Source organism: Nelumbo lutea, chromosome 6 (genome assembly GCF_056320005.1).
Source record: "Nelumbo lutea isolate HS-2025 chromosome 6, American lotus-T2T, whole genome shotgun sequence".
In the NCBI taxonomy this organism is placed as follows: domain Eukaryota; kingdom Viridiplantae; phylum Streptophyta; class Magnoliopsida; order Proteales; family Nelumbonaceae; genus Nelumbo; species Nelumbo lutea.
In genome coordinates this window covers 31,833,948-31,906,036 of record NC_142689.1, presented here as the reverse complement: position 1 = coordinate 31,906,036, position 72,089 = coordinate 31,833,948, and the positions used below count along the sequence as shown (strand labels likewise).

Here is a 72,089-nt window from a genome sequence, read left to right as displayed (position 1 = left end):
ATATTTAAAAATATTATATAAATGGAAAAATTTAAACTAATTGGTAAAAATTAAAATCTATTTTATATCGATTTAAATTAATTAATAAATTTGTTAAGTATTAATTAATATATTTAAATTTGTTAAGTTTAGAATGCCATTTATAATTAGTTAATAAACTTTTCATTTCAAAATAAAACTATGTTTAATAAAATTAAAATTGAAAATCAAATTTAACTATAATTTAATATCCACTTAAAGTATGTTTAAAAAATGATTACATAATATGTAAGATTAATTAATAAAAAACTTTTGTTGTTGTTTTTGGTTGCAAGTGAATCTCCCGCTCCATACCCCCGGCGCTAAAACTTTTATTTTATAACAATCAAAATCTGCCGCCTCCTTGACCCTTCACTTTCCCTCTCGATATGCAAGGAAAAGTATAATGTTTGGTTTGAATATGCAACAAACATAAAACCCTTTTCTCCTGCTTCACATATACCCTTTACTATTTCCCGCCCTCTCTGTATCTCCATCTCTCTCTCTCGACCTTCTCACCACCGAACGACACTCAACCAATGACGCTAGCATCATCAGGTGAAACTCTCTCTCACTCTCAGATTGCCCCTCACTGTTTTGGTTGTCTTTGCTCTCCACCAGACGACACAAACCAATCACATCGACCTCAAGGCATGGGTTAATATTCCAGTTACTCCAATTGCCTCTCATCCATACATACTAAGGTAAAAATCTCTCCCTATTTTGTATGTCGTGGGTGGTTGATTCTTGCAATTTTGAAGGAAAAAATGGTGGATTGAATGTACAAAACACGTCAAAATCTATATCCTTCCTAGTTAAGAATTAAATCTATGCTTCCTGTGCAAGGTTTTGGCGTTGTTTTTCTCATCCTTCAATCTTCTTCACTTCTTCAGATATACCTTATCACTCATTCCATACTGTTAAGTTAAAATCTCCATATCGAAACCAAAGCTTCTCGAGGTACCTCCTTTTCTTCTCTTTCACTCCAAAAAGAAAGCTAATTAAGATTCTATACGGTTTTAGTTGAAGTAAGGGTTTCGTATAGAGTGAGTTGTCTGCCCAAAATTCATTTCTTGAATTTGAAAACGGCTTTTACTCGTTTGATGTTTATTGAAATGATATTCGATTACAATAATGATGGTTTGGTGCTATTATAATAGCTTTGTGTGCTTGAATTTGTTGTTTAGTTGAGATTTTTTCGAGACTGCACTTCTATAATTATAATTTGATTTTTGAGGAAGTGTTTAATTATTTTTCATTCATGAATTCCATTGACTTTAGTTGTTTATTCTCCATTTATGCTTCACTGTGTTCTAGTATAATAATTGTGTAACATGCATACAATTTGTTGACGTTGGCTAGGAGTTCCTATTTTTTAGTTTTCTAGGAGATATTCAGATTATATCCTCCTGAATGATAGAGTTCGTTCCTAGTTTTCCAGGCTAGACCAGTTTTATTAATTTTACAATCAATTATACATAATTGTGTAACCAAAAACTGCAATACACCTATATCATAACAAAAAGGAAAGGGATTGCTATATTGGAACATATAGCAGTGACAAACCCCTAGTTGGCAATAGGGCCCCAAAACCCCCAACAGTGACAGAAATGCTTAGCATCTCAAATAAGACCTTATCATTATGTTGTTTTTCCCCAAACATGTCAAAGATAGCAGCACTGATGCACCTTTATTAAGACCATATCTATCTTCCTCTCTCAGGGGGTGGGCAGGGGGAGAAGGGATGCTTGTGTCCTATTGGGGTGTCAAGTTGGCTCCAACAAAGCAAAGAAATGCTTCAAAATTCTACTAATGAATGGGTAGGATATTAGCAAATAAAAAAGTGATTTTATATGTTAACTTACAAATGCATCTATATATGATATGGGGCCATCTAAGTCTACTTTTTCTAGTGCGTCTCATAAACAAATGAACTACCTCCCAATGGAATGCCTCATTCTGGGTGGAGTTTGGCTTGGAAAAATTGCTTTCACAAGAAATGTTGTTAATTAGATTGTCTTTATGAAATAGTATACATTTATCCTCAACTGATTTGAATTTTAGGTAGCTGATTTAAAGTTTAAATAGTACACACCAGCTGATTGATAAATCACCGTACTGTGAGTAGTGGCATTTGAGTTAGAGTTCCAATAGTCTTGAGTTTTTGGTTGGATAGTGTATTTCTTGTTTTTAAAGCTGAACCCAATAGTCTTGAATTTCTAATTTGACATGGTGCACAAGGTGAGCCTGCCTTTCCGTGGTATGAACCCACAGAATCCATTTAATGTGGATTGGTATGAATATACGGATCCATTCCATGAAAGCTTTAAAGGATGTTTGATATCTTTTGGTATTTATTCCAACTAAATAATAGTCATCTATATCAGGAACATGTCTTTTGAAAAGCATCTTTCTATTGGTTATAAAGATAAAATTATTTTCTAAATAAAACCAAAAACTGTTTCACCAATTAAATACTAGCATCTCTCTGTCTAGATCTTATCCAGACCTTCTTCAACTAATATGGTAGGATCAGGGAGAGTTGCTAATTCTGCGTTCTCTCTATCATATCATGCCGTCTTCTTTTTCTTGTATTGCTCCTATCTGTATGAAAGTATTTGTCATTAGAAATGAAATAAGAGCCCCCCCTGCTACCTTTTCTCCCTTTCTTTTGATATTGTTTCCAATTTCACATATAATATTGTTATAATATTACCTTCAATAATCTATCTTTATTATTGAAGCAAACAACCAATATTTCTTTTTGGATATTATGATGAGCTTGTAGCATATATTTGACTGAAGCGAGCAACCAAAGAAACCATTTCTTATTAAAATCATTATTGGAATGGTTTTTTTTTCCAAAAATAGTCTACTGGATGGACTATATTTTGACTACAAAGTAGCATTTAAGATTACTGACGATATAGAGCCCGATATATATGATTTGATGGTAGAGAGGTATTTCAGTGGAGGTTTTCAATGTTACTATTTGTTTATGGTTGATGCAAACATGTCTAGATTTAATAAGAAAAGCAGAGGATGGTGGGTTGGATGCTATAGAGACTTACGCTTTCTAGAATGCATGTGATCTTACAGGTTGTTTTATTTTTTCTAATAAATATGTCTTTCAAGTAAATTTTATTTCATACAATATATTCATAATTTTATATTTCTTTTTACAGTAGATTTTTCTAGCAACTTAGATGTTATCATGTTCTCAACACTGTCGAGGATGCCAAATTATATATTCTTCATATCTGTAACATCAGTCCTGTCATTGATATGGACAAAAGTTGTTAGAATCTCTACAGGTAATCTGTATCAGTCTAAGTGGGGCGTTTGAAGGAGTTTTCATATTGTCCTCAAATCAATGGAAAAGGTGTTTACCTATAGAGATGTGTCTGATATTGATTTTGGAAAGAAAAATTCAACATTCCATCTAAGAATATTTTCAAGCAACTCAATAGATTTGGCATCTCTCCTATGGTCAATTATAAGCCAATTGCATCCTATTCACCAGTGAAATGATGTGTCAGATGCTATTTTACCCACTAAAAGGGACTCAAGGAAACGCTGGTTGATCAGCACCAAACTACAAAGGTCTCTCTAATTTGAAAAATATGATCCATCACTTGGGATTTGTTTTGGATTGAATTTTGGTTTAAATCTTGATGAGGAAACCTTGTTTCTTTACAACTTTCAACCTTTGTAGCAAATAGGAATAGATAGGAAAGTTGAAATATAGTCAAGTGTCATGCCTGCTGCATGGGTGAACATATCTCTAGTGGAGCTAATACCAATGTTAGATGAAAAACAATCATATCGGAACAACTTCTGTATCCAGCATAACCCCAGCATTGGAGCTTAGAGGTTTCCTTAATGGGAAAGCAAAAGCCAATACAACTACTATTCGTTTTGAACTCTAGGTGCAGGTATTGTTTGCTTATATTTCCCTTCAACATTTAGATGATTTTTTTTTCTCTATGCCACTTGTCTCATTTATGTGAAGCAAAACTTATTGTCATGCTCTATATGTCATGTGGATGTGGATACTGGTGTGAGTGCTAAAATCTGATATGGGTTTAATATGTTGGACCCAACAAAACATTATTGACATGTTCTCTATGTACTGATGCTTTCTCCCTTTGAAGTTGGCTATCCCTATGTAAGTGGATGGGTCTATACTTATTGTTTACTCATTTATTTTAGGAAGAGACTGATAAACTTGCAATGAAAGTTGAATCCTTAAGTGTTGAGAATATAGCCTTTAGATCTGAATTGTTGATTGGCATGGAATTCAAAGAAATTGAAGCTTCGAAATGCTACCTGATGCTAATTTCTCCCTTATGATCAATTTCAGTTTGGATTCATGAGTGCATTTAAGTCTAGTACTTAGGTCATGGTTTATTAGGAAAGGTAGTGATTGAACAGATTGTTGTGGAATAGCCCATCCAACATGCATGTTTTAGGCTAAGGCCATGACTTTTTCTTTGTACCAGATAAAATGAACAAATATTATTCTACCTCAAAAGTAGCCAACATGCCACATTCCATTAGCAATTTATTTCTATGACCTTCGTGAATGTGTATTCTTTGGACCTTCCTTTGGCCATTTCTAATGGTTATCAACTCAATGAAAGCCTATGAAATTTGTATTTTAGAAAATACCAAAATGATTGAATCATCAAACCCAAAAGCCTTTTAGTGATTTATTCAGCAAAAGGGTTTAAGCTCTCTTGTTTGGGCCATTTGTTAAACTGTTATTTTTTATTCTTAACAGTTTTACTTAAGTCATTTCTTGGTTGCATTTTTAGGTGGACCTCTTTGTTTATCATTCTCAAGTAATGGATCTTGAATACATAAGAGGCTGCATCTTTTGGATCGAGACACATTGGATCAAATTTTTACTTATTGATTGTATTGTTAAGCAATTTGAAAATTGTAATATATATTGAACACAGCTTCATGTAAATTATACTTGAGATGTAATTATCTTTTAATAAAAATTTATGTGCAAATGGATAAATTAGAGGTTTTATTAATTTAAATAAATGACCATTGCGATAAACAAAATTCAATATAAAAAATACATATAACAGTGTTCACCTTGCTCTATAAAAGTGGCATAGTGACGGATTGGAGGTGTTTACTATAAGCATACATTAAGTGACGTTTTGATAATTTGTAGTGATGGTCCTAAATCGTCAATATAGGAAGAATTTTGGATTTAGTAATGGTTTAAAAATGTTATTAAAACTTTTATCAAAAGTTTTTGATATGATAATAGTGACAAAAGTGATTGTTACTATATTATCTAATAGTGACAGATATTAAAAATTGTCATTATACACTTATCTATAGTGATGGGCATATTCGTTACTATATCATATTTTAGCAATGGTTATAAAATGTGTCACTAAAACATACATTAATAGTGACGAATATATTTGTCACTATTTAAATTTTAGTGACGGACAAAATATTTGTCACTAAAATAGAATATGATGGTGACTAATTAAACCGTCACTATAGGTTACATATTAATGACGGATTTTTAAATTTGTCACCATAAATTATAGTGACACTGCCTATAGTGACGGATATAATTCTATTGACTGTTCGTCACTATAAACGTTTCAATGATGGATATTGAATCTATAGTGACAAATTTTGTTTGTCACTAAAAGCCAATTTTTTTGTAGTGTGTTCAGATTTTTCATGTATACATGTGTACACAAACAAACACATACATACATATATTGGTCTAAACCATAAAAACTGAATTTGTGATTTGGTTTGGTCTATACTTAAAAATGGTTTCATTTGGTTTGACATTTTTCTAAGGCTATGTTTGATTGCAGTGCAAATTGAATTAAGCCCAATAAAATCATAGAATGGCCCAAAGTTTCAAAACTGTATTAGAAGCTGCACTAACTCATATAAAACAATTTAGTATGGTTGGTTTGAGATCTCCAAACCACTCTATTGTTAAGGTGGATTATTTTTAACCCCAAACTTCAAGTGGTTTTACTAATAACCAAGTAAAAATTAGGAGTACATGGGGAAGACATAGCTTACCCTTGCCCCACCCATACACAGCACTCACCTAGCCACTCAACCCAACCCAAATACAATTCTGCACTTGCAACCAAGGAATGCCTAGTTTATCCTCTCTCATGCACCTATAGACCTGGGTAGAGAGTCATTGAGCCAAACAATTTAATGCCTCTCTATGGAACAACCTTAGTTCATCAAGGCGTTAGCAGCTTGATTCCCTTCTCTATAAGCATGGCTATAATGGCCAACCACCTTTATAATCAGGCCATTAATTTCCCCCCACATACCATAAACATGAAGGAATAGCATTTTCACCCTTCACCATTTCACAAAGGACTCCAAGTCCAACTACACCCAAACTTCTCTGAGCCACAGTATGAATTCTCACAACCAAGACATCTAAAGCCCAAGCATCGTTTTCAAAACTGGACTGGACCGGACGGTCAGACTAGAAAAACCAGGAATCGGTCTGTTTTCCCCCAAAACTGGATTTTCCTTAAAAACCATTGATTTTAGTCAACAAACTGCTGAACCGGGCGATTAACCGTTTAAATATTTTTGACCACTTTTTATTTATTTATTGTTAGAATGGGCCGAGTATTTAGTTCGAACATCAGACCATTCAACCCGGTAACCGGACCACTGACTGATTTGGTTTTAAAAACCATGAGCCCAAGCAAAGAACACCCAGACCTTTGAGGCGACAGTGCCTAGAATAAAAAGGTGATTTATTGTCTCTGATCCGCCTTAAGCACAACAGTTACACTTAAATAATTTTTACAAACCTTTGAGACTGTTGGATGAAATTTAAGAGGGAGAGCCTTACTCCACACCAACCTTGCCCAAGAAATTAACAACATCGCTAATATTTCTAGCAGGTTGTCGAGTGGACTTCAATGTGAAAGTGTCATCATTGTTTGGATTTCAAACTTGAGTCTCACCACTCACCGATCTAATTGGAGACAGTCTTAGTTAAGATGCATGCCTCCCATCTCCTAATCTTGGATAATCTAAAGATTTAGAGAACCTCGACATCACCCTAAAGTACTTGGCTTTCCAACTAGATCCACAAGGCATCACCCATCTCCAAAAAGCAACTTAAGGTTGAAAGCTTTACACACATCTTCAAGGGATCGAATACCAATCCCCTTCCTCCATCAACTGACATTTCTCATCTCATCCCATTCAGTGCCTTCTTAGCCACTCTGTGTCACCCTAAAAGAAATTGACAAGAACAAAGTTTATCCTTCGAACCACTAGCTCCATTGGTGACATGGCTACTAGAACGACATAAAAATTCATCAACCAAACATATGTTTTACTAAAACCATCCTTCCACCAACATAGAGAAATTTCCCTTTTCATCCCTCCTCCCTTCTTTGTAACATAGTTAAGATCTCTTCAAATAGTGAGCTTTTGCTTCTCCTCAAAAATAAAAGCAACACCCATGCAAGTACTTAACGGGGATCATTTTCAACTAGCTTCTGTTCTAGTGGATAATGCACCTAAAGATCCTACTCACAGTCAAGCCAACCAAGAACGCTTCTTTTTGTTGACAAGTTGACCCGAGTGTGGCTATCCGATCCGGAGGGGGATGGAATGGAATATGGAGTTGAAGTCACCACCTTTTTTCTTTTAATTGGGAATTTAGAAAAATTTGAGATTTTTCAAGAAAAACATTTTGTTTTCTTGGTGACTCATTGTCCAATGGGATGGTGATTCTTTGAGTTCAGGGACCAAGGTATGGTGTGGGAAGGTGTTAGGCACCCCACACACGCCCGGCTAAATTGTCCTCTACTTCACCAACATTCTAAGGAAAATTTAATAGCTTTGGGAATTAAAAATAATTTTAATTAACACACATGTTAAGTATAGCAATTTATTCAAAGGAAAGAGTAAAGAGTTGAAACTTTGACTATTCAATTTACTAATTAGCAAGTGAAATGAATTAATCAAGAAAATGACAAACACCAAAGAGAAAATGAGTAAAAAGATTGAGTAAAACCAAAGACATGTGAATTTCTAAATGAAAAGAGAATTAAATAAATGAACTAATATGTATCTGGTCATGTAATAAAAAGAAATGAAATTTGGGATTAGCAAAATCCTAAGCATCAAACTATGTGAACAAAAGCTATTAAATTTTAAAATGTAAGCCTAAAAGAAATGATTTGATATTTTATTATTTTTTTTGTTGAGAGAAAAATAATGAAATAAGTAGATATGAACTTAAACTCAGGCTACTATTTATGGAATTACAATGATGTATGAATTCACAAGATTTTCCAATAGTGCAAATGCCTATACACAATGCAATGAATACCCAAATGTTTAAAAGCTGATTTAAAGAATGGTACTAACACGGGAATATCTATATTATAATATGAAATGCAAACACATGGATAAACTCAAGGCTAAAAATGGCAAATGGCATGGTAAAATAACTGAAGTACAAATAAGAATGAAACGTTGATGGCAATTTGTTAAAGGGGCTATTAGTAAAAACATTAATACTTAAAATGATGGGAGTGCTGAACTAGAAGTACTTAAGGAGATTTAATAAAAAAAGAATTTCATCTTCAGATGGCTGATAGGCACATCCTATTGATTACTTAAAAAAAATAGATCAGAATTGTTAACGATAAAAAGAAAGAAAAAAGAAAAAAAAAAGATAAATGAATGAATTAGATGAGAGGAATACGATGGAAACTAGAGATCAACATGCATGATACTAAAAAATCTATTTTTTTTTTTTAACTTATAACAACAACGAACCTGACAAAACCTATTTGGGGTGTTAAACCAGAAAAAAAAAAAGGCCATGTACATACCTATTAATGCAACCAAAAATATGAGAGGAGTTTAACGTCTTCTCCTGTGCTACAAAACTCGGTTTGCTCCCCATATGCTATCTCTTGTGTTACTTTTGACGATGAACTCCATGCTCTTTCTTGCTTAGACAATAATCTAGAAAGGCTCTTAAACTATATTGGACCGTTATTGGGTGTGATATGTGGCCTAAGTGTTGGAAAACATGCTGGATGACGATAACCTTTTTATTGCATTATTGTTGCTTCAATAATGCTTTCAACTTTTTTTCTTGAGTAGAGGAACGAGCTAAGAGTGTTTTTTGGCTTCAAATTGATATGGGGGCTCTAAGGACGTTGTAGAATGAGTGGGAGGCTTTAGGACATGAAGGGGGCATATTCTTTAAGCTAATGGGGGTAGAGTTCTCTCCCTATGCTAGATTGTGTGTGATAGAATGTGAGAAAGGGGGTATTTATAAATTTTTTGAGAGAGTAATGGAGGGTTGAGATAGGAGACAAGAGAGATCAATGGATGAAGTTTAAAGGGTTTTTGGGAGTGATTCTCTTAATCAATCAAGACAATGAGTGAAAGATTTCACCAATTTACTTAAATTGCACATTCCAAGTTTAAGTGATTGGCTTGATTAAATAGAGGCTCCTAGCTGGTCAAATATTGGATTTTAAGATAGTTCTAGAGGCTGGGAGAAAGGATATGGTCATGAGATGCCCTATGTTCGAAGTTATTATGAAGAAGATTCCAAACGAAGAGCTCAGATAGAATCTAGCATCGGGTCTCAAGATGGAGAGCTTAACGATGTCGAAATTGGATGACCTTGGTACCATTGTAATTGGAATTTTAAGCTCTATCCATTTATAAGATTGGATTTCAGATTTCATGTGGGAAATGATTCATGATAAAAAAATGATCTCGATCAAATGATCGGACGATCGGAATCAGTTCTGACTTTAGGCCTTAAGATGAAGGGGTAAGCGGTATCGGATTTGGGTGATGTTGGTATCATTGGATTTGGGTTTTTAGGATTTACATAAGTATGATTTTGTATTTCTGATTTAACATTAAATGAGGTTCAGTTTGAAAATGACTCCGATTGGATGATTGGAATCGGTTCTAGCTTTGGGTGTTAAGATGAAAGGCTAATGGTGTCGGATTTGGGTGATCTTGGTGTCATTGGATTTGGATTATTGGGATCTATATACCTATGGATTTGGATTTTTATTTGACATGAAATGAGGATCATGATCAAAATGACTCCGATTGTACGATCAAAATCGGTTTCAACTTCGGTTTTTAGGATGAAGGGGTAAACGGTGTTGGATTTGGGTGATCTTGGTATAAGTGAATTTAGACTTTTGGTCTCTTCGTACATATAGTTTTGGATTTCTGATTTGGTATAAAATGAGGTTCATGGTAAAAATATTCCGATTAGATGACTAAAATCGGTTTCAGCTTCAGGTCTAAAGAGGAAGGGGTAAACAGTGTCGGGTTTGGGTGATCTTGGTGTCATTGGATTTAGATTTTTGGTCTCTATATACCTATTGTTTTGGATCATTGAGGCCCCAATTTTTATAAATTTTCAAAAATACTCCCAGATCGCCTGAAAGGTCAGCCAAAGCATACTTGAAGCTCAAAATGTTGTAGAAATATTAAATGGCACAAAATGAAGTATCTACACCGAGTATTCTTCATACAATCTAATAAAACCATTAGATTGCTTAAGAGAGATTTTAGTCCTTGCTACAAAAAATAGTGTCACCCACAATGAGTGAGAGAGTAACCAAAGGACAAAGTCTAAGTAAGTTCCATCCTCACACTTGTTCTTCTACAAAAAGTCTAGATAGCTCTCTACTTAATTCTTCCTCGACTATAATGAATAAGATATAAGAGACAAATCATTAACAATTTCTTGACAAGATCAATCTAGCAAGGGGAGAAGTTAATCTAGCAAGACGTTCCAATCTAACTTGTCATTAGCTTTCAACATGTCGAGCTTTAGAAAAATATATATTGACACCTCTCACTTTTCTATTCACTTCAACTACTACTTCATGTGTGAGCAGAATATTGTCTAAAATGCTACTCAATGTCATAAGTTTTGCTAAGATCTTATAAACCACATTGCATTTCTTGTGGATCTGAACTCCGAGAAGCCACTTGGATTATCCTTCTTTGGCACAAGAACCAAAAGAGTTGACGTAGAGACTCTAGGGAGCTCTGTCCCTACAAAGAACTCTTACACGATTAGACACACATCATGTTTTACAATTTTCTAACACTCCACAAAGAAAATCCCTGAGAAGCCACCTGGGCCTAGAGCATTATCTTGAGGAATGGACTTAACTACATCCCAAACTTGTGCCTTTGAAGGCTTACACAAGAAAAAAAAAATAGTCATTATCCCAAGAATCTACCAAGCAAGTTATGGTAGAGAGGAGGTTCTTGTTCTTAATTTCCACTTCCCCTTGCATCTCATTCTTAAAATACAGATTTCCCATTTTCAACATTTCTTTCTAGCTAGTCGTCAACCCAATTCCCCTCATCATCTTTGATTCTCATCACTTTTTTTTTTTCTTTTGTCTCTTGTCAAGCAAAGTCAAGTGAAAGAACTTGGTATTAGAATTTCCCTCCTTTAGTCATATATATGACATGGGCCCTCCTTCCTGTAACATTATTTCTTTCAAGCCCTCCCTAGCCATATGTGACTCATTTTTCATCTCAAATAAAAGATTAACTTCAAAATTGTGCTCTACTTCCAGGGCTACATCCTCAACTTCTTTCGCCAACTAAAATATATTACAAAATAGTTGTTGGTTCCAAACCCCAAGGTCACATTTTAATCAAGTGTTTCAACTTATAAGCTAAAACTGAGAGTGGCTGGCCAAACAGTGGAGTGCTCCATGAATGCTCAACTATTTTTTTTTTTAATAGTGGTGCCTCACCCACATGTACTGGAATCTGAATTGTGTAGGTGGTTCTTCTTCACTACTACTCTCCAGAGTTATCAAAATCAAAGCGTTGTTCGAGTTGGTCCTATTCAAGTGAGTTACACTGGTAAGAGAGAAACCCTACAACCAAATAGAATTGTACAACATTTAATCCATCCTTACAAAAAGAGTCATAGCCCTCATTTAATTAATTAATTGGTACAACATCTACCATTAAAATCATCATCCAAGAAGCCTCCCTCATGAATCAAACCCCTAAATCACAAAAAACAAGAAGCCTCCAACCTGCCAATTTTCTCTGAGAAATCCACTATCATATTAAAGTCCCCAATCACAAAAAACAAGAAAGAACTTACACCAAAAAGAAACCACAAAAGAATCTTTCCAAAATAACTAAATTTTATTAGGGAGAAAGATTGTGCAGGCCAACTCAAAGTTCTTAGCCCCCATTGTACAAGTGGAATAAATCCTAACCATGCATTAATGTCAAATCCACAAGCAGGATAGGGTTTTAGGGGGGTTAATAATAGATTATGGGGGACTATAATTTCAGAATTCTACAATGAGTTGTAGTGTACTTCGCCGATTTTATTATCATCATGACACAAACTACTATGCATGCCAATTCCACCAATCATGGGTTCCATTATTATAATGAGTAGAGGTACTAGTTTTTGGGAGAATGACCAATCAGCTCATATCAGAATTTTATAGCCCCAAAGTATAGGGGGAATGCATCCTGACCGTGAATTGATGCCAAATTCACGGGTAGGATGTGGTTTATAGGGAGGGAAAGGGCTAGTAGTAGGGGGGGCTGGAATTCAGAATTCTGCATCGTGTGTATCCGTACTTGTCCGCTAGTTTTTTTAGTTGTCTCCATGTGTCGTCATCATTTCCAATTCCACATACATTCTACACTAGGGCCTTCATGATTCGAAGCATAGGGGGAGAAAGCATTCCATTGGTCCAAGGAAGGACGGACTTGTTGTAGCCAACTGGTTAACCATCTCTTTTGCCCTTTCCTTATTTGATTTATATCCCCTTTTCTTCCTAACTACTAACACAAATTATTGGTCACCACAATTAGCCATATCGGGGCCCCAAGTATGGATTAAGTGAAAGAGAAACCCCTGAAGGTAGAGGAACTCTTGTGTCCAGACCTTTAGAAAGTCTTCTTCATCCAAGAACCAAATGAAAAGATGCATGTAATCCATATGAATAATGATAATTAAAATCCCATGAAGTTCAAAACTTCATTGAGATAAATCCAATTCGATTTCATTAATATATAGCCAGTTGTCCATAGGCACACTTCATGATCAAAGCCCATTTAAAGGGTTTTGACACTTATTGGATCTCCTGTACTGTAAAGTATGTAATTGGTTTCCCTTGTCAATCTTTGGCCGGGCTGCCTAGCTCTTTGGCCATAACAAAGGCATAGGATCAATAGAGAGGGTTATCCGACCCACCCTCGCTAACTGGACTCCTCAGAGCCAAAGGAGAGGGGATGGAGCATTCATTGGGAAAAACCAAAAAAGCAAATTAAAGGGAACTTAGCGATCTGAGAAAGTTTGAGCCAAAATTGCAACGAAAACCTTGTTAAGGTGGATCAACGTAAGCAGATCGTAAAAAATGTGCTTTGAGACATGAAGCCAATGTTTACATCAATTAGAAAAAATCAATGGTTGAAGGTGTAAGATGATTGAAGATCAACAAAAGTAAACAAATATTGTTTCCACTTGTCACCGACATAGGTTCCACAGATCAAAAGTAGTTGTTGTCCTTTGTCAGTAGCAAGGTTCTACTAAAGATGACAATTAAGAGGATGAGAGCAAAAACCATGCCTATTTCCCTCAATGGAAGAAGAGAACATATTTTTTTCTTCGATAAAATCAAAGTAAATTTTACACCCAAAATCAAGGTAAAGTCTAACATGTTTACATTTTTTTACCTTGATTTTGGGTGTATTTCCATGCTGTAAACAAATGGATGCAAGGTCGGAAAAGTGCATTAGTGCACTAATTCAACATTTGAATAATTTCCAAACACAATCTAAGGCTCCATTTGGTTGTAGTGCAAATTCCATATTTGCACCAGTGTAAATGCATGAGAGTCCAATGGGTTGAGTGTAATTAATTACTTATTTACTTTTTTTCTTTAGATTTGACTTTGTTTTAAGTAAATTAAGAAGTAAAATGGTGTGGTCTCCAATTTTTTATGAAATTTTAATCAATTTTTTACCTCCATCCAGGGAAGAGTGTAAATACAAATATAAATGCCTTCATATTCATTAACCTTGCATGTTTTTATTTACACTTAACACATTTATATTTGCATTGCTTCCAAACAAAGATTCAGGTTGCATTTGGAGTTCTGCATCAATATAAGAGTTTTTAAGTTAAAGATATAGCATTTACTTATATCAAAGATTGAAGAAGGACTGTCCAAGTTAGTAATCTTTACTTATAAACAAAGAATTGATAGATTGAAGTTTGAAATGACAAAATAGAATAAGTACCATCGTAGGGATGGTGTCTGTATTGATTTAAAAAAAAAGATATTAATAAAGTCATAAAATGCTGAAAATTAGGCATTAAGATAAGTGATGGAGATTTGCTCCATAAAAATGACCATTGAAAGAAATGTAGGAAAGAAAATAGAAGAGAGAAGTTAAAAGGTAATAATGATATAGAATAACATTGGGGCACGTAGTAAGGCTTCTAACCAAATTCTAAAATGAAAGAGCTAACCCAAAAAAGATCAACACACTCCAAGGAAAGAACAAAGTGATAAGATATGGAAAATGGAAAATATGATAATTGTGAAAATGATTAAAATAAAACAAAGTGACCCTTGTCCATCACCCTATACATGTCCAAAACTTGAATGCAAACCTCTTAATGGATTTAGACCCATCTAGAACATTAACCTAGAGTTGTCCATGGACTTGGACTTGTCCAAAGCTACACCCACCCATGTCAAGGGATTTGGACCTCTACAAAACTTGAATTGTTGCCCATTAACTTATACTTGTCCAAACATGAATGTAGACTTGTACATGGACTGACTTGTCCAAAACTGCATCCAACCAAGTCAAGGAATCTAGATCTTTACAAAATTTCTACTCAAAGTTTTCCATGGACCTAATACTTTTTCAAACATGAACCTAGACTTGTCTATGGACTTAGAATTGTCCTAAACCTACACCCAACATTATCCATAGCCCTATACCTGTCCAAACCCTACACCTAACATTGTCCATGGACTTATACTTGTCCAAAAACTGATTATGTAATCATTTAATCATTGGTAAATACCACCTGCACTCGTTGTAATCTCCATGATTTGTCCTTTTTCAACATCTACAAGTGAGTTTGCCTACATTGAAAAATAATGATTTTATTGTGATAACACCACCGCTAGAGATCACGATAATCAAGTTATATCAGTTTATATGTAAGTACTCACAAACCTATGAGTTTGTTTGTATCTGGTTTCTAGCTTCATTCCATCCAAACCCAAATGTACTAAGCAATTTCTTTGTTTCCATATAGATTGGCTTCTGTGTACACATCCTATTCTTTATATTAGGAGTTTATATCTCTACTTGATAATGATTTGTCCATTATATCACTTCATCGGATTTGTTTATTACGTTCCAACTTAGAAGTTATTGGACATGACACTGATAGGGACTTCCCCTCTAATCTACCATGTAGCCAATAGATGAGCCTTGTGTATCTTTTCCTTACACCATTCCTAGTAACCATTCCCTAGAACCACTAATTGGGGTTCGAGGAAAATCAAAACTCTAGGGACTGAGATGAGTAAGGGTGGTATTTGTCCACTCCACCTTGATTCCAACCCCGACTATATTATATAATATAATATATTATATTACATAATATAAAATAGTTCTAGGTAGGTTTGAAAAAATAAACAAAGTAAATTTGTAAGGCCCTGTTTGGCATTAATTCTCTACATTCAAATTCTTAGAATCCATTCAAAAAAGAGTGGGTTCTAAGAATTCTCATATAGAGAATCTGTAAGATGATGTTTGGTACAAAACCTTGATTACCATCTCAAATGCATCTCAAACACACATTCCACTACATTTCTTTATAAGGAATGCCTATAATTAAAGATTTCTCTTGGGGATTTAGCCATCCAACCTTAAATCTTATTGAGGTGGTACCATTTGTTCTGATAAGGAGATAAAAATCCTAGCTTATTTCTATACCCCACATATATGAGATAGTATTTTCCTACATTCATGTTGAAGAGATTAATAAAAACACAGTTCATGGATGAATCAATTGATGTAGTGGTAATATGAAGGTAAAAATAATTTGTGCAGATTACCTTTAGGCATGTTAAGACTAGACTCTCTCCACAGGGAATCATATAGGACCATTGCATTGTAAATGACCCCTCCCAATGTACCAATCATATGTAAATTTCAAGTCAAATATGACTGCAACTACAACAGGGTAGTTTTCCCTTTCCTACCATGAAATCGAGCTTTCTCTTCAACAAACACCTTGCATGGGATGTGAGTTCAATCAATAGCACTCATCTAGTCCTACATCAACTAAATTTGTGTTATAGTGGGTAATGGATTGAATTGAAATCTTCATTTGTTAGCAATACCTTGAAGTATGGCATGGATCGAGTGTCGTGTTTGATTTTTAATGGTGCATTAATTTCAGTAGGTTGTACAACCAACATGAGATATAATTTTAATACAACATAGAAAGACTCTATGAAAGTATTGACTAACGATCTCTTGGGATTACCCAAATCTAATGTAGATTGTACAACTCTAGATGTTGTAACCAATAGTGTAAAGGAACATTGCAACTTGCTCCACATTCAAATGGGGGGTTGGTGTGAGGTGACAATGTAGTCTAATAAATCAACACAGTGAATCAAAGCATATTCTCCTCATCCTGATTTGTGAAAAACATGACTTCTTGCTATTAAAAATCCTCTTTAGAAACTTTTTTCCCTATGCTCTTAACTTCCCTTGTTCTTAGATGCTCACATAGTGTGTAGTACTTCGACCATAATAAGAGTAATGAAGACACCAATGGTTGAAGAGAAGGCATTGACAATCCACAAACGTCTTTCAATGTGTGATGATGCCCTCATGTCTGATAGTCAAAGAAAAAGAAGAAGGAAAATAAAAAACATTATCACAGTGAACCTAGGTAGTTAATCATAGTTTGCAATATGCTAACTTGCATAACTCAGAGCTCTAAAATCATTCTTTAAATAGTCTCTTTGGATTAAAAAATCAACCAAACATACCCTTGTGTAAGTAAGATCATCTTAACTACTAATTGGGATATTATGAAATTGAGATGGCTACAACCCCAATGAGTTGGCTTGTTTGTATGGCTCTCCAAGCCACATTGCGATATGGAGAGAGAGAGAGAGAGAGAGAGAGAGAGACTAGGCATTCAGTGTAGAAACAATAGAAACAAAAGATGGAAAAATAGGTACTCCAATCAATTAAAATATTTTCCTCTCATTTTATCCATAACAAAGAGCAAGAAATGACAATACATTAGTAGATCGAAGGGAAATTTGGTGGATCTCACCAACTCTAACAATGGTAGCAGATCTAGTGTTTTTCACCAGATCTGAGATTGGTGAAAACCCATTTATTTAGATCTGATGAAAACCTATCTATCCTAGAAAGAATGGTGGCAGATCTACTAGATTGGATTTTTTTCATACCTTTTAGTCATTGACAAAGGGGAAGAAAGGTCTCGCAATGACCATTATGCCTCTAATTAATGAAAAGCAAAGAGATGGAGAGATGGGAGAAAGAGGGGAAACTTTTACTACAATAGAGAAGAGAGGAAACGTTTACATTGAAAAAAATGGTGCTAACATTACATTATTTACCAATGTGTAATAGGTTTATTGAGTAGAGTTTTACACCATGGAATGATGTATATCTACATTGCTGCCAAATGTATGTAAAAACGGACAAGAGTGCAAAAGTCCACCGATCCGGTGTATAAACCACAAACAAACAATGCCTCAAATGCAAGTTTTGCACTGATCATACATGCAAACGAGACAAAAGTTCAAATTTTGCATCAATAAAAGTGCAAATCATAGTCACAAAGAAACAAATGCAAAACTTGTATCCCATTCAAATTTGCATTACAAACAAATGCAATCTAGGTATTTAATGGCTGATTGTCTCCATTTATTGTTTATTGATTTAAAAACCCTAATGGCATTACTTCTGCATATTTAAAACAATTCTGGTGTAGTATTACTTCATGTTCAATTTGTGAGAGTATCTATCTATCAAATCTAGTCTATGTTGGACTATACTCATCCTCTCTATCAATTTTCAGAATCTCAACGCCATTTGCCGAGGTCTCATGTGTTGTTTTTTCTCCATGTTCAATTTTACAATTTTCTTTTGGGGAAAGTACTCTGGAGCTCACTACAAAATTCTGAATTACAACACCCCATAGTCTATTACTAGCCCCCCTATAAACCGCATCCTACCCATGGATTTGGCATCAATCCATGGTCAGGATTCGTCCCCCCTCTATGGTCGAGCTAAAGAATTCTGAGCTAGGCTTATCAGTCATTCTCCCTTTTGTTTTTTAGTATCTAGGTCTGTGAAATTTGTTTTCGCATTTTGATGTAGTTGCTTTACTTGACTTTTTTTTTGTTGGGGCTCGGATTGTTACCCATGAGATGTTTCCACATCTCTACCCACAAGACATTACAGCTGCACATTGGGAATATCACTCTTGTCATTCATGGGGAGATGTTCCCAATACAAAGTGGTGGTGCTCTATGGGTAGGGATGTGGGCACAACTTGTGGGTGACAGATCCCAAGTGTTTTATGCTTATATTTTTTCTTCAATTTGTATTTGAGCATTGCTAAATGAGTTTTATCTTATTAGGCAAAAAAAAAAAAAAAACAAAAAACAAAGAAAAGACAATTCCCATCAAATTCAAATCCACAATCATTGATAAACAACATATAATTTTCTCTTCATATGAATCACTATCCCAAACCCTTCCAAACCCTTTTTCTGAAATTGATTTATTTTTCAAATTTGCCCTTCATATCAATCACTCAAAGGTAAAACTCCAACTTTAAATTCTCTTTGTTTTTATTGTTCATAAATTTTATATTGTTTCTTCCCAAAGAATCCAGCCTCAATAATAACTACATGGGTATTTTAGACATTTTTCATGTTTTTTTTAGAAGATTCTACCAAAGGGGTCTACTTACAACTATATTAAAAAGTTCGGGAAAGGTTATTACAATTACTAAACTTCTAGGGAGGTATCAGCAACAGTCAGAAACTTCAGGGGAGGTTTCAACAATTTACCCTTTTAATTTTGAGTAAATTTCTTAAACAACCCTTATGGTTTAGCAAATTGATTAACTGTATCCTTACTGTTTGAAAATTGACTAATGCTACCCCTATTGTTTCTGACAATTAACTAATCCTTTCTAGTCATTAACGTGGGTCAACGGAGATATAAAAAAGACAATTTTACCTTCCACTATAGATTACTCAGATCTCTCATCTCCCTCTCATTCTCTTCATCGAAACTATTGAAACCACCGTAACTATGGATTGGACAACAGTAAGACTCCTCCAGTTATGGCTAGAACTGTAGATCTCTTAGAACCGCCATAACTGCCACTCTTCTCTAGAATCGCTGCTCTTCTCCAGAACTGTAGAGGTTGTAATATCTCACCACCGCTCTTCTCTAGTGCTCTTCTCAAGAATCGCCACTCCCCTTTTCTTCTCAAGGCATGCACACTCAGATCATCACCACGACGCTAGCGAGACATCCCCTTTTCTTCTTCGGCATTCTTCTCTCGAATCCCATTAGATTGGTCCACATCAGAGACCTTGCGAATGTGCAAAATGCTTACCAACAACTTCCTAGAGGAGATCGATATGAAACCACCGGAATTGTAGATCGAACAACAATAAGACTCCTCCAGTTACAACTAAAAGTGTAGATCTCCCAGAACCACTGGAACGGCCTTGTTCTCCGATGCTCTTCTTCGGAATCGCTGCTCTTCTTTGGAACTGCAGAGGTCGGCACCCCTCTCTTTCTCTTCGGAACCGCTGCAACCGCCGCTCTTCTTTGGCGCTCTTCTCAAGAATCACCACTCTCCATTTCTTTTCAAGGCATGCACACCCAGATCATCACCATGATGCCAGTGAGACATCCCCTTTTCTTCTTCGTCGCTCTTCTCCCGAATCGCATTACATTGGTCCGCATCAGAGACCTTGCAAATGCGTAGAATGCTTACCAGCAACTTCCTAGAGGACTGGCCCTTCGGTATCATCATCACCTTTGTCAGCACCATCTCCATCAATGTTTTCAATCAACACTACATCCCGTTCAGCCATCTCCTCAATAGAGATCCCTTTAGGTGCTTCTTTAAAGCACACCTATCCTACGAGTTCCGCATCAGGCAACTGGTTTGGGATTAGACTGTAGCCTTCATGTTAATTGTCTTCTATGGAAGGATTGGATTTTAGTCACTCGTAAATTTCACCCTGGAACTTGATAACCAAGGCATGGCTAGAAGGAGTTGAGACCTTGACTGGAACTCATCTCACAATAACCCATGGAACGATAATTAGAAGTGTGATGGCTAATGTAAATCAGAATTCTTGCTTGTTTACCAATTTAGAGTCACATAGGTTGTAGATTTTGGATTTTGGTTGGTAGGAGAAGGTGAGGATGATGAAGGTCTAGAGGAGATCGAAGGTTGTCCAACCAACAAAGCGATGGATCCGTTCGAAGACATTATTATGGTGGAAATGGTAGACAAGGGGGAAGGCAACCAAGCATGAAAGGCAGAGAAGAGCAAGAATGTTTGCTGTCGACGATGCCGGAGCTGCCTCCCCTACAACACTGGCAGTAGCAGAGGTCAAGGGCTTTTTAGGAATGGAAGTGGGGATTTTTGAAAATTTTTATAAATATATAAGTCAAATGAAGAGAAAGTTGTCAATTGTCAAATGCATTCCCCCTTTATTTTGGGCCTAGAAAATTCTGATCTGGACTCATTGGTACTTCTCCCTATTACCTTACCATAAAGGGAATTTAAGAAATTTACCATTTAAAGTATTTTATACTTACCTCACCTCTCTATACGGTCACCTCTTGCCTTTGAATACAGGGGATAATTGCCCCAGTTGGGACATAGATCTCATCAGATTCGCCATGTAAAGAGCTGACGTGGTCCATCATGATTGGCCTATCATTACAAGCGTAAAATATTGCCGCGTGGACTGTGACAACAGGATCACGATATAGCCGCATGGACTTTTGACGCTAGCACGTGTGAAAGAAATTGTTATAATTTTCTTGCACGCCTTTGAAAACCAAATTCCCCTTGTCTGAAATACTCTGTGCTGCTACGCAGGGACCAGGGACCCACCTTCACTAGCATCGGGATGGGGGATGGGATCTGCTGCACTCGCTTCTGAATTGTGAATTCTGATGCAACAAATCAAAGGTGGAAAGAAGAGGAAGTTATCTCATTACTGGCTAGGGTTTTGATATAAAACCCCTCCATTCTTCCCTCTCTCTATTTTGCTTCTACTGCTGACCGGCGATTACCCAAAAAAGCCAGTGTCTTCGGAACAAACAGAGAAGAAGATGGAGCAGACCTTCATCATGATTAAGCCTGATGGCGTTCAAAGAGGCCTGGTTCGTCTTCGTCCCCACTCTCATCTCAATCCAGCCTTCCTTCTTTCTTGTTTATATTGTTTTAAGTTTACCAAGTAATTACTAGTTCTGGGTCTCTCTGTTGATGATTTCTACTTCTTTTTGGCGTAATCGCTTAAATACAAAATAAACAAGTTAGATTTCGTTTTTTCTTAGATCTATGGATGTTACTGAGGTACAACGGAAAACAGAATTGTCTGAAAATTTTAATCTTTCTGTTTTAGGTTGGGGAAATCATTAGCAGATTTGAGAAGAAGGGTTTCTCCTTGAAAGGTAACGCATCTTGGTTATTTTAATTTGAGTTTTGTGTTGGTTTTGCGCTACTGCTTTGAAGTCCGAATCTTAAACTGGATGTTTGATGTTGGATTTAGGCTTGAAGCTCATGACCGTAGAGCGGGCTTTTGCTGAGAAGCACTACGCAGACCTCTCTGCCAAGCCCTTCTTCAATGGGTTGGTGGAGTACATCATTTCTGGTCCTGTGGTTGCTATGGTCTGGGAGGGAAAGAACGTCGTCGTCACGGGTAGGAAGATCATAGGAGCCACGAATCCCGCAGATTCCGCTCCTGGAACCATCCGTGGTGACTATGCCATTGACATTGGCAGGTAATTTTTTTTTTTTTTTTGTTCCTCCATGTATTGTGATTGTTAGTGCTTCCACACCTACGTTTTGTTAACTCACCTAGGCATTGACCCATTTGTTTCAATTTTGGTGTTGGACTCGTTTAGCAAACTATTTTTATGTAGTAGTGCATTGTTTGCTTTCTAGAGCTTTCTCAAGATCTACTATAGGTGATATGATCATTTTTCTTATTTTCAATGTTACAAGATTATGGTGAATGAATGGTTCAAATGGAAATGATGCTTAAGTTATAAGTAGAATTTAACATGGTTGGCATCTTTAGCTTGTGTTATCCATCAATTGTCCATTCTGATTGCAATGTTTTTTAAGATTGGCCGAAAATCTATACTCTGATATACGATTCCTGGATCTCAAAATGGAATGGTCTGGATTTTGAAATCAACTTTTGTCATTGTTTTTTGAATTTGTGCAACTGATTTCACTCTCTGTGGTTCCCATTATCACTCTATCTGCTAGCCATTTGTTAATATAAATGTATAATGTCCGAGACTTATTTCAGAAAATTGATCACATCGAAGTATGTTCTGATAATTACTTTCCATCTCCTGACTGAAATTCACTGATGGGTCTGAACCTCCATGGTTGATCACTACATCCAATCTATAATAGAGCTTGGAAGGATGGTTCACTCCATCAGAAGAATATAAGAGTCATGTATAAGATTTTCAAGTTTTAATCACAGAATGTAGTTTTGTTGCCATTTTATTAATTCATGTAGGCACTAAACTTTTTCTGCCCTTTATTTTGAATGATTTTGTTTGTAGTTATGAATTATTAATTACTATTAATAGATGCTTTGTGATCTTTTTAAGGAATATATCTTATGGAGTTGCATTTTTTTTTTTTTTATCTTCACAGGAACGTCATCCATGGAAGTGATTCAGTTGAGAGTGCACGGAAAGAGATTGCATTGTGGTTCCCAGATGGTACTGTTTACTGGCAGAGCAGCCTTCACCCTTGGATCTACGAGTAAATTGTACTGGTTGAGTTGATAGTAGGTACTTATCCAGCGTTGGGCAAACTGTTTTTGATTCTCTTGATTAGTGGAACTTAAATTTCGACTTCTTGTATTGAGGAATGATGGATAAACTCGTTTTAATTATCCTTGTGGTCTGATTACTTTTTAATTATAATTTATGTTAGTGTTATCTACGATTAAAAAAAACCATATCAGAAGCTGTGGGTTTCATTTTGCTGTAAATGGAAACATACATACAATATCACTATCTTATAACCATGGCTGGTGTTTTGTGCTGGGTTATGTTGATTATAATGGTATGACGAGTTGGCATATAATGTTGTGAAGGACTTAGCTAGAGTATCTGCATTTTAGGAGTTTCTGATGAGTTTCAGATTTTAGGATGATTCATTCCAGTGTTTCAAGACCCGGTCTGGACCAGGTGGTCGGACTGTGAAAACTGGGAAACGGTGGCCTTTCGGGTCTCGGTTAAATGACGGTTTTAACAGGTTTTTATGGGGCTGAACAGATTAACTGGCAAACCCGGAAACCGTGGAGCATTCGCAATCCAGCCTTTAGTACGTTTCTTCGGTATTTAATACAACACATTAATAACTCACGAAGGTAGGTGGTGTTTGCAACTACATGCCCCCCTTGGTGCCCTAGTCGAAGGCAACTCCCGGCAGCCCTCCGAATACTGGAAAACAGTCGTGTGGGAAAAACCTACTTGGACTACCAATTGTTTTGATGAAGCCATGAGGGCTTGTTTGATTTGTGGGAACAGGGGCTTAGAATTGAAATCGATTCCAACTATTTGGTTAAGCAGAATTGGAATCCCATTAGAATGGAATGGCATTCCCTATTTGAGGGAATTGAAGAATGGGCTGAAAAAATCCAATACAGGTTGAACCTTGGTGGTCGGAAATCAGTGATTTCAAAAATCTTGATTCAGCCCATAGGAAATTGATTTAAGAGGAAACAGTTTTCCCATTGGGTCGATCCAAAAGAATCATGTGAATTTGATCAACCAAGAGGGGTTGAGTGTTACCTGATACGAAACTCATAATTGCATCTCCCAAATAGTAGACGCACCAGAAGAATCAAACAGAAATTGACCTGTAAGTTGAGCCCAAATGTTTGTATGGAGAATGAATGGTAGTGTATGTGCACTTTATGCTTGAATGCTTGAATTGCTCTACCAAATTAGGCACGATATAGGCCATACTGGCACGGGCCTATGACCTGGTATAAATATTGTAATTGTATTATAATTTTTAATATTTTTTATTTCCAACATGGCACAGGCCTGCCTAGGTTCATGGCATGAGTCCTGTCAGGCCTGACTTTTGAAGGGCTCCGGGCCAGCAAGCATGATCCACCTAGGCCCACATGTACGCACGGCATGACTAGCTAATGCACAAGCGGCCTGCAAAATCATGTTGTATCTTCACACACAACGCAACCCACTTTACACCCTAAGTGTCAGTCTTAACATGAAAAATTCCCAAGTTTACCCATTAATTAATAACATTTTAAGCAAACACAAATCTCATAAATGTCCAGTTTAAAAAATATTACACAAAAACATCATAATACACAAAAATTAACAATAAACTGAATTTATTCAGCAACAAATGTCAGTTTACATCACTCTTGTTAAGGCTGAGGGCATACATTGTCTAACAAGAATGACCATTAGTTTCTCCTCCCTTGAAAATAAAATCTCATTCTAATTGATTCCAATTCTGATTTCCATCTAAACCAAACAGACCGTACGAACATACCAATAGACCCTTAAACTATTTTTTGAATTCAATGAATCATTGTTGTGCATGTATGTGTTCACGATCTAACATGGGCCATTATTGGAGCGAAGTGCGACCATCCTTGGTGATTGTAAATTCTTGGACCTCTGTTTTATGCTCCAAGTCATTAATCTCCAATTTGGAAATGGTTATCGAGTGTAGTCGGGAAGTTGAATACCGACTGAAACCATCATGTGATGTTGCGATGCACATTTCCAGTTTTTAACCTTGGCCTGTCTGGGTTATAATAAGATGAGATTGCAGTATTTTATATGCAAAAATTTAAGCGTAAAAAATTAAATTGAATTAGCGGAGTTACACAAGGATGACAAGTTTGCTACCATAGTTTTACAGTATCTGAGGCTCAAATGACTATAAGGTTAATTAATAATAATACATGGAGCATTTCACCACGTAGCCCTTTCATGGGCATTGTTTCATGAATCTAGCTTGTTCATCCAGTAGTGCTTGCATTACTTAATTTGTTTTTTTTTTTTACTATTCTTAAAGAAATGTATCCCTTAAACTGAATGGTCAACAAAATAGCCTGACGGGAATGTCTTAGAAACTCTACATGTAGAAGCACAGAGAAAACATACACCCAATTGATGCTCTAAATGCATTTATTTAATTCATTTTCGTGTTGGGCTAGTACTAGTAGTCGTAGATATCGAGCTTTTGTTTTGAGTACTGACCTATTTTTTAAAATCAAGGTACCTGTCTATAGTTACACAAATGGCAACCAGGTTTTCCCCCATTGCGAAAAAGGGTATCCTGGATGTGCCTAGAACGTACTCACGCTTGGATTAGTGGAGGTAGCTTAGAACACTGGATCCAAACTTTGTTGAAATCTTCAAATGGGCAGACAGCCTCAAACAAATTGGGCAGATCACCAAATCTTGGAAGCCACCGTTGAGATGGCTTGTTAATCAAAAAACAAAAGCGGAAGAAAAAGAAAATTAAAAGAAGATAACTTGGGAGAAAGCACTTATCAATGAATGGCATCTTGCTTCCTCAAGGGATTTGCATGGTTGTCAATAGGACTGAAATGTTATCGTAGGAGACTGTATGAAGGCATATCTTCTAATCGTGTGATGTCTTCAAGCAGGAATTCCCTTTCCAATTGCCGGCGTGTGGATTTCATCACAGTCTGGAAGGGAAGAAATCCAAAACAAAATTACAGAATATGATGTTAGTATTTTTTTTTCCACCTTATGATAAAATAAGTGAGGATGATGAAATTTGACAGAAGCGGTACATTGAAATCCATGTACGATGCACGCATGGCAAGCCATTGCTGATCCATTAGCTTGAATGTTATGCAGTAGAGAAGGTCGAACGCCGACTCATTTTCTGTCACAAAACAAACCTGTAGGTTATACATAACATAATTGAGACAATTGCTCATAGAAGCAGTAAATTAAACACAAACAGAATTTATATCATTAAATTGGATAGTTTATCACCCTAGGCAACTTTCTAGGCTGGATGCATCAAATTGTCTTAAATATCTTTTCCAGTTTGAAACATCCATTGACCAACAAATCCAAATTTTAACATTAAAAAAAATGTAGCATGAGGTGCTATAATATTACCTACAAGTAACTTCAAGAAAATTGCCCCCAGCACCGTCCGCGGTTTGACTGTACAGGTATATAAACATTAGGACAACACTTTCAAACCATATTATGATTCATTCAGTTTTGGCTTCAAGAAAGTATTCCCGAAGGCTGAATAAAATGTTTTAGATGCTATTCTTTACCAATTCCACCAACATGGTTGTACCCATCTATCAATTTGACACCTGGATACCTGTACAAGGGCTTGTACAGGACACCACGACACCTGGATACCCATATTGTTTCGGATACTTCCAACTTCTTTTGTAAATTTTGTAGCCATGCCCTTGACTATCCAGGTAACATAGCAAGAAGTCATTATCGTTAAGGGCCTTTGCTTGGTGCAATGGTAAAATCTTGAGCTGATGTGCATGAGAAAGTGGGTTTGAGTATGAGAGTGACCACTTTGTGCATAACGAAATGCCAAAGTTATAGGTCCTTAGAAGAGTTCAGCAAGAGAGAGTAGCTGTACTAAACAAACCCCAACATAACCCATGTTATCATCAGTCTTGACACTTCTGACAAATGAGAATTATACATCCATTAAGCATGCAAGTCAATATCCACCTGGCTAAATTATTGATAAATTTTAATTTGTACAGGCTTGGTTAAATTGCTTATATAGCAATTTGTATCAAACCTCCTTGAAACTGAGAATGTGGCCAAAGTTTCATTGAGTTCTGGTGTAATATTGAAATGCTAGAAAGATTTGTATTAATTGGTTTACGTGGAGATTTTATAATTTGCTCAAAATAATCATTACTCAGCATGAATTGGAAGGGAAGCATGCAAACCTGCTTGGAGATCAAGCATCTGAATGAGCATGAATGTGATATTCACACCAGCAACTGCAAATGGGTACTCCCACATAGCCCGATCACCTTCCTGCTTTCGGAGAAGATCCTGAAAGGATTTCTGCAACAAAAAGGTTTTTTATTACTTCAAGGTGCTCCTAACATAGGAATCCAAATTCAACAAGCATTAGGTAAAACAAAAAAGAATAGCAAGGTTAAAAAAAAGGACCATACTGGATAGTTCCTTGCAAAGAACAGCAAATTCTCTAGTGATATGAAACCACCACCCCTGCCACATAAAGTCCAAATTCAACATGTTAAGCATAAACTAAAAGTAATAACCACATAAAGCCCCACAGAATCCAAAGGAAAGAAAGCATACCTGAAATCTGTTGATGGATCTTTTCCTTGCCATCCCATTTCTTTCCACTGCTCAGATATTAAACCACGAAGTTCTTCTCCAGGAAAGGAAGCATTCCACAATGACCTCAAAGCTTCCTATAATGCAAGAATAGTTAGTGTCAGTTGGGAGAAAGGCCCTTACACTTCAGATTTTTTGGATCATGCCACATTAAAAAGATGGCACATAAACCAACTTGTCAGCATTAACGAATAAGTGGGCCACATGGACCATCCAGAGTTCCAGTTTAATAAGGATAATGAACCTCGGGTTAATCATAGATTCCATCTCATGACCTATCTATTTCAAATGACAACAATATTCCAAAGTAATTCAATACTACATATTTTTTTGGAAATAGAATGATTGAGTACAATGTTGAAAATCATTATCAAGTGTAAATAATCAGTTCGTATATTTCAAGCCTACAGTATCAAAAGTAAAAAAAAAGTTCTAGAAACTAAAATGAAATGTTACGACTCCTACCACCACCTTCCCGCCCAAAAGAAAGGAAATGAAGTCCAGAATGAATTCAGACTTCACATAATACCTGGTGCTCAGGATTTGAACTATCATAGGCAACATCTATGCGGCTCTGTAGCCTTTGCAAGCACTCCTCCTGAAAGCATAAAAGCCAATGGAAAGAGCAGAATTATACATCTTAAGTATACATGATCACTAGTCTAATCATTTAAAGAACATGAAAGATATAAAAAGCCCAATCTATTCTGCTTGTCACCATCCTGGGGCCAGTTTCAGTCCAAGAGCCCCTGCCATCTGTCCAAACCATGTCTTTGTCTTTGTTTTCTACATTTTATAAAGAAAAATTCCAGTGGCTAAATGTCACTTGAGGAAAGCTACAATCCATGATTTAGTTCTAACATCCATAGAGAAAGGGAGCAAATATATGCTTTCTTTTTTTCTTTTGAGAGTAGACTCGATACTAGAGGTGATCATTCCTAGCCCGGTCCACAAGTTTCCAGGCTAAGAGCCTAAGACCTAGATTTTGTGTCAGGCCTGAGAAGCAGGTTAGTCCAGGCACAAGCCTGGGATATGCCCCTACTTGTAGGTAATAAGCCTAGCCTGCTCCAGCCCATGAAGATCTCTAATGGATATGGGCCTAACCTTTGGTTTTTTTGGGGGGGCACAAAGGGGCTTCTTTTAGAACCAAACATGCCTTTTCACACTTGTCAGTCCTAGGTTGTCCATTTTAAAATATCCTCCTATTGCACCACTATTAATGCTGCTGCTACTCCTGTTCCTCCTAGTTAATGGAAAATAAATGTATAAACAGCATATTAAAAATAGAACAATGTGCAGAGAAAAAAAAACGTCACCTGAGCAGGGGTTAAATCGAACGATGGTCGAGTATCACTCTCCCTTCTCTGAGCACAAACACAAGAAAGACCTCTCCCAAGCCATGCTGCAGACCCTGCCACAACCTCAGCTGTAGAATACAAAATTGCTAACTATTGGAATTGGATTTTCTAATTGACTGAAAGGAAGAACTCTTGTATGCATACAAATCAAAAAAAAAAAAAAGGAGAAAGCGAGCTTCTGTAGATCCAAGGAAAACCACTCCATCTTTCACAATTTCCTAGGAAACACTAAATATTATGCATGATCTGCTCCTTGTATAACGAACCATGGTCAATTCACAAGGATAATATTCCTACAAACATTTCAAAACAATTATTTCCAAGACTCTAGCACTCTAAACAGTTCCAACTTCCAAATATAATTGCAGCCAACTATACCACTACTACATGTGAAGTAACCAGACTCAAGACACGCAAGAAGAGAAGCAAAAGTGTAGAAAACATTGTTATCACATAAAACCATCCAGAAACTTTGCCCACCATAATAATTATGATTATGTGCTGGTCAGACAGATATAAGCTAAGTTTTTCTAATCTATATATAACAAAAATTAAATGGACCAATGACAAAATTATGTTTTAAGTAAATCTTTGATGGATAGACCAATGTGATCAAGGCTCACATGCAGGTACTCTTAGATTATTCCCAAAATGTTGGTCCAGAAGCAAATTTACAAATTTAAGATGATTTTTTGAGAAGAGTGCTTTCAACATATATAACTGGAGAATGAGAAACACCACATTTCAATAGAAAAGGCAAGAGGCCATAACTTAGCTACTCGTAATGTTGTTCATGCTTATTAGCGGACATGGTTTCACACCTAATTCATTAAAGCAAATAAACTTAAATATTTCCTGTTAACATGATCTCTGCTTGATATAATCTTTACCAACAAAGTTCGAAATGTCATTTCGAGAGAGGTTTACCACTGGGGAAAGGATATCAAGAAAATATCACTTAGAAATTTTTATAATGGAAAGTACAGTCCATTTAAGAGAAAGAATAGGGGAGAGATTGGGGTTAAGAAGCTGCCTTGCGTTTGCTAATACCATCAAGTAAGCCCAATCTTATTTCAACTGCAAGGGGAATCTACCAATCACCTTTGAGTCTGCAATGCTAAAGAAACTCCTGTAAAAAGTCAACCGGTGCAGAGGTGCTATAATGCTTATCCTAGGGAAACACCAGATCTAGTGAGGAAGCAGTACCAAAACACCTCGAGTGCCTTATTATAGCTAGTTAGTCCTCTTTGCTAAGTTGCTTCCTAATGAGGGAACAACAAAGAATAGACAAAATTCTGTTACTCTGGTTCAGTCTTGGTGGAAAATACCGTGTTCCACTTTTACTCAGAAATAATGCACCCTTGGGCAAAGTTACAACAAAACAACAACTGAAGAAAGAACGACAGTGTTGTAGAACAGAAAAAGAGGTTAACAGGAAAATTGCTAAGTTACTCGCAAGAGGCATAAAATTAACCAAATTTAAAATAAGCAGCCATAATTCCTCAAATTTGCCGAATACGAGACGAAGATATTAACTAAGCATAAATTTCCACACGCGGAGTGTAATTTAGCAAAATATTATGGTCACAATTTGAATTTTTAATTCGTTTTAAGTTCTGATAGGAGTAAATAGCAATATCCAGAAAAGAAGAAAGAAAACGAAAGGAGAAAAATTTACAGCGTACCTGAAGTAGAATGACAAGCGCTCCCCCTCTCCAACCCTTGCGAAATCCTTCTCACTGCTACGAATGATCCACCACGGTCGTCCATATCTGCTATTAAATCATTATCTGAGGAATCCGATCCAGCATCTCAGACCCAAACACCACTTCGAATCTTAAACAGCAACATAAAACAGAGTAAACGCCGAGAGCAGATGCTTTTCTAAATAAACCAATCCGAAGCCAAACAAACCTCTTCAAGCCAGCAACAAAAAGCAAAACACAAAGCTTCTTCATATTAATTCGCGAAAATCCAATAAAATCTCCCAAAACCAGAGAAAAGCCAGGAGAAGTACCAAGAATCCAGTGTCCAGGGTCGAAACAAAAAAAAAAAAAAAAACAAACAAAGAGCAAATTAACGTCCCTTCAATAGTTCAAACCCCGACACACCTCATAAAAATCCAGCAATATCCACTCTGAAGCACCGAAGGTTCAGCTCTGGCAGTGGAAAAGCATGTCAGAACAAGAAACTGTAGGGCTTAATCACCATCACAAGCTCAAAACCAGCTCAGAAAACGAGCTAAATCATCGTTCAAGCCATCAAGAAGGGATCTAGCAACTCCAACCCCTTCATCGATGTCGTAGCTCTCCCTGAACGAACAAGAAAGCTTCTTCGAAGAAAAAAGCAGACAAAAGTTTAGGGTTATTTTCTACTCACAGATTGGTTCTCAAGATCTGCAAAAGAGGCGTCACGAAGAAATGTGCGCCCTTTTCTCCTCTCTCCTCTCTTCTGGATATCTCTCCTGTTTACTACTTTTCGACTATCTTCGGCCTTCGGGTGGCGTTTTCTTATGTAAGAAAGAAAAGGAAGAGGGAGAGGATGAACGGGAGATCGCGAAAAGACAGTTTTAATTTTAATTACCAAAAAAATCATTTTTAATTAAAACTTTATTACAAAAAGTCTGATTGTTCACTGACGTGGCAGTGTCCAAAAAATCTAAAATGGTTAAAAGGAATACCTTGACGGGGTTTTGGGTCAGCGGTTCCAAGTACAAACGGTAACGGAGTTCAGATTGGGACCGGTCCATCAACCCAACCCAACTACCCAAGTGTAAAATAGATCACTACGGGTCGGGTCGAAGCAAACAAAGAGACATCAACAAGCTTGGCGCCGACCCGATCCATCACTGTAGGACGCTTGTTGCAGGCGGCCTTTTTCATATATAATTTAATTAATAAACATAGATGAGGCAGAGGCTGTTGAAGTGTTGAGCACATGATACATCATAAAGCCTCCTTTAGAAGGAAAGGTTTATTTAAGTCGTGTTGGGTCAACTTTAGGTCCAACCTCCCTAGTAATGATTACTGGCCCACTAAAGGCCCAATAGAACGTCACTATGCATCCTACACAAGCAAAGGTTGGCAAGTGTGGTTCGACTTTTGGCCGATACAACAGGTCATCTTCCATTGTTTATGGAAAACCCACGAGGACAAAGAAGCGTGGCCCATTTCACCTTTTATTATTATTTAAATAAATGGATCCCAAAAAACCCAAGCCCACACTGGTAGGTCGAGACTCTGAGACAAGTGGGGGCCCCAAACAGTTTTAGGCTGCGTGCATTCGGGTTTAACCGGTCCAGATTGCTAATCGGGTCGACATTGGAGAAGGAACTTTAGAACAATGGTACGGGTTAAATGCAAGTAGAGCATGCCTAGGAAGGAGAAGATCACATGGGATGTAGCTACTTGTGGACAATGAGATATAAGTGGTAGACTTCTTTTATTATCATGGCCACGACATGGATCATGGATGTGCAGTACAGTCCATTGATCACGGACAGAGCCAAGAGGAGACCTGGCTGGCCCACACAATGGATATCTAGTGAACTTGTCGCTGAGAGGTGACTCTGGTCTTGGTGTAACAAAGACTGATCAATGCTATGTGGTGAAAGCCATCAGATGCAATCAATCTATCCATCTATCTATTTATGTATGACGTTGGTACCAACAACATAGATAGAATTTCAAAGGGTTGACAGATTCTGATTCCTAAACGGGTCGCCTAGATATGAGCAATAGTTGATATTTTCCAGTTGAGTACGTGATATCATGTGGAAGAATTGCCAGCTGGCTAATCTCGATTTTATCTCATGGGCCCGTTGATTTTGGACACCACTATTCTACATTTCTACCACTTGAGAATTGACTGGTAAATGCAAGCATAATCGTACATGGTGTGTTTGTTTCTCTCTGAAAATGGACATAAAAGTTTTGCAGATTCTTAATTTTCAGCTATTATTTTAGTCCCTTTTTGTTTTCATCCGATTTCTTAACAATTAACATAGAGAGTGAAATTGTGGACCGAATATTTCAGCCTACTGTAAGTTTTTCATGATAAGATTATATATATTGAGTCCAGATCTTCTGTCTATGTCTACCCACATGATATCGCAGTCACATACAAAGAACATCTTATCCTCCTACATAATATTATACAGAGAAAATATCCCCAGTTCATGAGAATAGTGTGTTGTGAGTAGAGATGAACAGAGTTTATGTGGATAGGAGATCCAGAATCATATATACTTGTTATTGGAACTGACGATGCATCCTGCTCCATTCCCAATCCTTAATCCCCTTTTCATGATGGTATCCAAAATAAAAAATACAAGCAATCCGGATTGGTCCAGAGTCCTGACCCGTTTAATTACTTAAACAAGGGTTAGTTAATCTGTTTCATACTTGAACAAAAAAAAAGTAAAATGATGAGAAAGAAACCTAATTAGGAAACATGGATGCTAACATATATAGATGATCAATCTAGCTTAGATGTTACGTAAAGAGCATTCCCAAAGATTCTAGGCATATATTTAATAAGAGGGCACGAAATTCCTACAAGTCTAGATACAGGAAGTACATATTAAGATATCATTCTTCTTCATCAGTTACAACTACCCAACAAAGTGGACCATCTTTCGAAGAGCTCCTGTATATTCCAAGGATTTGATTTATCAAAATATATGTTATCCTAGAATTATGATCTATAGATTAGATGTGCCTAACAGGCTAACACAACAACCTTATTATAAACTATATCTTCATTCCTTTTCATTATTAATACTTAATACACCCACACCTGAAGTGGTAATAGACTAGGGCTAGGGGTGACTAACTAGAACTAGGTGTTTTTAATTAAATTCATTTGAAGAATTCTAGGCATAATGCCTTGGACCCATGCGGTTGCCTTCAACTTTAGATCACAAAAGGACAAAAATTAATCAAAGTGCTTTTAATTTGTTAATACATGAGATTTAGTTTTAGCGGTGTTTGATTTGATCAAATAGCAAATTAAAACACACCACTGCCCTTAATTTCATGCTATATATATAATTGGTCCCCTCTATCCCAAGTTATGACTAAGCTTTCTTTTCAATATTTTTGAGATGGAAGTTGAAACCATACGAAAAAAAAAAGGTCAAATCTGTAAAAAGTATTTAATTAGCTCCTCTTTCCCAAGTTTAGATTAATAACGACAAGCTTGAAACCCTCAATTCAATTTAATTCAACTAAACAAAGCCTTATTCCAATTCACGAGGGGACAAATGGATGCACCAGTGTTCCATAAGCATAAGGTGCCGGTCTCATATGAGCCCCATCATGTTCAGAAGGGTGATGTAAGCTGGGTACAACCTACCACAAACCCTCCTTAAATTCTCTAAATTGGAAGTAGAAGTGTAAAACAAGAGCTCAAAGTAGTAAGGGAGGAGTTCAAAATGGAAACCAATCAGAAGAAAATCAGCTTGAAACATGATCACAACTTCATGCTTCTATTGTATTATTAAAAGCATTTCAGTGATGAAAATGAAGCTATATACCAATTCTCGGAAGCCATTATTATCCATAATAAGCATATATGATCAAGACTAATATAATTGATCACATCGGATTCTGTTGCAATCACTCTTTTGGACCCCAACTTGGACGAGGCCATAGCTGCATGGTCCTGTAGCATACAGACGCTTAAGATCAATTGGATGAGAGAGAGAGAGAGAGAATGTAATATGTAAAGTTAAGCGACATGAGCTTAGGAAGCAAGAGAGAGATAAAGGTTTTAATAGTTGGATTCTCAGTTTAGAAAGGAAGACCAAAAGGTCCTTTTGGTAGGGAACAAACCCTATTTAGGTAGCAAGCATATTAAATTCGAGAATACTTTATGCAATGATTCATAAAGAATAAAGGTACGATGTCGGTCGCATTAATGCAGCTACAGTGTTTTGTGTTACTCTCATTTCCATGCACAAAGGGACCAAATTCGCCTTTAAATCATGGCTTGATGATCATGAAATTGCTGTCACCGGTATCAGTGACCAAGCTGAATACAATTTTCAACAGATTGGGCCGGATTGATGGGCTTCTGACCTGGATTTGGATAGCCGTTTTGAGCCTACCAACTACCAACCTGCTAATGCCGTGTTGCCATAAATGTTTGGACCACATCCACCCTTCTGGTTCTGGGACCCAGATTTGAGTTCGAAATGGGCCCGCGCCCAGGCCCTTTTGCTGGGTTGGGGAAATCTGTTAGCACTGTCTAATTTATATCACCATAGACAGCTCTGAGTAACAAATTAAATCAACCCCAACAGGAAAAAAGAAATGTTTTCCCTACATGAGTCTCTTTCAGCCACATAGAGGAATAATGCGACCAGTCCAGGTAAGAAGATTGTTTTGGACAAAGAAGAAAGGGACATTTGGGCAGAAAATACCATATGAGGAGAGGTGTGAAGTGACCAAGATATGGAGCCCCCAGTACAGGTTGCATCATTTCCACTTTTGCTACACTACTAGTCTGGAAACCATGTGCCCCCCCCCCCCCCTCCCATTAACTTCTTTCTTTGCTTTTTTATTAAAGCCCCATTCATTTTTCGGTAAGTTAATTATCCAGGTAAATGCAGTTATTTGGGTAAGTTTTTCCTGAGAAATACTTATCCGAGTAAGTGCATTTATTCATGTTCTTCTATTTCTCATGTAAATAATACAATGACCATTTTAGGCATAAAAATCTATTATTAAAAAGGGTATTTTTGTCCCATTCAAGTGTTGGCAATTTTCCCCTTAAGTGGGAAAGTTATTTACCCACGTAGGAAATGGGTATAAGTGATACCCAGGAAAATAAAATTTCCCTGGTCCCCACATAAATTTGAAAAAAAAACATGTGATTCTTGGTCAATGTGAACCAAAATCCTATTGACCAACTTTCCCCCCTTTCAAAATCCGAAAAAAGGATGCCTTAGCTCTTACTTACCTTGGGATTTTAGTCTGATCTACCTATTAATTTGCTCATCCCTTACAGTTTGGGGCGGTTACTTGTTTCTCTCCTCTACTAACTTGGCTGGTACCACTAAGGAGATGTTCCTTTCTAATAGGGGCCAAAAAAAATCAAAAAAGCCATTTAGGGGCTGTTTGGTTTCATTATCGTTTATTTAATAAATATTTTGTATGGTAGTTATTGTGAAAAATAAGAAAAACGGTTGTAATTTTTTTTTTAACAATTAGACACCATTAAACATATTAGATGCTACATAAGCTGAATAGTGAAAAAAATGTCTTGGTGTTGAAGAAAACATTAAAAAGAAATTCATTCCAGTAGATAATTCTCATACAAACCGAGACAAATATTTATTTAATAAGTTATTTAACCAAACAAGATTTCAGGGGAAACGCCTATATGTCAGTGAACTGGAGCCGTTTTTTAGATAAACGGTAATGAAACCAAACACCATTGTAAGTTGTAAGTAGTAAGTTTAATAATTTTGGGTTAGAAACATACGAGAGATGAACACCGTTAATGAATTTGTAGTATATATATACGGGGTGGTTGTTGAAACAATTGGACAAGAAAATGTTTTGGGGGCTTATCGCTTACACACACTTGGTCTTGAATAATTTACTGTTTTTAACCGTTTCACCAGGCCAACTGCCGGGTTGAACCGCAAAGCCCCCACCAAGCCAAAGCCAACTTTTCGGATCAACATTCAACTTAGTTTTAAACACTGAGCAATGCTGAACAAATCTAAAGTGTTTTGAGCACTTAACAATATTTTCTTTCAAAAGCATGACAATCTAAACCCCAAAACACTCAGCTGAACCGGGAAAACTTGTAACTAACAAAGCAGTATCAGGTGGTTATTTATCAAATTTACGGGGTTTTTGATTGATCAAGGCCCTTCTGATATCATGTTTTTCCAGTAGCATACGTTTTCCCTTTTAACTATTGGGTTCAACTATGATACTGGAAACCAATCAACTGGTATGATAAAAGTGATAACCAAGGTGGTATCATGGGAATTTGACAAAGTTTTAATGCAGTGGCAGTGTAAGATAAGTTCATACTGGCGGAATTATGTATCAATTTGAGAGATCGGCCTCAGTCAATGCAATGCCCATTCGAACCTTTATAGTCTTGTATTAGGAATATCTCTGTACTTATGTACTTTATTTCATGGAGAATTATTCTCAATACAAGATTGCAAAAGGTTATTCAAATGGTATAAACACAGACTAGTACTGACGGAAGCTGACCTTCTAATTTAATGGTATTTATCAAAATTCACAAAGGGTTTTGATTGATCAAACCTATTTATTTGGTATTATCTTTCCAGTAACAGAGATTTTTTCTTGACTATTTTGAAGTAGTCAGTTAAGTACCATGAAATGCACCCATCTGCAAGTGTGCAACCAACGTTGTATTTCATGAGGTGGCTGTTTGAAATCTAGATGCAGTCTAAACAACAAGTTCAACCAGCAATACCTAATCCAATAGACGGTTTCTTTCTAAAAGATCCCTCCCCGTGATTACATCCATCATGATACCTAATTTTCTGGGACCTGGGAGTGGATGAAAGATAGCTCGCAATAACATTACCTAGATTCGATTTAAGCCTTGTCTACATCGATCCTATTCCGCCATTCCACTGTGTTCAGTGCCATACATCCATAGTTACATTACAAGAGATTACTAAAGCCAAAAGTCTTCCAAGATGAATGGACTCCTAGCCATCCAAACTATCACATCTCCCTAGTTTCATATCCCAACTAGGATATATCCCATAGGAGTGACCAAAAAAAAAAAAAAAATGAACCGATCGAAATCAAATCAAAAAATTGGTTAATCAAACCGGTTGGTTTGGTTTTGGTTAATCAATATAAAAAATCAACAGTTAATCGAACCGACTAGTATATATATATATATATATATATATATATATATATATATATATTTTTTTTATGTATATTATATATATTTTATATATTATAAATTAATAAATATGAATTATATATATATAAATATTTATAATATATTATTTATTATTTAAAATATAATATTATATATATTAATATTTTTTTTAATTTATATATATATATATATATATATTGTAAAAACTAAAAAATCGAAAAAACGACGAACCGAATTGATAGTTAATCAATTGGTCTCAGTTTGGTTCCGGTTACCGATTTTCCAAAAATCGATACTACCGGTTTGATTCAAAAAGATGCCCCATGTTTCGGTTAACCGTAAACATCCCTAATATCCCATGCTCATTAGGAAAAGAAAGAAATAAAAAAAACTAGGATATTTTTTTTATAGATGAAAAAAAAAACTAGGATATACTCATATAGCACAATAGACATTGAAGTGAATAGGAATAAAAGACCAAAGTTTAATTTAACAAGCAAGGGAGAGTAGACAGAATACATGAAGTGCAGTTACATATTATTATCAGGGCAAATTCCTTAAATTATCCCTATTGTTTAGTTAATTGATTAACTTGTACCCTTACTGTTTAATTATTATCGTGCACCACTCCCATTGTTTCTAACAATTGACTAAATCTACACCTATCATTAATATCCTTAATGTTCCATCTAAATCCAAACATATACTAACACCAATAACGTATAAATTTTCTATAAAATCCAATTTTACCCTTCGTTCCTCTTCCTTCTTCTTCACCATCCCTCTCCCCAAGGGCAGCTAAAGCAAACCACTCCCGGTCGTCGATGGTGCAACCATTACTCTCCCCATCTTTCACTACGAGAAGGGGGCATTTCGAACTCACCAGTTGCCGCGACAGCAATCAACCAGTTGTCGTAGCTCGTAGCCCATATCAGAACCCTGGCCTGGGGGCATTTCGAACTCACCAGAAAATGGTTGTTTCAATAGGTCATTGCCGCTAGTTAGGTGAGAGACTGAGAGAGAAAGAGCAAGAGCCATGGGAGTGGGGTTGGGTCGCAGGCTGTCCGAGGCAGCATCCATCAAAACCTTTGTGCCTTCATAAATTGGAATCTCTGGACTTTCGTGCCCGTCTTTTTTTTCTCCTTTGCTTTTTGTTTATATGGACAGATTCAAGGACGTTGATTCATGATGAAGAAGAAAAGATTATGACTTTCAAGATTATGTTTACGGGCGGTTCTATTTCCGAGTGGGGCAAGAGGTGAAGACCATAAGAGAAGCTTGCCCTCCCGGTAAGAAGAGGGGAAAAAGGTGTTGTCATCTATCTCGACCAGTTTCCCGAGGCGTTGGAAATCCAAACTGGTGTTCAGATCTGCTGCGGTGAATGGGTGGGTATTGATCAGTGTTGTATGAGGTGGGTTTCATCTTCCCCCTCATCGTTTCTCCTTATCCTCTTGGTGTCTGCAAAAGTCGAGTAACGATGCTTTGGGCCATTGACGATCAATCCAAATTCTCGACCGTCGAAACAACACTGTCAACTAGGCGTATTCTAGAAGTAGTGGTGGGAGCAAAGGATTCCGTAGCAGTGGTGGTAGTTAGGGCAATGGCGGCGGCTTGGCTATGGCGATTGTGAGTTACAGGAAACTCATGGCCGGTTCAAAGAGATAGAACCGCCACTCACTTTTTTAGAGGAAATGGGCCATCATTTTCAGATTTGACAAATTCGATTTAAGTCTTTGATGGTGACTTCGTCCTCTACAAGAAAGGCACTGAACCAAAAGGTTTTGGATTCCAAATATTGAGAGAGGGAATGTGTTATGCATTCCTCTCTCCAAGCTACTATAGCAATCCACCATAGGAGTAATCCAGGCTCAAATTCCAATGAAGCACGAGTTAACAAGATTGCTCAAAGCTCCTGAAATCTACCAAAAACGTTCCCAACTTCATCTAGAATTGATTTGAGGTGATGTTATCGAGTCTTAAGTACTTGTTTCCCTAAGACCCTCACCTCTCTACATTTTTTTCTCAATCTGGAGGAAGCTGGGAATGCAAGTTTCCTAGGGTTTCAGGACTTTAAGCAATTTGAAACTAAACTAAAAGCATCATGATTTTCAAAACCGGACCGGACCGGATGGTCAGAACGAAAAAACCGATAATCGGTCGGCCCCCGGGTCCAATTATACTAACAACCGGAAATTTCTAAAAAACATTAAAAAGTCAGAAAACTACTGACCTGAGTGGCCAAACTATTAAACCGTTTGACCCAAACAATGGTTTGCGGTTTACTTTTTTTTTCAATGTTTTAGACAAAAAAACAAAAAATAAAATGCCTTCAATATCCCCAACCCAGAATCGAACTTTAGTCCCTTTAGGGTTAGAACCCCATTTTCATTCTAACCCTTCCCTCCTCTCAACCCTCACACCCAACCGACCACCTGCAGTGGCCAGCACCTCCGACGCCCGACAATGACACACATTGACCGACGGCGATTAACGGCAACCGATGATGACAAGTTTACAGTAGTAAGAGTTGCGGCGGCCAGCACTTGCAGCGGCAGACGACGAGTTTGTAGCAGTTGTCCGACAAGTTTGCAATGGTGAGCAGGGAGAAGCATTTGCAACGGACGATAGTAACACCACCATTGGGCATTGGCGATTTTGCAAGTCGAAGCAGCACTTGCAGTGGCAACTTGCCTGTGGCCAAGAACGAGCCCACTGTCACACCACCATTACTGGCACTCGGTAGTGAAACCTTGAATTGCCTGATTTCTAGAAGATTTGGAGATTGATTGTGAGTGTTTTGACACCTAGGAGCAATTCTAAACAAATTCTCAAAAATTGAAGAAAAAGCAGAGTATTGAAGCTTTTGTTTGGTTGAAGCTTAGGGAAACATTTGGCACGATGCTTAGGTACAAATTAATGTAATTTTTTTTATTAATTAGGTAAAATTAATGCATATTGAAGACTTTTAGAGATCAATCTTGGTTGCATAGCAATCTAACATTCTAGAGTGAATGCTCCTATTTCTCCCCTTTTATTTTGGTGCTAGGAGAATCTATCCCTGTGAATCTTGATTTTAGGTCAAGGATTTTTGCATTTTAGGATTTAACATTCTAGATTTTTTTTTTTTTGCAATTTTCTATTTTTTCTGTATTTTTTGAATGTTTTTGTGTTTTTTCTGTATTTTTTAAAAATTTTTTGTATTTTATTTTTATATTCTCTATGTGTTTTATACTGTATTATTTTTTATTTATATAGTTTTATTTTCTATATTTTTTTGTATTTTATTTAATTTTATGCTTTTTTTATTATTTATAAATATATTTTTATTTTTAATTTATTTATGACATCACGGGTTGAACCATTCAACCCAAATGGTTGAACCGCTTAACCGGAAACTGGTCCCCTGACCGGTTCAGTTTTTTATTCATTTTTAAAAACCATGAAAAGCAGAGAGATGGTGAAATGAGATGCTTACCTCTCATGTACGACCCTAAAACAAACTTTCCTGCAACTAAAAGAACTTCAAATGAATCTTGAACAAGGCATAGAACTAGGTTGAGCATTTCTGGTGTTAAGTTTTGAAAGTAAGGGATGAGGCTTGAGATTGGCTTCAGGAAATTTGGGATTTCAATCAGAACGAGTGTATCACAGAAGTTGAGAAACTACCCCTCCTCTCTCAAGCTCGAGTTAGGCCTTTCTTTATAGAGGAAAAGAGAGGGAGATGGGTTTGAAATTCGTTAGTTACAATGTCTATAATTCAATAGAACTCTTACATTGAAATAAGAAAAGATTTTGAAAGAGAAGAACCTGTATTTGACCATTCATTCTTTGTATAACAAATTCTCTCGAATTTGGAAGACTTCTTATGATTTCATGCATCCAATGAGGGATTGAGGCGTGCCAGATGTTCCAACCCTGTATTTGGGGTTGACTTTGGGGTTGACTGTGACAGAAAATATAAATTTGATGAACTTTTAAATGGGGTTTTGCCTTTTTAGTTTTAAGTGAAGTCCGTTTGATATTTTGAGCTTCTTAAGCCTATTAGGCTCAAATTCATTGGTCATGTGTTTTAATAAGTTAAAGTAAAAATAGTTTAAGGAAATTGCCCTTATTATTAACACTACGCACAACAATAGGCATAATTCACGTATTGATACGTTTAGCTAAATACAGTCGTTGACATTGAAATACATAGAGAACTAGAGGCTCCAGTTCAAGGGAAGAATGCACAGAACTTAATAACAACATCTCGGAACACAAAGATCAAAACCATGCTTTGTGTTCGGACTATTCAACTCAGCCATAGCATCGAATTGGATCATTGCAACCTTTCCCAGCTGACTGCTTCGTCCCAAATCGGCCCCCTTTCTCAAGGTATTGTTGGTGGTATTCTTCGGCTCTGTAGAACTTTTTGGCTGGCAGAATCTCAGTAACAATTTCCCTTCTTAGCTCTTTCTGGTGTTGCTCCATGCATTCTCGTGCAGCTTTCTCCTGATCTGGTGTGTAAAAGTATATTCCAGATCTGTACTGTCTTCCAACATCATTCCCCTGCACAATAAATAAATTGGAATTTACTAATGGAAGCATTTAGTGGATTAGACGTCCTGTATGTTTGAACGAAACTTTTTTGTATGGTCCTAGAATCAACAGTAGGGTATTCTAGATCTATTTATTTCTCAGATTTTGAATAATTTTCTGTTTTATGGTGTGTTTTGGTAATTTTACTTCATATTAATGGAGTCTAGTTTGGTGATTATGTATTTAAGTCGTGTTTGACGTTTCATGGTCAAAGGACAAGTAAAATAGGAACTATGATGTTTTCTATGGGCTTAGGCTTCCAAGCCCTATCATCTCTTTATAAATACATCTTGTAAATCATATTTTGGACAAAGAATTAATAGAGAAAAATTTTATGAAGCGGTGCAAGTCTTGTATTTTTCTTCTCAATATAAACCTTTGTTCTCTGTCATTTTCTCATTTATTTCTTTTCAACATTCTCCCCCTTTTTTCTTTTCTAATTATCTACTAAAGATTTAACCAAGATCTTCTGGTTGGCATCTCTTGTAGCTTTGAACAAGGCTTCAAATCACTCATTTGAGCCCTCCATACAAGACTGATTATCTACAACCCAAGTTTCTCCCTTCCAACTTCTCTTGATACTCTTCTCCTTTGGGACATTTTCATCTGTTTATGTAAGATTAGTTCAGATCCCCCTCAAATTTATTTATCCCCTCATAAATATCCAGTATGTTGAATTTGCTCCAAAAACCTTTACAGATCAAATTGCACATCTTAGATGGTTCCAACAGACCCCTAAAGCTGCCATTTATCTTATTGAGTCATTCCTTTAATCATTTGGCTTACCTAGCTCACATAGGGACTACCCTGTTTTTTTTTTTGATAAATTACATAGGGACTACCCTGTTCTACATCAACTTTATTCTCTTTTTTGAGGGGAGGGGTATAAAAAACTGAGTATCTGTATTTTCGCAATATTGAAGATCAAACAACAAACAACATTTTTTCTGGGTCCACTAGTTCAACGTTTCCACTAAACAGCCTTGTTGAATCCTAAAAATCTTCAGATATTGAAGTGGCTTTTATCTTGACCTCCACCAAATCAGCGGTGTTATATTTACATTTAAATATATGATCAATTGACTGCTTCCTAGGCAAAAATGGAAAAGATGTCAACCTATACAAGGTAACCATTAGAACAAAAGCTCCGTTATCCACCAAAAAATCATATTCAAACCAGGCATGAGGAAATAGGCAAAAAAAGAAGAAAAATTGCTGCCACAACTTTGAAAAGAATGTAAAAAATCATACCATTTTCTCCACATAATTATTCACATCATAAAATCTGATGCAACAACATTAGCATAATTGGAGAAAAGCGATCCCCTTTGAAACTCAGAAGCCCCAATCCCAAAAAGCAAAATTGTACTGGAAGAACCATGGAGACGAAAAGAGGAGAAATCAGGAGGAATACCCATGGATCAAACCACAGGGCTTCTTCTGGGTTCCACAAAATGCCATTCCCAAGGTAAGATCAAATAGAATTGAGTGAGTAACCTAGTAACTAGATCTTAGATTATCCCATTTGGTTTTGGAGATATCTGCAATTGGGAAGTATACCATCAAAAAATTAATTCCATGAGGTCCTGACATTTTTTGGCCTCTATCATCTCATATATATTTCCTATGCAAATCAGTAAGAGTAAATCCATCTTTGAGGTTACTTTCTATTTGCCAATATCCTGTGAATATGTATCAAGTATTTGGAAACACTTCTTTTCATTGTCAAGTTGAGGTGTACCAGAACTATCATCTTTTAAACTGGGAAGAAAGGAATGCAAGTCTTCAACAAGGAGAAAACCCAGGAAGCTACAATTGATCTACCACAACCAAATCACTGAATGAAAATATGGTGTGGATTTAATATTTTTACTACAGATGGCATATAAGGACTTGGCCCAACATGATTTCTTCTTATACCAGCAGGCTGGCAGCCCCTATTGTATTGTTATCCCCTCCATAGTTATCAAGGCGACGCCTAGGCGACAAGGCGCCCTTTGAGGCTCGCCTCACCCAATCGCCAATAAGTTTTTTTACTTCCTACTATAAAATACTTATTTGTTCATTCTTTTTTGAGATTATAATTATAAAATAGACATTATTAAACTAAAATAATCATTTTGTGTGTTTATATACTAATTTCTTTTTATTGTTTTCTTATTTACAACTACTACTACTACTACTACTACTACTACTACTACTACTACTACTACTACTACTACTACTTTTTCTTTTCTTTTTTTCCTATAACAAAAATAAGGGTTCATCCCCTATATTTTTTGAATTTTATTTTCCTTCTTTTTCTTCTCATGAATATGTCGATTTTCTATAATATGAACTTTATACTTTTCTCATGAAAATTATGAATAATTATTAAGGAACCATGGTTATGGTACCCAGGGGGCTACCCTAGGATCTATGTTTTCAACATAAAAAAATCCATCGCCTAGGTGACTAGGTGACAAGGCACCCCCTTGTCACCTAGCCTCGCCTTGGCGCCTTGAAAACTATGATCCCCCCTCCAGACTCTATAAAGCTGAATTTTAATGGTTGTTGACTGGGAAATCCAGGCAGATCGGGTATAGGTGGGTATCCTGCAGTCATGAAGGGACCATCTTGATGGTGTGATTAAGGCCAGTCAGAGATGGGAACTCCAAAAGGGTAGAATTTCTTTCAATTTTTTAAGGTTTTGGTTGGCTATGATATTGCATCCAAACCAGCTGGAGGTAGAAGGTGATTCACAGGTGGTACTTGGGTGGATGAGAGAGGCTAATTCCCTATTGAAATATAGAAATCAGATTAGGAAAGAAAGAGCCCTGGCCCACAATTTGGCTACCTTATTTAACTTGGGTCGGGAGATTAGCCCAACACAATTACAGACTCTTGCAAGAGGGATGTTTACCAGGTTGAGCTGTATAGGGCCTGCTCTAGAAGAGTATGAAAAGGATATTGTAGGGAAGGGGGGGGGGGCATATGGATCAAATTGTGTTACTTTTAGGTGTAATCATCAGGTAAAGGTGTGCAGATTCATATAGGTACACTATTCCATTGTATTTCTGCTCTACTATTCTGATTATTAGAACTTCGCTGGATCTGTTAATGATCAAAAGATATTTGCAAACTCTCATCTTATCTCATTATAATGGAAATTTTACAATTTTCTGCTTTATATGTTTTTTGATCAATACTTGCTGCTTCAGGAGTAACTTTCCAATTTCCAACAGCTATGGGAGAAGATATATTTAAATTTTGAGAGTTTAATTATTATCTTGGAGCTCAAGTTGTTATAGGTGGTTGTTGTTTGTGCCTCAATTTGATGGGGCTCGCCAACTAGAGAAAGTAGATGGTGGAAGGCATGGATGATGATGATTTTTTTAACAGGTAAAGTAAAGATATGTATTACTATTAAAAAAGATCACACTCTTGATTATAATACACATTGACGCACCAATAATGTATTAAAAAAGTATCTACAATATTTTGAAAAATTCACAGAAATCCTGAAAATATTAAACTAAATCCCCCCCTCCCTCCCTTCCTTCCTCCCTCTCTCATGTAAAATGAACTGCTATATGATGGGAGCTAACAATGGACAACTAACAAACTTGAGACTCACTTGTGCAATAGGGTTAAGTGGCAGGCAAAATTCACAGGAATCCTGAAAATATTAAACTAGATCACCCTCCCTCCCTTCCTCTCATGTAAAATGAACTGCCATATGGTGGGACTTAACAATGGTCAACTAACAAACTTGAAACTCAATTCCATGCAAATTGTACAGATCAAGTTGTGCAATAGGGTCGAGTAGCAGAATAAACAAAATGGCAGAAGAAAATCCATTCATTTCAGTAATCTACATTTCTTGCAAAAGACAAATAATTTCAGGAGGGGGAGACAAACAAGAAGAAACCAAGAAGAAACAAAACAGACCGAGAAGACAGAATGCCTGAATCTTGGAGAATGTGTCAATTTTCACTGAAATTTCTTTGAACTCCATTACATGAGCAGATTCAAAGCAAAGAGGCTTTGGCTTCCAGGATTTGTTACGATCCATTTGTCCCACATTGGTAGTTTGGGATGCTAATGTGAGATATCCCACATTGGTAGTATGGGATGCTGTTGAGTGGTATACATGTGCTTGGGTTCCCTCCCTCTAACAGTTAGCTTTTAGGGGTGAGTTCTTCTAAGGCACGTATCAAATGGTATCAGAGCCTACACTATGCCTCCCAGTCGCAATTGTGTGGCGCAGGTGGTGATGTTGGTATTGCAGTGTTCAGCCGGGACTAGGTGGACTAGTGCAAAGCCAGCCTGTGTGGGTAGAGCATGGTGGAATGTTACGATCCATTTGTCCCACATTGGTAAGTATGGGATGCTAATGTGAGATATCCCACATCGGTAGTATGGGATGCTGTTGTGTGGTATATATGTGATTATGTGCTTGGGTTCCCTCCCTCTAACAGCTATCTTTTAGGGGTGAGTTCTCCTAAGGCACATATCAGGATTTTATGATTAGCTTTGGGAAACACTCTGCTAGTTATATGCTGGCTTCTCTTAAATATACAGTTTTATTACTTCTTCGTTGAAATTGGAACATCCAGCGTGTAACTTATGCAACACCCACAACAAAGAACAAAATGATATCAAAGAAACAATAAAGCTAGAGACCTAGAGTGTCTTGTTTTGACATAGGAAACCACCAATTGTTCTGTACTTCTAGGGACAGAGTGACCAGCAAACAAACTAATGGTCTGACAGAATGAAGCCACTCAATATCCACATTTGATGAAGTGTAGTTCAGGCAATGGCTGCGAGATTTATCTTCATTGGAATTGGTAGGACAGGATCTTATAGATTTATGCAGATCCATAGGCTCCATCTATTATAATGTAAATTTCATTTGTGGTGGTGTAAATGCACGGGCATGCAATAAGCTGAATGTAAACTCTGGATTACTTTTGCTTCAGGGTTTTTTTATCTTTTTTCAAAGGAGAAGCAAATTTTCATTAATAAAGAAAAGATGAGCAAGGGAGAGGTTCCCTTCTGCAAAGACTCCAAACGCCACAACCAGAAACTAAAACAGCAAAAGAATGACAAAGCAAAGTCATCATTTGAGATAATGTCACTCCAATGATTATAGAAATCAGTGCACTTATGACCCCCTGAGGATGCTTAAGGTGCTAGCCCATTTCACCAGCAGCCTTTCCACCTTACCACATAACTTCTCAACTGGTAAGGCTTGATTTTAAAAGGTTCTATCATTTCTCTCTTTCCAAACAGACCAGCAGATCACACCAGGCACCATATTCCACAAAACTTTGCTTGCTTTGACAGACCCCAGATCTTCCAAGAAGAAATTAAGGTTTCAACATCTGACGCTTCCACCCAAACTACACCAAACAGATTAATTATGTGGGACCAAATAACCTAAGTAACCCTGCAGTGGATGAATATATGCTGAATATTTTCCTCTGCCACACCACAAAGACAGGAATAGTTAACAAAAACCATGCCTCTGGACTGCAGGACACTGATGGTTTGTAACCTTCCTTTTAGTGCCACCCACAAGGAAAAGATCATATTGGACAGGATTTTCAGCTTCCAAATCCAAAACCAAGGCACCTGGGGATCTGGATTAGCAGACAGGCTTGTGAACATTGACCTTACAGTGAAACACAGATTTCTCCCCTAACCAGTCAAGACTTCAACTAAAGGCTGAGGCTTAAAACCCTCTAACAGTTGTAGCATGTTTGACAAAGACTCAATATTCCAATCATCCACATCTCATACTTAGGCTGTGTTTGTTTGTGGTGTAAACTCCAGACCAGTATAAATTTGCACTCTGGACCAGTTTTACTCGTGTATGGTAATGGTGTTAATATACATCATAAACGGATGTAAAACTCTATTCAAGAAAGTTTTTACATCAATAATCGGTGTAATGTTAACATTAATTTTTTCAATGTAAAACTATCCTCTTCTCTCAATCGAGATAAATAGTAAAAACTTGCTCCCGTCTCTCTTTTCTTCTCACTGGAGAGTCGAAGACAATACAACAGTCATTGTGTCTGCCTTCCCTGTTGTCAGCAACCAAGGTACAATTAGTAATCCGATGTTAAAAAAACATCTTGAAACTTTGTCGGAACGGCACCCAAATCTGCTTCTACCACCAATTCTCTTTCTTCTGCCCTAGCTGACATCTTTGGCGCCATGGATAATCTCCAGCTAACATCATCGGCAATGGCCCCATGGCTCACACTGTAGCCATTTATGCCTCTTGGTCCAAGCTCAAACCCATCCTCTTTGAAGGATGGATGGCCAATAAAATAGCACCTAGAGTTCAGCTCACTACCACCAATGATGTAGAGAACTTCCTCAATTTCCTTGAAGGGATTCTTGGAATGGAGCTCATGGGTTGCTGTCAAAACCAATCCCTCCAATTTGTCACCAAAATCTTCACTGAAACTATGAACAAGGTTGATTTCTCTACTAACCCTTTCAATAATTTTCATTGACTGGAGGCCATCTTGGATGATTCTATTATTGCTGCCTCCAATGCTGCCATTAAGCAATTGAAGTTTCCCTTATCTAGTGATGGAGAAGGATGGTTTTGGAATCATAGGATATCATCTTGAACTAGTTAAAAACAGACTACCCTGTTGTAGGGCCAAGATGGGGAAGGCAGACACAAATGACGATGAACAACAATCATTGCATCTGTTTTCTTTTTACTTTTGTTGTATATCAACCAAATACATGTAAATATTGCATCGTCCATTTACCTTGTTGTAACCAAATGGGAAGAGTGTAAAAGCAATGTTTTAAAAACCAACCCGAAGGCTGACCCACTTTTGCCTCCAGATCGCGGTTCACTGGTTCGACCCCAGGTCAAATGGGTCAGACTATGTCATGTCATCAAATCTATATATACACATATATAGATAGATAGATAGATAGATAGGATAAGATATAGATAATAGATATAGATATGTATTAGTATAGGTATGTATAAACATGCATCTTATCAATAAAAACTGTATAATTAATTTTGAGATGTAATATATGTATATAAATATGATTTTATGTTTAATTTATATTTTTTAATTCAGTTTTTTATTTTTCTTTTATTTGTAAAAAATGTTAAATTGCAATTTGAGGCAAAAAGAAGGGTTTTTTGGCAAAAATAGTGGGGCAAGGCACCTTGGGACGCATAGATCTCGAAAAGTTGCCCAAAAAAAAAAAAAAACTGGAGACAAAAGGGTGGATTTCAACAGTTTGTATATACATTGAGTATGCAACCCACAACCTGGTGACCGGGTCAAACGGATCAACAATTGAACCGCCCGAGTTGGACAGTTTTGACCAAAGGGTGGATTTCAACAGAACTGGAGACGAAATCAAGGCTGGGTAACCATTCAAACGATTCAACCAGCCAGGTCAATGATGGGTTGAAAACAGTGTAAAAGTGTATTTACACCACAAACAAATGCAGCCTTAGGGGTCCAGACTTGCATGCCATGCCACCAAAGGATTTATAGTAGTCATTGACCTTGGCAAATTTATCAGCTACCAAAGCATAGATGCTTGTAAAAGCTGAACTAGGAGGAGAAGAACCACACCAATGATCCTTCCAAAACAGTAGTTTTCCCCCATTTCCAAGTTTAGAACTGATCTGGTTGAAGAAGTCCTCTCTATTCCACATGATTCCTTTCCAAAAACTAGTGCATAGAGCTCCTGAACAGCATTTGTTTCCCAACCTAAACCTACCTCCCCATATTTGCAAGCTATCAACTTCCTCCAAAATTCCATCCTTAAGCCACTTCAAGAGGAGAGCCTTCTTAAAATATTTCAGAGGTCTAATACCCACTACACCTTGTTGTTTTGGCCTACAAACTTCAGAGTTCAGACCAAGCAACAAGATGGATTTTCTTCTCATCTTCTCTTGAATCCCACAAGATGTTTCTACGCAATTTCTCCAGCACAGATAACACTGAAGCCGAGGCAGTGGAAAGAGACATACAATAAGTGGATAGTTCCGTAGTTGACAAAGCACTCTAAATGAGGTTCAGTTTACCACCTTTAGACAATTATGATTTCTTCTAACCTGCTAATTTGATTCTGACTTGCTCTAACACTGGATCCCAGATCTCTTTAGATCTATAGTTTTCTCCCGAAGGAAGGCCCAAATATTTTGAAGGGTTCCTCTTCTGCAACCAAGGGCAACTACAAGCTCACTTATATTAGGCACTTCATTCACCGGGATCAATTCAGACTTTTGAAGATTCCAGAAACCGCTTCAACACATATTAGCAGGCACCTGAGAAAAAGAAGATCTTGGGCAGCCGGTCTAGAGAAAAGGAGTCATTGGCAAACTGTAAAAGAGTTACTGGATCACTAGCCACAGAAACTTTGAAACCTTCCAAATAATTGCCTTCCACTGCTTTATTAACCAATCTACTGAGGGCTTCAACTACTATAATAAAAGGAAAGAGGGAGATAGGATCATCTTGGCAAAGGCCTCATTCAACTGCAAAATAACCTCCGGGGATGCCGTTCACCAGAACTGAAAGTCTTGCTGCTGAGAGACAAGCACCTATCCACTTCCACCATCTCAGACCAAAACCTATCCTTCTAAGTAAGCATTCAACAAAACTCCACTGAACATGGTAATAAGCTTCCTCCATGTCTAATTTACAAATCAGACCTGAAAGGTTAGCTATAAGTCTCAAGTCAATACATTCATTTGCCACCAAAGAGCCATCCAAAATTTGTCTTCTATCAATAAAAGTTGTCAATACTTTTGCTTTAGGTTTAGCTTTTGATAATGGGTATAATCGACCACTCCATCGGATGATGACATGTGGCACATCCCAAGGGCAATCTCATCATCTCAAGTCTCAACCTCAACTAAGGGTAATAACTTCCAGGGGTCATTACTGAAATAGCATGTACTACAGGTATTATGGTCTCGGCTCAATTTCCTCCCCACATATTAATAATGGGGTAACGCTCAACCACTAGGATCTCGCCCCAGTAACAGCTGCATTCATGACCTCGATTCATGGGACCATTACCTCTCGCCCACTACTGGGTTCTTACGTGACTCCAACTATAAAAGGGCACCATAGCCAAAGGTATACTCTCTGACACACACTTAAGCTCTCAACTCTCTTGCTTATTATGACCTCGGCTATCCTACAACCCTCGGCTAACTTGACCGTCAGAGTCCTCGCCCTGGGACCACATCCCAGGGCTTCTAACGTCTTTTGACCCTTGCAGGTGGGACCCTCAGCTACTTCACCTTGGAAGTGACCCAGCTGCTCTTTGCTCCAGATTTGGCAGCAACAACTATGTTTAGTTTGTTTATGATAAGTAAATTGGGAAGTAAAAGGCTGGTGTTTCCACTTCTTTATATGAAAAAGAATGAAGGTGAAAAAAGGTCATTTGTTTGAAAGGGGTGAAATACGTCCCTAATTACATGAAACAGAATTAAGGAAGGAAGGAAGAAGGTAGTGTAAATTTTGCACTGTGAATGAGTGCAAATTAAATTTGCATCAGATACAAGTGCAAAACATAGGCTCAGTTTGGGAAGAGTGCAAATACAAATATGTACAGTGCAAAACCTTGTATTCCTAAAATCTTATATTTGTATTTGCACTCTTCCCAAGCTGAGTCATAGTTATAAACAACCAGATGCAAACCTGAGCCTGTGCAAAATTTGTTTCAAGTTCGGATTTACACTGCAAACAAATAGAGCCAAAGGAAAAAAAAAACAAATGAAAGCCAAAATAGCTCGCATATTCTGAGGTTAATATAGTAGCTGTTTCTGTCTTATGGATAACTGAAACCGTATTGTATTAATGAGCAGTGTAAACGTGAAACGTAAGTAAACACAAAGCTCCAAGCTCCAAATAACCAAACATGAACTGCCCGAATGACAACGTCGATAATTCTCCCATGCTTCCCACTCCTAAACCAGACAACAAGATAACCAGAGACCGCATAAACGCGAGGAGTAAACAAGAACTAAGAACTACCCAAGGACAAGCGATTTTGGTTTCAGACCACCAAGACCCATCCAGCTCACCAGGAAAATAATATTCAGAGGTTAGCATAACTAACCATCCACTCCACCTTTACAACCAAAAGCTAAATATAACCCAATTGACAAAATATCACAAAACAAACATATATATGCAAGCATAAATATAAAGAACATCCAATTCAACAATGTTGTCGGATGCAGAGGTGGCAGCGACGGCACTGGTGGTCATTCCTCTGCCCGTTGCTGCCGCCGCCTCTGTCTCCACCCATCTCTGGCAACGTTGCCAAAGGCGGAGGCAGAGATGGGCGGAGATGGCGATGGCGGGTGCCGACGAGCGACAGCTCTAATGAACAAATGGCAAGAAGAAGAAGATGAATGGATTTTTTGCCCTTTATTGATATTATTTTTAAAAAGTTAACCTATTTTTGATTTTTTTTAAATATATTACTTTTATTGATATTAAACCCCAAAAGTTGCCCTTATATGTTATTAACCCATTATTAATTGGTTATATATAGTACATGTTTGGCATCGATGCTACAAATATAGCACCAGAAAAACGGTGTTGCTGATTTGTGGGTTGGAAGCACCGTTTTTCTGGAAAGAAAAAAAAAAAAAAAAACATTGTCTTTTTTTTGTTTGGAAAAGTTGATGTCAGGTAGGATGTTTCTTGGAGCAACAACAACAGTTTATGTTTAGTACTAGTGCTCCATGTCTATTTTCAGCACTGGTACCCATTATAGGAAGTCCACATCATTGCCGCACTCGCGTCTTTGTTGGCAACAATGAGCTACAATCTGAGAAAACACCAAATCTAGTGTTGCTCCAAACCACGCTTTCTCAATTTCCAAGGCATGGCTTGGAGTATCATTTTTTATGAAAAAACTTTTCCAAACAAACAAGCGTTTCGTGGAGCATCATTTTTTCCAACATGCTACTGATGTGTCACCATTTTTTGGAGTAATGGCATCGATGCCAAACAAATGCATATTTGTAACAGACTCAAAAATCAAATATCGAAATTTACCTCTGAGGCGTTTAGCATGTGTTTTGTCCAGTGGGCCTTTCGTAATAAGTGTTTATCAAAAACCCTCATGTAATTGTCAAATTAATATTTTTCCTATAATATTCATCCGTATGCATTGATATTTACAAAAATGTGTTTTGATTTACATGTATACAAATCATTGAGGGAAGCTTCATTTTAACGTTTCCCTAACGGTTGAGTGTTTATTCATTGCCTATAAACGATATATCAAAATTTAACTAATGGCACTTAATTATCTATAAACCGTTTATCAAGTAATTTTCTAGGTTTTGAACACAAATAAAGTACAAACATTTATTAAGCTATAACAAATATATACTTAAAGAGTGGGCGGAGACCTGGATTCAAATTGATAATGCATCCTCACATCCAATTCATTGTTTCATGAATGATGGGAGTGATTACTACGTGGTATATATGGAAGCATAGCAACAAGGTGGTTTTTAACAATGCTCATATTTTTATACCCTCTGTAATCTCATCAATTCAAGCCCATTGTTCAGAAGTGCTAATTAATCTAGGCATTTAAAATACTCAACAACAAAATCAGGTTCAGCCTACAGTAGTCTCTTCACTACATTGAGATAAACCATCTGTTGCTATCTGTGATTCAACAGGCAATTAGGTTTGTTAAGATTAATACAGATGGTGCTTGGCATCAATCTTCAACAGCCATCAATGTTGCTATCTGTGATTCAACAGGCAACTTCCTATTTGGTCAGGTTCATCCAGTCCAATCCTCTTCCACAGAAGAAATGGAAGCTCTTGCCAAGGATTATTAATGGCTCAAAGTTTGGATTTACAAGCATTTCATCTTTAGAGTGATGCCAAAATTATTGTGGGTCTACTCAATTCCCAAAGAGACCCTCCTTGGAGATTACACCACATAGTTAGGGAGTGCAGATCTTTGTTGTCTTGTTTTTCTCAAGCTTTAGTGCCTTTTGCATCTCGAGATTGTAATCGATTAGCTCACAAACTTGCTACTTATGCTAACGAGTATCATGTTTCCAAAACTTGGGTATTACCTCCTTCACTTGTGTAAGGTTGATACTCCATTTTGAGATGTAATCTTGTTGAAAGTGTAGAGTCGTGAATGAATGTGCCTTTAGGCTTCAAAAAAAATATTGGAATTTACTCGGACCTATTATTTACGTATCTATATATACTAAAGTAGAAACATACCACGCCTGAGCTTTCTCTCTTATCTCAAAGTCCCTCTTCCCCCTCTCTCATTTTGATATCTCAACATGTTTGGCCCCTCCCGCTTTCCTCTCTCTTTATCCCTTTGGATATCCCTTCCTAAAATCTCTCTCTACCAAAATCTAATTTAATCTAGCCAAGTGGCACTACTATCCCCCACTTTCTCCTAAATTATCTATAATTCCTATTTTATCTCCTAAATTATATATAGGTCATAATGATCTCTTACATTATCTTTAATTTAGTAGAGAGTTTATCTGTTAAATTATCTATAATTCCTATTTTCCTATCCCCCACTTTTCATCTATATCTATCATTAGAAAGTTTGAATTAAAAAAATTAAGAATTATTTAACTATTATAACAAAATTATGTAATAACTTTAAAATATTTATTAAAATCACAAAAAAAATTATAGATTTAATAATATTCATACTATTAATAATTTTATACTTTTATGAAATTCATAACGAAATCATGTACTAACAATATAGATTATAATTTTATGAATTATTCAAATAATAAAAATTAAAAATTAAAAATTATTATTTAAAATTTTGAATAACTAAATATTATAAATAACAAAATATATTAAAATAGATAAATATTATAAAACAAAATATTTAATATTATGTAATAACTTTAAAATAAATAAAATTTCAACAATGAAAATTTTTAAATATTTTATAATTTATTATATATTTAAATAACTAAATATATTAAATAATGAAATATTTAACATAACTAAATTTTAAATAGTTAAAATAACAAAATTATCTAATAAACTTAAAAATTTTATTAAAAGTAGAAATCATTATAATAGATTTCATAACATTTGAATTAATAATAGTTTTATATTTTACAAAATTAATTACAAAATTATGTAATAATAGTATAACGTAATTTTATGGATTATGAAATTCAATAAATAAGTAACATTGAAATAACTAAATAATGATATTATTTAAATAGATAAATAATATTGTAAATAACTAATTTTAAATATTTGAAGTATTAAGAAAATTAATGACTAAATAATATTTTAAATATTATTTAAAAAGAAATAAAATAGATTAAATAAAAAATTACGTAATAACCTTAAAAATTTTATCATTAACACAAAAATAATCATAATAGTTTTAATAATATTTGATAATAAGAATATAATGTATATAATATATATGGTCATGTTGGTTTGGTTTTTGTCGATTTACAAATGGCCAAACCGAAATTGACCCGACCTGGTTAGGTTGGGAAATTGCTGGACCAAAACCCATGAAAAATACTAGAGAACTGACCAACTCGAGTCGAGTTGGGTGGTGTTGATTGGTTTCACCAATTTGATGAACAACCTAGCTGAAATTAATTATTGTTATTTTTGTATTGTAAAAAATTATTAAAGGTAGTATATAAAATTAAATTATTAATTATTTAAAATGTTAAAATATAAAACAATTGTCTTCTCTTATGTGTTTATATTATTTAGCTTTCTCTTAACAAAGTCCATGCATCGCACAAGTCCTTGCTAGGTGCAACTTGAGTGGCTTGGGCCGAGTTGATGGTCAATCCAATCCTAAGTCTCAAACCTCTCAAGCTCAAGCTTGGTCCAATTCAAGGTTAAGCTTGAGTTTACTAACCTATGCCTAACTTAACCTTAACTAAGCATCTCAGGCTTAGTGATGGCGATTTCTACCATACCCAATGGGTAGACCTGTTCATGGGCTGGGCTTCGGGCCTGACTTATATTGTGTTAGTCTCAGGCTTCGGGCTCGGCCCCATTCAAATTTTGGCAAAAGCCAAGCCTGAGTCCAGCCCATGAACTGGTCTGCCGATGGGTATCCATCCACCCATACCCACCTTGACGGGGTGGTTTTTTTTTAAGATAGGTTTTGGAGCAAGTCAAGTTTTGGGGTTCTATAACCCATATGTTATGGGTAGGGTATAGTATTGGGCTAAACCCGATCCCCTCAACTTGCATATTGTTGGAAAGAAATATAAATTTTATGTACTAGGTGTTGAATTTAATAATATTTTGAATTAGATGTAAAGGGTAATTGATAGTTTATGTGTCCTTTAAAATCTTAATCAAATAATTGAAAATTTTGTTGTTTATTTATGTTATTTTACTTATTTTTTGCTTTTATATAACAAGAAATAATAGAAATTAGATGTAGGTTTTAAACCCAACCCACCCCTACCCTTGAATATGGGGAAGGTTTTCCATTTTCATGTGCAAGGAGGGTTTGGATTCTCAAAAACCAACCCACTTGGCGAGTAAAGTCTAGAATTTACAAAATCCTCCCCGAATCCACTCTACCACCATCCCTGCTCGGGCTACGCTTGGTCTTGGGCACATTGAGCTTTATAGCTCAATTTCCACACACACACACACATAGGCAAACTTAAATTGCATTGAACTAATACCGAAGGCCTCAACCAAAGCCTAATATGAGTTTAGTTTAGGCCCAAGTTGTTTTGGCTCAAGCCCATATTAAAGATCAAAAACTAAAACTCAACCTGTGCAAAAGCTTTGATTGAATCAGGTTGGGCTTGAATTTGGTACACCCACCCCATCTCTATTGCCCAAAAATGTTTTAATAAAACTCGTGCATTGCAGGAATCCCTACTATTACTATTATAAAATGGATATTAGCCTTGACTTTGAGGCATAAAATAAAAGTTATTTTATTTTATTTATTTTTTTTGGAGGGGGGGGTGGTTTAAGGGGATGGGAGATGGGCTACCCATTGTGCCACAAAGCAAAATAAAAATGTCTTTACTTGTTACTTGCACATGGCGCTTACACTGATAAGTTAATAAAACAAGTGTTTTTAATCAATTTTTTTTTTTTGTAATAACATTTGTATTATTTTTTTTGTGTGTGAAGAAGATATAATTAACGTTATATAATAAAAATTAATTTTTATGAATTGTAAACTATTTTGAAAATTGGATTGGACCAGATTGTTGAATTGTTCGACGCAAAACTGGTGGTGTTTTTAGGTTCAATTTTGGATTGGACTATTGTTTTCAAAAAAAAAAAACAACTGTTAAATTGATCAGAAAACCACTTACCCAAATAGGAAGAAAAGCGGTAAGAGTCAAGAGCCAAGAAAACAAAGAATAGAAAGTAGGGTTGAAGATTGTTCGAGTGTTTGATCGTCGTGTCCCTTTTGATTGTGGGGTTAATTTTTTAAAACAAATGTAAATATGTAATGGTTGAATGACATTTCTATAATTCTATTAATAGTATTTAAAACTTAAAATATAAATAATACATTATTATTATTATAAATAATATATATTATTATTTAAAATATAAATAATATATATAATTGGGGTTGAGGCGAGGTAGGGATTTTACTCCCCATCCTCGTCCTTGAACCCAATTGGATTTCTACGTTTATATACATCTCCCCTACACACACGCACACCAAAGCATTCTTCTTACTCGACCTGATCAGATTAGGGAGTTTGGGTATCCGATGGGGACAGGAAAAGCTTTTCCCATAATTTATACTAAGCTTAAGTACAAAAATTCCAAGTGTGGAGGCCTAAGCAATTGACTTCCAAATGCTTTAGTTGAATTTTCAAAGGTGGGGAATAGTTATCGGTCAGCTACCCATAAGTTGGTATTTGACTACTTGTGATAGCCAAGACTGATGTGATTAAGTTGTCCAACTACCCATGGAGCAATAACCGACTAACTGTGATAGTTAAGCTTGATGTAACACTGGTCTTGGCCGGTAGTTGACTAGTGGAATAAAAGTAATTGACTATGCATGAAAGTTGAAAACATAGTGCATCAAGTAGTCTACTACCAAGAATTAGTAGTCAACTACCAAAGAGAAAAGATTCTCTCTTGCAATTAGTAGTTAATTACCTACTCCTAACAAGGTTGAAGCAATTGACTATCAATCCAAGCCAGTCGACTACTTCACGAAAGAAATGAAGTATTTTGACCATTTGAACACTCAACAAGTCTTTCCTCTTTTGATAAACCTTCTACATTGTTAGAAACAAGTTATAAACATTTCTAAAAAAGATTTAATCCCTTCCGAATTGATCTATAACAGTCATAAGCTCTTGGTTCATGCTACAAAAATATGAGTTTGAGATGCAAATCTCAAAGAAGTGTATTGAGCAATATTGTGAAAAGTGAAAAGTGAAAAAAAGAGCATTAACAAGACTGTAACCTTGACCGAAGAGATTACAAGCTAAAATAAGCTTTTATCCTTGGAGAAAAAGGCTTAAAAAGTTATTTGTACTTTATTGATTTTCTTTATGAATATTTAGTCTCTTCAAATGCATTAAGCTCATATTTGTTTATTTGAATAGTTTGTATTGTGTTTGTATGTCAACCTAATTAAAAGCATTTATTATTGCGTTTTAATTATTTATATTTGTTGTATTTGATCAGCTGGTGATTTCTAGTTGATAGTTGTTAAGTCTTCTGTGATTAAATACCGGAAAGGTTGGGATAACACTAAGCACTTAAGAAGTCAAACTGGTTGTAAAGGTTTCGCTGGCACCTAGTGGATTTAATGCAAGCTCTAAAGTGGTGTACCTAGGGAAATGACGTAGGCCTAGGTTGGCCGAACCTCTATAAATCCTGAATCTACTTTCCATTTTGTTGCAGTTGTTCTGTTTTTTTTTTTTTAAGATGAATAGAGTGAGCGGGTTTGAGTACATGTGAAGTTTAGCCCAACTCTGGCAAAACCGCAAAACAATGAGCCACCGAATTGGCAGTTCTTTTTGCAAAAAGCACAAAACAGTGGGGAATTTGAGCCAAGTAAACTCTGCATTCGCAATCAAACATTTGATTCGCCAAGGAGGAGAAGAGCAAGTCTCCAATAGAGCATTGATTACTTCAAGAGCATCCCCTTCAACAAGCACAAATCCATGCCAAGCTCAACCACAAATTTTAAGGTTTCTAGTAGAGCCCAAGCTTCGGATTCTAAAGATGATTGGGATTTGGGAAGGCCCATGTGATGTTCTGCTTAAATTAAATGGAAAAATACGGACAAGCCTAATATAAATTTCTAATTTCCACTGAGAGCTATAAATATTCAAAATATCAACTGACCTCATTTCATCCTCAAGAATCTCCGATCCACATTTCACACTCCAAGACCCCTTCCACCTTAGGTAGAAGTATGGCCCTCAGGTGGAAAGTCTGTTTGTCATCCGTATTACCCCACCAAAAATCTCTTTCCAAATTCATAATGTCTAAGCAACATTTTTTGGAAAATAAGAGGGGATCCTGCTACAGTGCTTTTTAAGAGGATAGTTTTACCTGCATGAGAGATACTCCTATGAGCCTGGATTTCACTCTTTGAATGATTAACTTGTTGGGCCCAGCCCATTATGGGATATTGACCCATATTATAGCCCACTCTCCTTGGCCCCGTGGTTTTTACCTTTCACATTGGAGGGGCTTTCCACGTTAAATATCGTGTGTGTCTCTCTTTGCTTGGCTTATGATTGTTTTTGTTGATATCTTGTTTGGAATTGTGATAGCTGAATATCTACAAGTTTTTGTTTTTGGGAGAGAAATAGTTTGTGGATAAACTTAGTTTCTTCCCAACAAAGTGGTATAAGAGCCAAGTTATTTGTTTGTGGATTTGTTTGATTGCATGATGGAGTCTAATTATGGTAGAATGATTAGTTTGAATGGCACCAATTACCACAAGTGGAGAGGAAAAATGAATGATCTACTATTTGTGAAAAAGTTACATTTACCAGTTTTTTCTACTCAAAAACCTGAAAATAAATCAGAAGAAGAATGAGTTTTTGAGCATGAGATGGTTTGTGGCTTTATTCGACAATGAGTAGATGATAATGTTTTGAATCATATTGCTAATGATTCGCATGCCAGAACCTTGTGGGATAAGCTTGAGACTTTGTATGCCTCTAAATCTGTGAACAATAAATTATTTCTGTTGAAACATGCTATGAATTTGAGGTACAAGGAAGGTACTCCTATTTCTGATCACATAAGTGAATTTTAGGGATGCTTTGATCAATTGTCCGACATGGGTATAAAATTTGAAGGTGAAATTTTGGGACTTTGGTTGCTTAATACTCTACCTGACTCTTGGGAAAATTTGCGCGTGACTTTGTCCAGTTCTGCTCCTGGTGATGTAGTGACCTTGGAATATGTAAAAGCTGCTGTTTTGAATGAAGAAGTCAGACGACAAACTCAGCAAGCATTATCTTCTCAATCAGAGGTTTTGATTACTGAAAATAGGGGGAGAAGCAATGATAGAGACCGAGGACAATGTAACAGAGGTAAAAGTAAGGCTAGAAGCAAATCAATGTCTAAGTACAAAAACCTTGAATGCAACTATTGTGGTAAAAAGGGACATATCAAAAGATTTTGTTTTCAGCTGAAGAAAGACAATAAAGGTAACAAAGGTAAGCAACAAAATAAAGATAATGACAATGATGATCGTGTTGCCACCACCACTATAGGCGATCTTGTGATTGTCTGTGATGAGAATTTGATTAATATTGCTTGTGATGAGACAAGTTGGGTTGTTGACAGTGGTGCCTGTTTTTATGTTATATCGAGAAAGGATTTTTTCACATCTTATACTCCAGGTGATTATGGGGTTTTAAAGATGGGTAATAATGGTTTGTCAAAGGTGATTGGCATTGGCACTATTTGTCTAAAAACAAGTAATGGGACTGAATTGATTTTGAAAAATGGCAGACATGCACCAGACATTCATTTGCATCTGATTTCTACCAGTGTTCTTGATGATGATGGTTATGTTAGTACCTTTGGTAATGGACAATGGAAACTCTCGAAAGGTTCTTTGGTTGTGGCATGTGGAAAGAAGTGTTCTAGTCTATACTGGACCAAGACTTCAGTTTCCATTGATGGTGTGAATGCAGTTGAGTGTGATAAATCATCAGTGTTATGGCACAAAAGACTAAGCCACATCAGTGAGAAGGGACTTGATTGTTTGGCGAGGAAGAATCTACTTTCAGGTTTGAAAGGTGCAAGGTTAGAAAAGTGTGCTCATTGCTTGGCTGGGAAACAAAATAGAGTCTCTTTCAAGAGTCATCCTCCCTCTAGGAAATCAGAGTTGCTTGAGTTGATGCATTCAGATCTCTGTGGTCCGATGAAGACAAAAACATTTGGTGGTGCATTTTATTTTGTTACTTTTATTGATGATCATTCAAGGAAACTTTGGGTTTATGTCTTGAAAAGTAAAGACCAGGTACTTAGTGTCTTTAAGCAGTTCCAGGCTTCTGTTGAGAGGGAAACGGGGAAGAAACTGAAATGTATTCGCACTGATAATGGTGGTGAATATTTTGGACCATTTTTTGGACCATTTGATGAGTACTGCAGGCAGCAGGGCATTAGACACCAGAAGACGCCCCCTAAGACTCCTCAGCTTAATGGCCTGGCAGAGAGGATGAACAGGACGTTGATGGAGAGAGTTAGATGTTTGCTTTCAGAAGCAAAGTTGCCTGGATCTTTTGGGGGTGAGGCTTTATATACTGTTGCACATGTTATTAATTTATCTCCTGTTGTTGCTTTGCAAGCTGATGTTTCTGACAGAGTGTGGTATGGAAAAGATGTATCCTATGACCACTTACGTGTCTTTGGCTGTAAAGCATTTGTGCATGTGCCAAAAAATGAAAGGTCCAAGTTAGATGTCAAGACAAGACAATGTATTTTCATTGGCTATGGTCACGATGAATTTGGCTATAGATTGTATAATCCAGTTGAAAAAAAGCTTGTAAGAAGTCGTGATGTTATTTTTATGGAGGATCAGACCATTGAGGATATTGATAAGGTGGAGAAATCGGAGTCTTCAAGTACTGATGGATTGGTTGATCTTAATCCAGTTCCTGAGACACATACGCCTAGTGTAGCTGAGTTTGGTAATCATGATGATGGCTAGAATCATATTCATGATGACCAGTCTTAATTTAGAGGTTGAGCAGATGGATGTAAAAACTGTTTTCCTTCATGGTGATTTGGAGGAGGAAATTTACATGGAGCAACCAGAAGGTTTCGTGGTGAAGGGTAAAGAAGACTATGTCTGCAGATTGAAGAAATGTCTATATGGGTTGAAACAAGCCCCGAGACAATGGTACAAGAAGTTTGAGTTTGTTATGATCCAGCAGGGATTCAAGAAGACAACCTCAGACCATTGTGTTTTTGTGCATCAGTTTTCTAATAATGACTTCATCATTTTATTGCTCTATGTCGATGACATGTTGATTGTTGGTCATAACTGTTCTAGAATTGACAGATTGAAAAATGAGCTTAGTAAGTCTTTTGCAATGAAAGACTTGGGACCAGCAAGACATATACTTGGCATGCAGATTACTCGTGACAGAGAGGCCAAGAAGTTGTGGTTATCTCAAGAGAAGTATATTGAGAAAATACTTCAGCGGTTTCATATGGATAAGGCTAAAGTGGTAAGTACACCTCTTGCTTTACACTTTAAGCTTAGTACTAGACAAGCTCCTTCTAGTGATAAAGAAAAAGGAGAAATGCAACGCATTCCTTATGCATCTGCAGTAGGAAGTTTAATGTATGCAATGGTTTGCACAAGGCCTGATATAGCTCATGCAGTTGGTGTTGTTAGTCGTTTTCTATCCAATCCAGGTAGAGAACATTGGACTGTTGTGAAGTGGATATTGAGATATCTCTGGGGTAATTCTAGTTTAAAACTCTGTTTTGGAATTGGGAAACCTATTCTTTGTAGTTTTACAGATTCAGACATGGTTGGGGATGTTGATTCTAGAAAGTCTACTTCTGGTTATTTGATTACCATTGCAGGGGGAGTTGTGGCCTGGCAGTCTAGGTTGCAGAAGTGTGTTGCATTGTCTACGACTGAGGCTGAGTTCATCGCTATTACTGAAGCATGTAAGGAGTTGTTGTGGATGAAAAAGTTTGTGCATGAACTTGGTTTCACTCAAAAGAGGTATGTCTTATATTGTGATAGGCAGAGTGCTATTCATCTTGGTAAGAATCCAACATTTCATAATAGATCGAAGCATATTGATGTAAGATATCATTGGATTCGAGATGTTTTGAACTCCAAGTTGATTGAACTTGAAAAGATTCACACTGACAAAAATGCTGCTGACATGATGACAAAAGTGGTGCCTCGAGAGAAGCTTGAATTGTGTGCCGGAGCAACCGGCCTTAAATTTGCATAGTTGCCTTTTTTGAAGTGTCTCCCTTCTCTCATGGGCTGGAGGGGGAGAATTGTTGGGCCCATCCCATTATGGGATATTGACCCATATTATAGCCCACTCTCCTTCAGCCAACTGCTTTTTTTTTTCAAAAAAAAAAAAGAAAAGAAAAACAAAAACTAGGGTTAGATTTTCTTTTGCGCGCGGCGTGTTGAAGAGAGAGAGAGGAAAAGAGAGAAATCGAAATACTGTGCAGATTTTTCAGTGCGCAAAGTTCATCAAACGGCCAGAACTTTCCGATCCACCGTCCGATCGAGCAGAAATTTGGAAAGTAAGTGGATAACTCATTTTTATTCATTCTAAACGGTCGGATCTTTGATCTGAGCTCTAAATCGCCGATTATTTGAAATCGAACAGAAGCAACTCGTAGTTGTTCGGGAAAAGAAAACATTTTGCGGCAGTCTTCATCAATTTTTCTGATCAAGGGTCATTTGTGGTTCGATTTGGTTGAAATTTGGTGGGATTGTTCGAAACTCACAGACCTATGATCGGAACGGTGGAAATCTGATTTGGAGTAGTGAAGGTCTCCATGTTGTGGCCTGAATAGTAGCCGCGTTTGTGAGTTTTTCGACTGTTATTTTCACTGCTTTTGGTATTCTTGTTTGTATGATTGAGAATCTGTATTTGCTCTAAGTTTGTGAGCATATTGTGGTGTTTGAGTTGCTGTAATTGTTACCTCAAGTTATTAGTGGAGATTTTTGGTTGGGTCTCCTTGGCCCCGTGGTTTTTACCTTTCACATTGGAGGGGTTTTCCACGTTAAATATCGTGTGTGTCTCTCTTTGCTTGGCTTATGATTGTTTTTGTTGATATCTTGTTTGGAATTGTGATAGCTGAATATCTACAAGTTTTTATTTTTGGGAGAGAAATAGTTTGTGGATAAACTTAGTTTCTTCCCAACATAACTTGCCCTCCTCCTTTCCATTTTTACTGTTAAACAAATAACAACTGAGATACTCCTCATTTCTGTTCATTGGTTTGACTCCTTGAGAAGAAATTAACAGTTTTCTTCTTCTCCCGTGGGTGTTCTTGCTAAACCAAATAGATGACTTATCAAAATTCACTTCTTGTCCTGACCACAGGAGTACAAATGCAAATATATAGGGTGCAAAACCTTATATTTTGTATGTATTTACGCTATACACATTTACATTTGTGCTCTTTCCAAACTGAGCCTTGTGATTTGCACCTCAAATTTCATACTCTTTACAAAAATCAAGATGTCATCGACGAACATGATCAGATGGGATAATATGCAGCCCGCTGAGCCTAACTTTACTCCATGAAGGGAATGAGAGTGTTGAGCATGAAGAAACAATCAAAGAGGGAGGCATAGGACAGACAACATTCCACCAACTTGCGGAAATGATCCGAGAAACCCCGTAACTTAAGAATGTGAAGGATAAAATTAATTCCATTCAATTCTATCATTCGCTTTTAACAAGTCGAATTTTTAGAGAATGAACCATCTCAGTTGCTACGACTCTATTGTCAATGATTTGGCAACCAGGGACGATCATTGAATTCTTCCTCCGTCTATTCGAGGCAAATCTGTGAAAAAAGTTGGTATTCCGATCACCACTTTCAAGCCAATATTACATCTTGCTCTTTGCTTCCAGTAAAGTTCCTCAAGTTCCAGGAATTTTTCTAGTCCCCCAAGTAGACAATTCTCTGCTGCAATGTTGCTATCAATCTGAATACTTGATCCACTTCGTTGAAGAAGCCCGGTTCAGACATCCAGGTGGCCTCGAATCTGTAAGGTTTACTTGCTCTTCTCCTTGACTTCGAAGTTGAAAGTCATCCAGGTGGCCTCCAATCAAGATGTTCTCTCATACTCCTTTTATTAGACCAAGTATATCTGTTACCTTGAAAACTAATATCCAGGAGATTAAGAGATGCCATGAACAGAGAGAGCCCAAAACTATGAGAGTTCTTAAAAGAACGAGAGAGAGAGAGAGAGAGAGAGAGAGAGAGAGAGAGAGAGGGAGAGAGGGAGAACTCTCAGTTGAATACCTCACTCCATCTGTAGTGGCCTAACTAATGAATGGATCCTCGTTGGCGATCTAAATGAATCAAACTTACATCACAATTGCATCATCGTTGAAGTTCCACGGACCTCTGTCAAAAGTGTTATCCCGTTTCAATCTTGAATCAAACTTGAGCAAGTAAGAGTCAAAGCCAAAGTTTGAGATCATAGAGTCGTTTCTTAATTTAATTTCCAGGCCTTTACCAGGAATTCTTTTAGGCCCGCCACTCGTGAACCCTCGTGCAGTAAAACCGCAAACGGATCTGACAACGAATCCCCAATTAATTTACTTTGATTAATAGAACCCTCCATGAATGATTACAGTAGAGAAAACAGGGTAAAAAACTCATCCAAGCTAGAGGGAGACTCACACCAATATGCGAGAAGGAACCTTATTTCGAATTTGCTTTTGTATTCTTGCAGTTGTTCTTCATTGTTGTTACTTGTTGCTATTCATTATTCACATTGATAAACATTGTCACACAGGCACTTCACATTATTCATTATTCACATTATCGATCTATTGATCTATCTCTATCTGTCTTCACCTTGCATTTAATTTTTCATCAATGCATTAAAATATTAATGTTTAAGCCATTTTTAAACAATTTAAATTAAAACTTAATTATTGAAATGAGATGAGCAAAAAATATCTAAAATACTAATAAGAGAAAAAATAAATAATAAAATTTAATAATTAATTATAAAATAACAATATTTAATTTCCATTTAAAATTATTAACATAACAGAAGATTAAAAATAAATTACTATTTTTTTGAATTTTAACAATAATAATTTTTAAAACTAATTGTTATAATATTATACTTAATTTAGAATAACAAATTCTTACATTAATAAAAAATTTAAATAGTAATAAACTTAGTATAGTATCATAACTTAGATTACACATCAATAATAATTTACTAAATAAATTGAAATTTCATATAAGTATTAAATTAAATTAAATTTTAAAATAATAAAAAGTAAACACAACTAACCAAGTTCAATACGGGTTTGCCTTCACTCTACCTAGGCCCTCCTTTTGCCATGCTTTCAGGCTCTTAACCTCTAAGGCTCTAACCACTTCACCTTGCCTCCCATGCTGTAACAAATGTGAAAGCTCCTCAAACAATAACACTAGACAATGTAGGGATGGAAACGAATTGAGCTTTTCACAAGCTTCTTTTTATAAGACTTGTTCTCTTATGAGTCACATGCAAAGGATGTGAATTCCCCATGTGGCACTTAACAAATCTTCTAATGGACAATAAAATATAAGGAAATTCTCTAAGGGAGCATTTTTTTTTTTTTTGGATTTTGAAAGGGGGAAAGTTGGTCAATGGGATTTTAGTTCCCATTGACCAAGGATCCCATGTTCATTTTTCATATTAATGTGGGGATCAAGGAAAGTTTATTTTCCTGAGTATCACTTATCCATCTCCTAGGTAGGTAAATAATTTTCCCACCTAGGAGGAAAGTTGCTAACACTTGAATGGGACAAAAATGCCCCTTTTAATAATGGATTTTTATGAGTAAAATGATCATTACCTTATTTACATGAGAAATAAAAGAACATGGGTAAATGCACTTATTCGGATAAATGTTTCCGAGGAAAAAACTTATCTAGGTAATTGCATTTGCCCAAGTAAGTAACTTATCGAAAAGCGAACAGGGCCAAAAATTCACCATGACTTTTCAGCATTTCTCTTAAACTCGTCATAACTTTTCAAAACATCCAAGGAACAATAATTTGACATTAAAGAAACTAATAGATGTTAATAGATTACCATTTTATCCTTTGTTATATTCAACCTATTTTAATATTTCGGAAGTACCTTGTTATTTTTCGACCCAAAACTAGGGATGGCAATTTCCCATTTATATATATATATATATATATATAATATTATTTATAATTTATAATTTTTATTTTTTGTAAGTAATTTATTTTAAAAAAATACTATTATCTAAAAAAATTTTAGGGATTTGGGTCTTCGCAAGAAACCCATCCCCGTTAGGAATCAGGGACAGAAGACAAATTTTATCCCCAATGGGGATTGGAGACGAGGATGGGGTTAACTTTAGAATTGGGGGCGAGAACAAGAATATAATCCCCACCCCGTTGCCATTCCTACCCAAAACCCATTTTTCAACTTTCTTGGAAAAATTTAAAAAAGCACAATATAAGGTAGTCGGGGTGTTTAAGGGTATTTTAATCATAAAAACATAGTTAATAAGGCTTATTAACCATTAAGGGGCAGATTAATTCTGAAAATTGTTGATATGTGAACAACTTTTATCAATGAATACTAACAATGCTCAACTTTGGAAAATAAAATATGAGGTTCTCTGAACATTCTGAAAAGTTGTGGTAAATTTTAAAGAAATGCTAAAAAGTATGTCGAGATGCTGAAAAGATATGGTACCCAAATTACTTTTACCAATCAAAACTCACCTAGTTAACACATTTATTGGTTACAAATTTTTGAGTATCATGTCTTTCCGGTATTGTCGAACCCTTTGTCAAGTACAAACTAGGGGTGAGCAAAAAAAACTGAAAAACCAAACCAATTGAAACCGAACAAAAAAATCAGTTAATCAAACCAGCTAGTTTGGTTTCGGTTAACCTTGTACAAAAACCGACGGTTAACCAAACTGACCGGTGTATATATACAATAATATATCCTTTTAATGTATATATTATATTTTTATTTTTATTTTTAAAATTGAATAAACTTACTGTTGTGCGTCTGTCACTCTGTCCGCCTATTGCCTGGCATGCCAGGTTAGCCTGGTGCCTTTTCAAATTTCAAACAAGTCCAAGAAAAAGTAAAAACTTAACCGTATTACCTTACCTCTCCATTACTCCATGTAAATTTGTTATTTTTAAAATCCAAATATCCAATAAACAAACATGCATGCGTCTGTCTCCGCCCGACACCTTTTTAGTTTTTCCTCATTTCAAGTTTTCCCTCTTGAAAACCTAAATAGTAATAGGCATTTAGGTAGTAGGCTTTCTCTTTCTTAGGGCCTGTTCGTTTGCTCTAAAGTCTGACATCTGAAAGTGCAATAATTACATTAAGAGGTATATTGGCATTGGTGAACTTTTCTTTCCTCTGAACTCTGAATACACAGAATGTTGTTCTGAACTCTAAAATTGTCAAAAGTCCATTTTAACCCTATATCTGAGAACTTTTTGTTTTTTATGTAATTCAATGAAAAATAATATTAAAATTAATATAATGATTAATAATTATTCATAAATAATTATTGCTAATTAATAAAATTAATTAATAATTAATATATAAGTTAATAATGAATTAACAAATAATAATTATTAATTATTAATTATTAAAAAAGCATTATTAATTATTTGTAATTCATTTAATAATTAATTATTTATTATTATTTCATTATTATTACTAATTATTAACAATTAATAATTACTATTAATTATTAATATAATTAATAATAAATAATGAATTAGTAATAATTAATTATTAATTAGTAAAATTAGTGATAATAGTAATTATTATTAATTAATAGCAATTAAATACACTAATAATTATTAATATTAATAATTACTATTAATTAATAATTAATAATATTATTAATTATTGTTATTACTAATTATTAGTATTTTTTAATTACTATTAATTATTATTATCACTAATTATTACTAATTAATAATTAAAAATATTAATTCATTAATAATTAATAATAATTAATCTTATTAATTCATTATCATTACTATTATTCGTAATTAACAATTATTATTATTGCAAACTGATGCAGCACGATCCGGGCACTCCTAGTTGGCTGTTGACTGGCTCCTTATTGACAACGAACAACACCTGAGAAGATGAAGAAGGATTCCCGGGGATTTGCCTGGCGGGAATACTCCGAAACTTAAGTTAGAACGCTGGGGAGGAAGAAGAGAGAATACAAAAGGCTAAGAGCGTAGATCGCGCTAGATCACTACGTCTCGAGATTAGCTCGTGAGCAAGTGAGAGTGCAAGTTCATATCTAATTCCGAGAGAGAGTCTGTCTCTCCGCTTTAAGGGCTTTTATAGGGGCATTCTTGTCAAATCAGGCGTAACCCCCACTGGGCTGCTATTACAGTCGTTACCCACCAGGGCTGCGCAGGTGATCATTACAACATACTGCCTGCTCGGTTAAGTGACACGTTTCCGAAGGGACAGGCACGCCACCATCTGTCGAGAGATGTGGAGCAGACTGTCAATCGGACAGGGACTGTGCCGTCAGTTGAGAGACATGGCACAGTCTGACGAGTACGGTCTTGTTAGATGGAAGCTTCATGAGAGCATCGCATCACAGTCGCAAGTTACTTCGTAGCGGGCTGTCCTTGCTGCGAGCTACTTTGTAGCAAGCTCTTAGGGGTACTTCGAGGTGACCCTCATCAAGGTTGGTCTTTGGGGTAGTTCGGCCTAGGCACGGGAGCAAGCTGGTTTCCCTAACTCGCAAATTGAAATAATCTTGGAGTATTCCCTTCTTAGTAGCTCGGGGGATCTGGAGTTCGCGTAGTAGCGATCTCCCCCTACAGAGAGCTATGACGTAGCGAGTTGTTCTACAGACTTGTTACTTGGTCGCGGTAAAGCCAGGCTGCTGAGTTGTTGCTCGTGCTGAGTCAGCTCCATGTGTCATCATCTCAGTAGGTCGGGTCAAATCATCCTCCATCACTAACTACTACTAAGTAGTAATTAATAATTAATAATAATAAAAATAATAATTGTTATTATTATTATTATTATTAATTCATATTCGATTTGTTATGACTTATTAAATCATTGTTTAGTAAATATTTGTATCATTGTTATTACTTAATTAATTAATCATTTTAATTATTATTATTTATTAATTTCAATTATTTTTCATTTATGCATTACTGATTATCAATATTAGTAAAAACTATATAATACTATATAATAATATTGACTATTAATTGTTAATAATATTAAGTACTAATTAGTCATTACTGAATTGATACTAATATTGTTATTACGCATTATTAATAATATTATTCTTAAGTAGTTATTACTAATTACATATTATTATTATTATCATCATCATCATCATCATCATCATCATCATCATCACCATTATTGATTAATTATTAATTACTTAATAATTAATATTATTAATAGTATTACTAATTAAGATCAATGATTAGTATTATTCATATTACTTTTAACAAATGCTAATATTATGATTAATTAACTATTAGCTATTACTTAATAATTCATCATTCATTAATGATTAATATTAATTAATAATATTATTGTTATTAATTAATTCGTTACTTAATTATTTTTATTAATAAATTATTCTCATTATAATTAAATGCTTACAATTAATGAATAATTGATTATTATTAATTTATACTAAAAATAATTAATATTAAGTAATATTATTAGTAATTGTTTTCACCATTAATAATTATGACTTACAAATTATTAATATGATTAATAACTGTATAATAGTATTATTAATTATTAATAATATTAATAACATTGATTAAATGAAAAATCATTAATTAATTAATCCTAATATTGTAATATTATTAATTAATCTTAATGTTATTAATGATGAATTATTAATTATTACTTAATATTTAAATGTTAAATAATTATCACTAAATATTAATTAATTATTGATTTAATGATTAATAATTAAATATTAATTAATTAGTAACTAATTATGGTTATTTATTAATTGGTTATACCAATTTAAGTAATATTATTATTAATTATGATTAATAACTAATTAATTATAAACTTTTATATTATTAATAATTGTATAATACTATATAATATTATTAGTAATTGTACAATGGTATATAATTATTTTGTAATTATATAATATTA

The 72,089-nt window shown here is 36.0% G+C and overlaps 2 protein-coding genes and 1 long non-coding RNA gene across 18 annotated transcripts; 2 read left to right on the top strand and 1 right to left on the bottom strand.

Moving 5' to 3' along the window:
* Window positions 1–378: 378 nt before the first annotated feature.
* On the top strand, window positions 379–5,047 carry LOC148848367 (uncharacterized). Its single transcript, XR_016100526.1, has 3 exons — window positions 379–722; window positions 912–978; window positions 4,836–5,047. It is a non-coding gene; the product is annotated as an uncharacterized LOC148848367 (long non-coding RNA).
* A 16,163-nt stretch (window positions 5,048–21,210) lies between these two features.
* On the top strand, window positions 21,211–23,474 carry LOC148848366 (nucleoside diphosphate kinase B). The gene is made up of 4 exons (XM_088949086.1): window positions 21,211–21,579; window positions 21,822–21,870; window positions 21,969–22,200; window positions 23,096–23,474. Exons 1-4 carry the CDS (start codon window positions 21,529–21,531, stop codon window positions 23,208–23,210), a joined length of 447 nt encoding a protein of 148 aa, XP_088805212.1. The 5' UTR covers window positions 21,211–21,528; the 3' UTR covers window positions 23,211–23,474.
* A 2,342-nt stretch (window positions 23,475–25,816) lies between these two features.
* LOC148848365 (uncharacterized) lies at window positions 25,817–31,739 on the bottom strand. Of its 16 annotated transcripts, none has more exons than XM_088949068.1 (11): window positions 31,572–31,739; window positions 31,304–31,351; window positions 30,878–31,028; window positions 29,151–29,260; window positions 28,364–28,432; window positions 27,796–27,911; window positions 27,648–27,702; window positions 27,414–27,534; window positions 26,596–26,643; window positions 26,259–26,353; window positions 25,817–26,150 (listed from the first exon to the last, which is right to left on the bottom strand). In XM_088949068.1, the coding sequence occupies exons 3-11, from the start codon at window positions 30,960–30,962 to the stop codon at window positions 26,052–26,054; spliced, it is 798 nt and encodes a 265-aa protein (XP_088805194.1). In that variant the 5' UTR covers window positions 30,963–31,028; window positions 31,304–31,351; window positions 31,572–31,739; the 3' UTR covers window positions 25,817–26,051. The 16 variants fall into 16 exon arrangements, with proteins under 16 accessions (XP_088805194.1, XP_088805201.1, XP_088805198.1 ...); XM_088949075.1 differs by having other exon boundaries at window positions 30,878–30,964; XM_088949072.1 differs by having other exon boundaries at window positions 31,107–31,351; window positions 31,572–31,711.
* Window positions 31,740–72,089: the final 40,350 nt, after the last annotated feature.

Coding starts and splice junctions, on each gene's coding strand:
- LOC148848365 (XM_088949068.1), bottom strand. CDS start 30,962: ATGGACGACCGTGGTGGATCATTCGTAGCAGTGAGAAGGATTTCGCAA. Junction 27,535..27,647: donor TCTTTGCAAGGAACTATCCA/GTATGGTCCTTT, acceptor TTTTTGTTGCAG/AAATCCTTTCAGGATCTTCT. Junction 26,644..27,413: donor GATGCTTGATCTCCAAGCAG/GTTTGCATGCTT, acceptor ATACCTGTACAG/TCAAACCGCGGACGGTGCTG.
- LOC148848366 (XM_088949086.1), top strand. CDS start 21,529: ATGGAGCAGACCTTCATCATGATTAAGCCTGATGGCGTTCAAAGAGGC. Junction 21,580..21,821: donor ATGGCGTTCAAAGAGGCCTG/GTTCGTCTTCGT, acceptor TTTCTGTTTTAG/GTTGGGGAAATCATTAGCAG. Junction 21,871..21,968: donor GAAGGGTTTCTCCTTGAAAG/GTAACGCATCTT, acceptor TGTTGGATTTAG/GCTTGAAGCTCATGACCGTA.